The sequence below is a fragment of the Mus musculus genome, chromosome 19 (genome assembly GCF_000001635.26).
Source record: "Mus musculus strain C57BL/6J chromosome 19, GRCm38.p6 C57BL/6J".
In the NCBI taxonomy this organism is placed as follows: Eukaryota; Metazoa; Chordata; class Mammalia; order Rodentia; family Muridae; genus Mus; species Mus musculus.
Window position 1 is genome coordinate 26470670 of NC_000085.6, and position 72089 is coordinate 26542758.

The 72089-nt window shown below is 42.8% G+C and overlaps 2 long non-coding RNA genes across 3 annotated transcripts in view; both read right to left on the reverse strand.

Moving 5' to 3' along the window:
• Positions 1-11645: 11645 nt before the first annotated feature.
• Positions 11646-37230, reverse strand: Gm34808. 2 transcript variants are annotated; one of them, XR_877785.2, is made up of 6 exons: positions 36865-37230; positions 24972-25091; positions 24161-24291; positions 14499-14591; positions 13588-13663; positions 11646-13273 (listed from the first exon to the last, which is right to left on the reverse strand). It is a non-coding gene; the product is annotated as a predicted gene, 34808 (long non-coding RNA). The 2 variants fall into 2 exon arrangements; XR_386627.3 differs by having other exon boundaries at positions 24161-25091.
• A 12148-nt stretch (positions 37231-49378) lies between these two features.
• Positions 49379-72089, reverse strand: part of Gm52395 — an 86463-nt gene continuing 63752 nt past the window's right edge. The window contains exons 5-7 of the long non-coding RNA XR_003952911.1: positions 60662-60849; positions 54050-54257; positions 49379-49892 (exon numbers count right to left, since the gene is read on the reverse strand). This is a non-coding gene — a long non-coding RNA (predicted gene, 52395). The remainder of the gene's footprint in view (positions 49893-54049; positions 54258-60661; positions 60850-72089) is intronic.

Here is a 72089-nt window from a genome sequence, read left to right on the forward strand (position 1 = left end):
GGGGTTGCCATTCCTTCATGGGTCTGAACTCTACCCAAACATGGGTCATATCGATGTCAATAGCACACAATCACTCTGGATTTCACTTGCTCAGAGCTTCCTCCAGTTCCATCATTATAACGAAGCTCCTATATCAAGGTGTTATTCTCGTGCTGGGCCAGGCTACTTAAATAGAGCAGTTAGAGAGGGCATGGTCTTTGTGGGTGTCAGCCTCATTCTCATTTCCCCTAGGAAGCTTAGTTGCAGATCCACAACTATACATTTTCAGTCTCACCATGATGCTGGGTAGCTGCCACAGGCCAGTGTCACTGTCTGCCTCTGGAAAGTGAAGGGGTGGCCCCAAACACTGACTGCCAAGGTCTCCTTCTAGGCCTGACATTGTATGTTTCTGGAGTTTATTATTGTAATCAAATAAAACTAATCTGATACATATTTAATGATATACATAATTGTTATTGTGCTGCATGGTAATTAGCTATCAGTGGTAAGCTGCTCACATAAATGACTGTAATTAGTGTTTGGTATACACAGTCAAACCCAAGTTTGGGGGTTTTCTTTCATCTCACCCTGTGATCCTGCAATGAGCTTCTAGCTTCATTGTACATATCTCCCATGATAATCTTTGTTCTTCTCTCCTACCTCATTAAGTGCGACTGACATTTTAACAAATCGGGACCCAATGTTTTCTCCTCCCAGGCTGATCAGCTGTAGCAGCAGAGCATCTTTGCCTTCCCAGCAATGGGTCCTTCCATGATGCACACTCTTAGCTCCTTCATCTATTGTCTTAGGTGGCCAGAAAGACCTAAAGGGACTGCAAGAAGCATAGACCACTGGATCTTTTGTAAGAGCTGAAAAAAATCAACAGCGAAGACAGTGAGTGAGCAGAGGCATAATGTTTAGATTTCTGACAGAAGAAGGGGGCGTGGACTCGTTTTCAAAGGCTAATGTAACAAAAGGTCCCACCCTGTGTGGTTTAACCAGCAGACCTATTTTCTTACAGCCTTGGAAACTGGACTTCCAAGCTTGGCTTGCTTGCAGGTGGTCACCTTCTTCTGCATTCCCACAGGGTGCAGGGGTTTTAGTGTGAGTGCGTGTTGGAGGAAGGATGCATGTATGGAGATAGATCAGAGGTCAACCTTGGGTGTTGTTCTTAAGTGCTATCCTGTTTTCCTTTCTTTTGAGACAGGGTCTCTCCCTTGTGTGAGTCACCAAGCAGGCTGGGCTGCTGGCCATTGAGCCTCAGGATCCATCTCCACCTTCCCAGTGTGGGGAGTACAAGCACGTACCACCATGCTTGACTTTTTACGTGGGTTCTGGGAATTGAATTCATGTCCTCATGCTTGCAGAACAAGCACTTTACTGACTAAGCCATCTCCCCAGCCCACGATGCCCTTAGCAGTTCAAACGGATGTTCCCTATTCTGCTTAGTCTTTTACATTACAAGATGGACATTGTGCACTGTGTTGTGAATAAAACCAGAAAGAAGACCTAAGAAAAGCAACCCCAGAGACAGACTTGCAAAGGTAGAAATACGTAATTCTGGAAAAAGAATTCGATTTAGTATTTCAATAGTGCAAGCTTTGTCTATTCTTTTCTTTTCCTTTTTCTTTTCAATCCCGATCCACAAGTAGCTGACTTTGGGTCTTCGTGCTGTGACTGTCTGTGAGGTAACCTCTTGAGACCTGGTTTCTACATCCTTAACTTGAGGCCATTGGAGAGCATCATCAGGTCTGAGGTCTTGTTCAAATAGTTGCTTCTGAAAATACATTTTGACAAAATAGTTGATCCAATAGTAAGAAGGACCCCCCCCAACCCCCCACCCAAGCTACTTCTTCAGGCCACTTAAGTGCCTCAGCACCTAAGTGCTATGGCAAAGTCTCATATTCTGTTTCTGATGAAACCACCATTACTCATCTACAGCTTGGACTGTGTGCCTCACTGAGATGCAAATTAGAGAGTAACTACTTCATGATAGCTTCTTCCCTTATACAAACCCTTCTCACCTGGGCATGCAATAATGTCTCATCTGGGACAGCTTGTAAAAGTAGAAACTCCTCCTGGGAAGAGCCTAACACAAATGGAAGCCAAGGATGTCAAAGTTGGGATTGGGTTACAGACCTTCTTTCTACTTATGGCACAATGCCCAGCACCTAAACACATATCCAGACTCCCATGAACTTAAATCTCTCCTTGTCACATTGTTGGCCTGGACTGGCGAGCTGCAATATGGGGCAGAATGGCCTGAGTGTGTGTTTACAACACTGTGCTCTGAGCCAGTCTGCAGCTACCTTCATCAAGTCAGCAGCTCCTGCTTGCAAAAGATTTCTACATCTGGGTTTCTTGACTGTTGGTGCTCTGCACTGGAGGTGGGGCAGGGGAGGGGAGGCTCAGGGCCCCTTCCCAGAGTATCCAGCTACTTCCCCCTGCTATAAGCAATTCTACCCTAATTGTCTCAAGGGCTGAGGGTGGAACCAGAATATATAAACTAGGGAGGCCTAAGGGAGAGAAGATTGGGGCTTTATCTGTGCCTCATGGGAAAGCCATCATCCATGCAGGGTCAACCTTTACACTGGGGCTGCTTTGGCTCCTTTCATCTGTACTATGCAAACAAGTCCCCCAAAACTCATTGGCTCCCAAGGGTAAAGTTTGGTGCAATCGAACTTTGATTTCTTACTGAGACCTTAAGAATGGGTAAACATTACTTAGCCTCCTGCCCTGAGGTGAAATTTTCACAACAGTGGGCCAAAACTAAAAACCTGCTGGTCCAGGTAATTATCAATAATACCGTGTGAATAATATGGTTTTTACACAACCATAGTAAGGATTCACGCAGAATACCAGCACTGGCAACAGCAGCCATAGACTTATTATTGAGGCCTTTGCTCTACCAGGAATGTTGCATTTGATGATCACAATTCTAAGAAGTGGTATTGGTAGTCCCATTTTCTTCTGACAACAGAATTTGATTCAAAGAGGTTGGGAACTTTAACCAAGCTCTGAATGGAAGGTTCTGGATCAAAGGTGTAAGCTCTTACCTCAAAAGCTCTTATATGCTAGACTTCAGTGATGGACAATCTAGAAGTAAACAGTCTTCAAAATTATGAAATTACATTAACGACATTTGTCAGTGGTATTAGATACATAAAATCCTCATCTAGGGTCAAGCCCAACCTTTAGGCTGTGACAAAGGAGGCTCCCTGACAGCTTTCAAAGGTGAGATCTTAGGAATAGAAAGCCAGGAAAAGCCCCTCAGTGCAGAGTGGAGCACTAGGAGGATCTGGAGAGAAGGCAGAAACTTTAATGAAAGGATTAATATTGAAAGTTGGGACTGATAATACAGGCCTGTAATGCCAGCTGCTCAGGAAGGAGAGGCAGGAAGATCCCAAGTTCAAGGCCTGCCTGAGCTATAAGAAGAGTACAAAGCCAACCCAATGAACTACTGAGGCTCTGCCTCAAAATGTAAAATGGGCTGGATATGCAGCACAGTAAGAGAGTATAGGTCTAGTAGGTCTAGCATAAGGAATCCCTGCATTCAGTCTGCATGCTTGCGCATGCACATGCACACACACACACACACACACACACACACACATTCGGATAAAAGAGAAAGAGAAGCATCATGTATTCTGGCTGCCTAAGACAGTCTCCCAGAACTTAGAAAAGGACAGAGGTCAAGGGATCCTTGACAGAAAGAGAAATATTCTGAAATAACCTGGTTCTGATCGATGCTAGTTTAGGGGACGAGACAGCCTGTGCCTCCCACAGGAGTTTGAGACCAGCTTTGACGCTGCCCATGCGCAACTGTCTTCTCTGTAGACTCTGAAGTTTTGTGTATCACCCCCCAAAAAGGCTATGTCTCTCATTTCTTGAATAAAGGGGAAAATCTAAATGGCCTCTTAGAATCCTTGTTTTCCTGATACTAAATCTCACTGAAACTGAGATTTCTCAAGACTTGTCAGCATCTTATAAAAAGACCAAAACTGATGTTCAAATAAGCATCAAAAAGCAATTTAAATATTTACAGAAGTCCCTTGAGGGCACCAAGGAAGCATATATTATATTTTTACACACACATACACACACACACACACACACACACACACACACACCAATCCCATCCTATTTTTCTCCCTTAAGTATCTCACATTATTTACCCAGTGTACATTCCTGCTTTTAAGGTGTATCTCACTGGTGGTAATGTGGTGGAGGGGGAAACTCTGAAACCAGGAAATGTGGAAATATAATTCCAGACTGAAAGAGATAGAATGCACTAGGAAGAAAACCAGAGCTTTTATAAAAATAAAAACAGTATGTGTGATCTCCTTGAAGCAGTAACTGGGAGAGCCTTTCAGAAGTGCAAGCTCTTAGTAGACCTCGATGATCTTCAGGCAATCTCAGTAGATCTTTCTTCACTCAGACAGTCCAGGTTTCAACCCCAGAGTGGGACCACCCACGGTGTGTAGATCTTCGAGCCTCAGTGAACATCATCAAGACAACTCCCTTACGAGCCAATCTAATGGACTGGTCCTTCATTGAGATTATCTTCTCGTGTGATTGTAGGTTGTATCAAATTGACAATAAAACTAACTATAATAACTCAACAGTTCTTCTTGGAATAAATGCCAACCCATCCACCCCACCCCCAAGCTACATATCTCACCATTCCTCCATAGTGCCCTGCACATTCTCTGTCTCCATACTGCTTAGCCATCTGCAGTGTGGGTAACCATGTGTCCCAAGCCTCCCCCCTTTTGTATTTTGATTACGTTGCTCTGTAATTGTATTTTCCTGACTTATTCATCTAGCAAGCCTCATGCAGACATTAGCCAGTTTTACCACACTTACCACTGTGATCCCCAGAGCCTGTGTCCATGCTGAGACAATTGTAGATATTTATTGAATGTTGCTTGAATGGGCCTCACTGAAAACAAAAGGAAATGATTTTCTTACTTGGGTTCTGTGAAAATGTATTCCGAGATAGAACTTTCCAGGAAAGACTTTCGCGGTGAATAATGAAATGAAAAGTAGGTCAGTGGAGAGAGAGAGAGCAGGAACGGTGGGACAGAAGTCTAGACTGAGAGGTCACCCTTCAGTATTGTCCCTAATTGAGATACAGGGCCAGACCTTTATACCACCGGATTAATTATTAAATGCTATTGTTCCTAAGACAGAAGTGACAAGTTGGTTGATTCAGCTGCCACTGGGCAAGGGCAACTCCTTGAAAAGATCAAGCCATGAAGCCTCAGTAACCCACCCCCACTCCAACAGCCAGAAGCCAGAAGCCAGAAGGAGGAGGGCCTGGATCTGGAGGGGGATTTTGAATGGTGTGCTTAGTCTCTGGGCTGTTTCCCTTTAACCAGCAGCACTTGGCAGCTGTGACCAGTTATCTAACTCTCGAAGCATTCCCCTGTTCTAAATTTCATCTGCTAACAATCTCCTTGCCACCATCACATTCAAGCATCTGTGGCAGCACTCTCTGTGTGAGTGCTTGCAGAGAACCCGTTCTGTTCTGGGCATTCCTCTAGTCCTAGGAGTACAGGAGAAAGACTGGAGACCCTCCCTCTGCTCCCTGAGATTTCATTCTAGACGCAAACCAACTAGAAAGCTAAAGCTGGGGAGAAGTGGAGAGTGAAGGTTAACTTGAACCAAGTGAAGAAGATTCAGGAGTGGGCACACACAGCCAGAATGTTGAAGAGGACAGTGCTGTAAACCAAACAGTCAGGCCTGAGACCTCCTGTGGAGGTGGCATTTGAACAAAGCCACTTAAATGTGCAGAGTTAGTTCTTTCCTAGCAGAGAGGACTTTTGCAAAGGGTAGGAGCAAGCTTGAGGATTAGAAGGGAATCGGGACATCTGGGCTAGCAAAAAATGTGAGAGAAGAAGAGCCTAGTGGAGATGCGGTCAGAAAGATGGGGGTGGGAGAGGGGAACAGGCAGTAGGGCGCCTTTATTCTGAACTCAGTGAGCTGGGAAGCCATAGGGAATTTGAATCGAACCATAACAAGGTCTAGATCTAGTTACATTCTCTCTGACCTTTCTGGTTGCTGTTAGAAAAGGATATGCAAGCAAAGCACAGATGCAGGAAGTCTGGTTAAGAGGATATTGATATATTCCAGGCACCAAGTGATGGATATTTGGACCAAGGTAATAGGGATTGAGCTCTTAAGAAGTGATTAGATTTCGGAAATAGTTTCAAGTTAGAGCTGCCAGAATTCACTGTTGGAGCAGATCTGGGTTCTAAGAAGAGAGGATTCCACAGAAGGCTAGTATGACCACTTTACTGATGGGGGGTGGGGAAGAGTGGCGAGGGGGGGTCATCTCAGTGAGGAATGAAGTGGATACAGAGGAAGAAAGTTAGGAATGTGGCTTTGACTGTGTAAATTTAGGGGTACCTATTGAACATTCCAATAGAGAGGGGTATATGCAAAGTACAGAGTCACACCTCAGGCTGGAGTATGATTGTCAAGAGTGTTCTGCAGTTATGACAAGGGAAGCCATGGAGCCAAATGAGATGGCCAAGGGAGTGAGCTTGAGGGGAGAAGAGAAGAGGTTTCAGGTCTAAACACCGATGCACTGTACACGTGACCTTCAATGTCACCTTGCCTCCTACAGCACTCTGTGAGCCAAGAGAACCTCATGTAGAGATGTTTTCTGTGCCATGCTCTGTGTGACTAAAGGAACTTGGTTTTGAGAATGAGACACACTTATGCTGGAATATCATCTACATTGTTCGTTGTGGGAACTCAATGATTGATATCAGCTCTTTGCTGAACCGTATTATCCTCCTGTAGCCGTATCCTTTCAGTGGGAGGCATATACTACCCCACGCTCTCATGGCTCTGTGATTGCACTGTTCAGTCTTAACTGAGTGGCTATGATGTAAGCAGTGACTTCAAATGCGCTCTGGCAAGATAATTCTGCTACCAACTCGATAAGAAAGAGTTTGGGTAGCAGGCACCTCCAACCTGGGACTCAATACAATACATGGAAGAAAGCTACCCTCAGTCTTCCTACGGGTAAACAGGAGAGAAATAAATGCTTCCTGTTGCCTGACACTGTGATTCTATAGCTGCTGGCTAGGCAGAAATAGCTGACTGAGGCAGGACTGACTTATTAAATGTATAGCTTTGAAGACTTCGTTACTCTATCTACTGGAAGTGGATGGAGTAAGCCCTCTCTCTCTATGTCTCGCTGTCTCTGAGTTGTAATGAAGATTAAGTAACATAATAAATGCGAAAGTCCTGACCTAGCACCTGGCACAACAACATTAATTAACGTCCTCTGATCCCTCTCTTCTACTGTTGATGGTCAATAAGGACTTCACTTACCAGCACCGGTTTTGTGTTATCCCTGACAAAGAGGAGGAATAGGTCCCTGCGTTGTTTTTGGCAGTTGCCTTCATAATTGAGAATTTCTACGCTAGCCACAGCAATGCAATTTCTTGGGTTTCTTGAAAAACAACTGGAGTCAGAAAAGCCAGCAGAGCCCGTCCCGTTGTTTCTTCTCAGGACTCACTATCTTTAGAAATATAAGCCTATTTCAGCAGCGCACTTCAGACACCCTGGGCCCCTTGAGAAATAACTGGCTTTTGTTTATGACGAGCCAGAATGCATGCACACGTGCACACGGCACTCTATACACACTGCCCTTCGTCATCCCGGGCTTTTGTTCATCAGAATAATAGCAAATAGTGGCATAAAGTCATTCACTGAGAAATAATTCATTACAAACAAAATCATCCAAATGCCAGTTCTACGGCCCAGAATGACCTTCAAAGCGATAGCCTCTGAGACCCACCAGAAACCGTCAGTGGCAGTAACTCAGTGCGTCAACTCCAACAATGCTTACTGCCTGGCTGGGCTGTCACTGACCCTGGCGGATCCTTTTTGTGCCTTCACTTTCTTCAGCTGACCTTTAATCCTTACAAGCAGGATGCAAACCGTTCAACCAGTCAAGTGGCTTTATTTGAGGCTCTGGAGATGAGACAGAGGACACCTTGCTAAATGCCTACACCTTTTTAGACAAAGCAAGAAGTCTGAGCGAGGCCAAGGGAGTGCTTTTGTGTAGATCTAGGGCAGCTAGTCCATGGAAACATTTAATTAAGTATTAAAAGAAGTCTTATTACGGACCTGAATCCTTGTCTTCAGAAATAGGACACATGAATGGCCATTTTCTTTGTTTTATTAGCTCCATACGTAACGGTGAGAAATGGACTTCTGTTTATTTTTGCAATTTACCCAGGGGTTCTTGGGCTTTCTCCCTAGAATCTTTCATTAAAGCCAAGATACCAATTAGAGTCTTCCTGGCTTGGCTCCAGGCAGGATACCACCAAGACAGCCATTGTCCCTTGATGCATTCTACAAATGAATTTGGTGTTAGCTAGGAAGTGCAAAGCACATGATGTCCCAGATGCTGACAAACCAGATTACCCAGAAGTTTCACGTGACTTCCATCTCAGAAATCACAGCTTATGCCTAGATTGAACACAGGGCTGGTGTTACATCTTCTGTGATGCCTCAGTGGCTTCTTGGCTTTACCTCTTTCCCTAGTATCTCTGCACAAATTTACCTCTTTCTTTATAATTCCTCTCTCTATTCCCAATGTCCTAAGGGAGTGCTGGATATATTTAAAACATTTTAAAATAAAGAAAAGAAACCAAAAAGTCCTTATTTTCCACTTTGGGTCAAAAAGCTTGGATCAGAATAATGCAAAAAAAAAATTCAAAATGTCTTTCTCTGAATAATACCCTGCCACAAATGGATATTTTTATAATTTCTGGAATACTTGAATCCATTAAAGGAAAGATAAAGCAGATAACTGAGATTTGAACACAGACTATGGGAAAAGGAAAACGAGACAGCCTGCCTCCTTCATGGGACACAAGGAATTGCCTTGGACTGTTTTCCAGAACTTAAGAGGCTGAGGCAAACACTCAATGTGGATAATTTAGTAGAAAGTCCACTTTCAGAGGGCATGGCAAGAAAGAGCAACAAGAATTGGAAGAGAGCTATTGAGAGACAACACTGAACATACTGCCTCAATATTGTGGACGGTACTGTAAAAGGCTGGATAAGTTCTATCTCAGGGAGATGCATCTCAAGTGTTGGAAGGATACACACCATCCTCTATCCCTCCTGGATCAAAGCCACCTTGTAAAGTATGAATGCATGCTCTTAAAATTTATAAATTGAAATCCTGATCACCAATGGAATGGAATGATGAGGTCAGGTCTTTGGTAGGTGATTGAGTCAGTCTTTACAAATGGGGATTAGTGTCTTTAAGGAAGGCCTTTCCTTTCTCCTATAGGAACATAGCAAGGAGGGATCATCATCAAGTCAGAAATGGACCTCAGAGAATGCCAGATCCACCAGCACATTGACCTTGGATTTATCAGCCTCCATAATTATAAGAAATGAGTTTCTATTGTATATAAGCTATCCAGTCTATAGCACTACCCAATCTGTTTTAGCAGTCCCCTGTGGATAACAGATGGATAGTTTCCAGTTGTATTTGATAGGTGCAAATTCCAGTACTGCTCTCATCTCTACCTTAATATCACCTGAGAAGCCCTGGGTTAGAACCCAGAAGCTCTTAGTACCGCTTGTGTGAGGATAGTTGGAACACCCAGAACTGATCATTGCGGAAACATCTGGAATGAAGCACAGATGGAGCTAGAAGCAACTCGGGCCTTCCCAGTATGCAAGGTAGATTTCTGAGAAGTACACTGGAGGAAGCAGGCAATGGCAGACATAGTAGGAGGGATGGCTGGGGTGAAGTATGGGTTATATAGAGAACATATAACATAGACAATAATACAGAAACATAAGACAAAAGCAAGTGTGACATACATAATAAAATACATTTAACTTATAAATATATTGTCATCTTTAAACTATAATTGTCTCTATCAAAAATGCTACTTATTGATTCCTAAGGATTTATTGAATTCCCCAGTCTGGCCATGAACAAAACCTTTAATGCCCCCATTCAAGATGACACCATCTATTATTTAATTTAGATATAATTACTTCATCTCTTCCTGTTCCTCTCCTCTGTCTAATCTCATGTCTTCCACCCCACTCACTCTCAAATTAATGGTCTTTTTTTCTTTCATTGTTATTGTTACACACAAGTATAAAAGTATATCCTTGGGAAAACAAATTCTCTCTCTCTCTCTCTCTCTCTCTCTCTCTCTCTCTCTCTCTCTCTCTCTCTCATTGTTAATTGTTTATAGTTCTTAGTAACAGGGCCTTGGAAGATGTCCCTCCATCCACCTGGAATGTCAACTTGTCTTGTACTTGTTTAGGTCTTTGGGTAGCCTCCCCCTTAGATGTAGAAATTGTGCTGTAGATGTATAAATTGGGGCTGGGCACCCAACAGTCAGTATTTTTTAAATGCCCATGAAGCTTTTAAAATTCCTTGAAAGTTGGCATTGAACTTTTTAATCTTTAATCATTGCAACTCTTTCACTGTTTAGATCTAAACAAAACCATTCTGATCAAGAAATGGTAGGTAGTCAGCTCAGCGTGACTGACTTATCAAGGCATACAGAGACGTCAGAATAAAAGGAGGGAAATCTCATAGGTGTAGGGGAATGGCTCTCTTTTGAAAGATGCAGAAATTACTAAGTGGGTACCCACATTATCAATGGAGAGTTTGCTAACATTTTCTGAGTCTCCCCTGTTTTTAATGTGAGGAGTATTCTTTTAGAATAGACAGTGGGGGACATGCTCAACTACTTGCTCTGTAATTGTTGCCCTTTCCCCATGACATCAGGAGGCTACGACAGTCCTAAAGATGATGACATTTTTCTCAGTTAAAAATGATGATGGAAATACAAGGATTTCTCCTTTTTCACAAAGTACACCAGCATCTTTATTATCTTTCTAGAGAATTTCTCCCTTTGGAAAATTTAGAGGATAATTTATTGTCTTTGAAAACATTTAACAGAGATAATCTACCATCACCCCCCACCACAAACCTCTAAATTTTGAACTGAAAAATTATGTTTTTTCATTAATTTATTTGTTTACTTTACATCCTAATTTTGCAGCCCCACCTCTCCTCCCAGTCCCCCCTTACACAGTCCCTCCCTGACCCCATCTCCCCTTCTCTTCTGAGAAGGGGGAAGGTCCCCTGGGTCCCCCCACCCTGGCACATCAAGTCACTGCAAGACTAGGTGCATCCTCTACCATTGAGGCCAGGCAAGACAGCCCAGTTAGGGGAACAAGATCCACAGTCAGGAAACAGATTCAGGGGCGCCTCTGCTTCAGTTGTTAGGGGACCCACATGAAGATGCTCTGATCAATCCATGGTCGTCTCAACCAAAATCGGCATACATGTCAAACAGTATACCTGAGAATTTGTGAAATTTTGTTCCCATTCTATGTAGAAGGAAACTCAATCTTAGCCAGGGCAACTCCACGAGTTGGTGACCATTGACAGTGTATGAAGCCAGGTTTCTTCCTGTGTACAACCTTTCCCTGAAGAGACATTAAGCATAATTTGAACATTTTTTTAAAAACTATTTCCTCCTTGGTCATACGGATAAGCTCTCTCTGTAACAGACCAGCTTTACCTTGAAGCTTTTTGGGCAGATTATTTTATTGCTCATCAAGCCAAAAAAAAAATTGTTTTGTCAAAAAACTACTGCTCATCAATATTTATTGAGGCATCCCATTCAGAGCCCCAGCTCAGACTTGACTCCACCTCCACTCCAACAGCTGCACTGAGCACGCAGACTGTCTGAGCAGGGATTTCTCTCTCTCTCTCTCTATCTCTCTCTCTCTCTCTCTCTCTCAACTCAGTGCCACAAACTGGGTTACTTCTTAGCTGGCAATCAGCATTAGTCCAAGGACAGTCCTCTTTTATTTTAATAGGACAATGAGTGCCTATAACCCTTTATGCCAACGCAGAACTACAATTCAGTGTCAATGTAATAGGTTGAACTGTGCCCCCTAAAATTCATGTGCTGCGATCTTAGCATCTAGCCCCTCAGTATATGACTTTCCTTTAAAAAAAAAAAGATCATTATGGATAAAATGAGTTAAGGTAAGGTCTTTAGGATGTGTCATAGCCTAGTAATTAGCTCAGGGTTTATCTTAGTTGCTTTTCTATTGCTGTGAAGAAACACCATGACCAAGGCAACATATAAAAGGAAGCATTTGATTGAGGGTGTGCTTACAGTTTCAAAGGGTGAGTGTCCATGACCATTATGACAGGGAGCCCATGTGGCAGCAGGTAGCTATGATGGTGCTTGGAGCAGTGGTTGAATGCTTACCTCTGATCCACAAGCAAGAAGCAAGGAGAACTCATGATCCTGGAGACCTCAAAGCCTACCAATAATAGCAACACACCCCTCCAACAAGGCCACACCTCCTAATCCTTTTTGAAACAGTTCCATCAAGCAGTCACGCATAGGAGCTTATGGGGGCCATTCTCCCTCAAACTACCACAGGCTTTGTCATAAATTAATGTGAACGGGGTCCTTTTAGCAAAAGAGAATGAATATAAAGGTAATCAAACATAGACAGAAAACAAGGTAAAGAGACACAAGGAAAGCCGGCCCTTTCTCGTAGTCCTCATAGGAACCAATTTTGATTTAGAATGTCAGCCTTCGAAACTGTGAGATGAGAAAGCTCTGTTGATTAAAGTCTGTGGCGGTTTCTTTTTTGTTTGTTTGTTTGGTTTGGTTTGGTTTGGTTTGGTTTTTTGTTTTTTTAAGGTAGCCTTACCAAACTAATACCTGACATAGCCTATTTCACAGCCATCTCCTTCCTGGTTGGTCCTCCTGACTTCCTTTAAAAATCAACATATCCCAATCTCACACTCACCACTGCCTTTCTTTGATCACTATTTAGAACGATAGATCTGCATACACGTGAAATATGTCATTCAAATTTGTTTCGATTTGAGTTGTACAGAAAGATCCATACGGGCATCTCAAGGGTATGTTGTCTTCCGAATCTTGCTTTGTAGATTCGAAATGATTGGCTGATTGATCCATTTGTGTATAGCTGTGGCTTGTGCCTTTTACTGCCAGTTGGCATTCCACAGAATGATACCACCACAGCCTTCTCACTAGGTGGCCTCAAAGTAGTGAAGAGAATGCAGCCTCGCTCTCATGCTCCTCCAAAACGCTGCTGCTCTGTGGCCCAGAACCGAAAGCATCCTGCTGTGATAACTGTGCCTGGCACCTTCCAGCCTTTGGAGATTCTGTTCTGTGGTTGGGTTCTTCATTTCAACTCATAAACGTCAGTGGCAGAGCAGAGAATCCTGGGAAGGGGTAGACAAGAAGGATAAAGGAAAGTGCGGTAGACGTTGTGGAGAGGATGCTAAAATCCCTTCCCTGTCCCTGGCTTGCCTCCTCTGCGGGAGTTCTGCAGAGTTGAATCCCTTGGTGCCACAGAGCACTCTGCATAAGGGACAGGAGGGAGAGTCCCCAGCTCTATGCAGCTGGATCTGTGGGCTGGTTTCTTCTTCCCTCATACCGGAGTGTGTGTCTAGGGAGGGACTTGGGATTTGGGGACAATAACTGAAATAGAACTATCCTCTGAACTTAAAGTTAGACTGAGAGGAAGGCGACAGACCTGATAGCGCTGGGAACTGCTGACAGTCTGTTCTCCCTCCTCGGACCCAGCCCCCATTTTAAAAGATGATTTTCACCTGAAAGAAAAAAAAATGAAAAAAGATGTGTTTCACCTACACATACAAAACAATCGGAAAATATGCCTTTTCTTTACCATGAAACAAAACAGCCTTGTCTTCTATGCTGGCCCCTTCTGGACTTCACTAACAAATGGTGAGGAAGCTTTTCCTGTTGGCTGACCCACTACCTGGCCACATGACATCATTCTAACCAATGAGAGCAGAGTCTGAGTCTACAGGTGCTGTTGGGAGAGCTTTAGCTAAAGGGAAGAGAGCTCTGCTGCTTTTGCCTCATCCCTTTCAGGGTAGCCCCGCAACCTGATCTCCAACAAAATGGAGCAGCAAAGAAGCCTGAAGCAGCGGGCCTGACTTGACAAACCACTGACTTTCAGAAGCCAACAGCTGCCTTGCGTCGGAATTCATATTATGCAAGGAAGAGTGACAATTCTACATTTACCTCAGCATTCCTCGAGGTTCCGGTTACTTACTTGCAGCCAAAACAAACAAACAAACAAACAAACAACCGTTGAGTGACAGAGCCGGACTCGACTTCCGGAGAAGTGGGTGGGAATAAGTCTGAGGACTTCCTGCTGGAAATCTGCTTGTGGGGGAGGAAGGAGCTGAATATTCAAGTCTCTATGTATAAAGTGGAACACCTCAGCACTTTAGGTAGGTAAACTGAGGCACAAAGACAGAAAGTGCTCTGTCTGTGTTTCCCACAGTCTGGCAGAAAGTTGCCTCATGGAAAGCACTAATCCATGCCACATGTTTTTAAATGGAAAACAACCGAGGCTGGGAAGGGTAAATAAAGCCTGCACTCCCCAACTCCTAACTTCCCTTGCTCTTGGCTTACCTAGCTGGACACTGGATCATTTGATCACGCTTTGACTCCACTCTGGCAAAAGCATCTTCTATCCCAAAAGCTGCATACTGCTTCCATCACTGTCTGCCATGAAACAAGAGCGGTGTGCTTAGAGAAGCCCATGAAATAACTCTGAATGAAATGTTTCTTTTTCTTTTTTTTTTTTTTTTTTTTTGGGGGGGGGGGTTTTTTTCGAGACAGGGTTTCTCTGTGTAGCTCTGGCTGCCCTGGAACTCACTTTGTAGACCAGGCTGGCCTCGAACCCAGGTATTGAGAGAGACCCCTAAACATTGGCGATGGTGGAACGTGATATTCCTGTGCTTGCCTTTTCTTCCTTTTACAAGCGCTCTTTACCCCACAAACAGCTCACACTCTTCGGAAAAGTATATTCTTGGAATGTAATCTGGTGGGAAAGATGACCAAGAAATGACATATGGTACAAAATGATCTAATCGCTAAGGGAACAAATATGGAGCGCTTGGCTTAATCAGTAGGAGGGGGCAGTAGCATCCCTTTCTCACTGCATAGGGCAATGCTGTATGTTTTTCTCGTTCAGTTCCCATCGAACATTCTCAACAAAGCTTCACTGTGCTGTCTCTTCACTCTGTTCCCCATTCCCAAAGTGCTGGAGAAAATGTCACCCTAGGAACTTGCCATAGCAGAAGAGATGGAGATCAGGACTGCTTGTAAGGCCCACATGGAAGTTTAGATTACTGTTCTGGGATACTGTTTTCTCATGAATTTTATACCATATCACATTTCTACATGTAGACCTTGGCCTTAGTATCTGTATTTGAAGGCAACCTATGTTTACTATAACAAGTTATGTCTCATGAATTTGAAAGTACTGGAATTGGAAAGGACAGAGTACAAAGTCCACACTCGTGGACCTGACCTACTATGCACAAAGGCACCTTAGACATAGGATGTCTCCAAGCCAGCAAGAAACTAAGGGAAGAATAAGGACAAAAATCACAACCTGAAAAATATCAGTCAGGAGGAAAGATTTTGCAATGGAGGTACGGACAAGAGGGGGTTTCAAAGATGAATTTTGGATTGCCTAAACGGATTCACCAGGAGTGAGCAGTCTTGTTCGATGAAACTTTAATATCTAGATTTTACTGGCATGTTCCCGAATAAAAATAAAGATAGTACTTTAATTCAACATGTTACTATTTGGTTTTTAAAATCACCTAACTCCTCTTTTTCTGACTTTATCATAAAAAGTATTTTAGCACCCAAGATAAATGCTCTCAAATACAAGTTGAGTGAGCTTCTAATTTTGTGGTTTTATCTATCACAACCAGATTGTTCAGGTTTAGTCTCTCGATGAAAAACCCCTGATTTCAATGGGTGGAAACCTAGTTTCACATAACTGACTGAGCATTGTGGCAAACTCCACCTGGTAGCCGTCCTCCGTTTACTGCCCCTTGGAGTGGGGTCTTGTGAATCTTGTTAACTTCAAGCCTTCCCAGGACTGCTGAGTTTTATTTATCTCCTGAACCTCAGCAGCTTCTCTCCCTCAGCAAGGAAGGAACATTTTTTGTTAGGTCCAAAGGGAACTTGAGTTCCCAACACTCCAAAATGCAGTCCAAATATCCAGAAATGAACTCAACTTGGACTATAGAAGGCTTTCTGGTAGTTAGATAAAGCCAATATTCCTTAGGAACTTAGGAAGCTTGCTCCCCCTCTATAATAAATAAATAAATAAATAAATAAATAAATAAAAATAAAAACATTTCCCTTATCACTAGACAGGTGGCTCTCTATAGTGCCTACGAGCATGTCAAAGCCCCATGCTGGCCTCCAGGTTCCCTCACTATTACAAGTACTCGTTACATAGTTCAAAGCCCTTGCTAACATCCCAGCCCTCTCTCCTGCCCTACCCTAAACTTCCTTCTGGCTTACCAGCTTCCTCCCCCGCCCCCCAGGCACTCATTCTCCTTATTACCCTGCTATCTTTGACTTGTGGGCTCCCCCACCCCTCTCTTTTCCTCTGTTCCTCCCACTCTCCCTATGCCCCTCCCATTTCTCTTTCTGCTCTCCTCCTGCTCCTCTGATGGCCAGGTCTATCTAGTCTTCTGGCCATGTTCAGTTTACTTCTTTCTCTTGCTGCTCTGAACTCTTCCAGATGCCACTGGATGTCCTTGCTTTCTCAATCTGTGCCTCCCGGTGGTTCTGTCTCTCCTCTTGGGATGTCCAGATGCTGCAGATCACAGAGGTCAGGGAAAAGACCTGAATGAGTCGGGTAGGTGGTCTGCTTCTCCCTCTGGAGCATTAGATACCATTGCACTCCAGGCCCATTACATCACTAGGATGGGGTGATGTGGAGTCTGGGAGTAATGGAGTCCACAGAACTGCAGTCCGGCAGAGAATGCTGGGATAGTGTGTTGCAGCTCTTAGAAAAGGAATAAAGAGGTTCCTGTGCAGGGTCAAGTGGCCAGGGTCCTGAGCAGCAGCAGCAGCAGTGTCGGGGTTCATGCTCTGATGCAAGCCTCTGTAAGCAACGGGAGCCTGACCAGGTAGGTGGATCCCAAGGTCCAACGATGAGTGCTTTAGTGGGGAGAGAGACTTCCCCCAAGTGTTATAGCTCAGTAAAAACAGCCAGTCTCAGACAATCCTTGCTGAAATAGCTTGTGATCTTTATTCCATGTGAACAGGGACTATAGGCACCTTGAGGGGGGTGCAAATGGGGGTAAATGTAATTCTATTGGCTGAGGCAAAGGTGCTGGTGATGCTCTATTTGCATGGGGAAGAATCCCAGGTGCCGTGCTACATGACAGGCCACCTGTGACCACCTGGTTAGAGGTCACCAGGTTACGTGCTCCAAGGCAGGCACAAAACCAGAAGGGAGTTTGTCCCCTTCCTGCTGACTTCAAGATGAGATTTAAATCTCAAGTTTTGAGATTTTTGAGGTTTGAACATGCTCCACCTCGCCGGTCCCATTCCAGTTCCTCTGGTGGCACAGTCCACATGCCCCAAACATAACTACATTAAAAACTTTCCCCTGACCCATACCATGGAGAAGTCATGTTGGCAATTTATTCCATTTCCATTGTTAATACAGCACAGCTGTGGTGAGACAGAATTCCTGGTCTGCACCTTGCTGTCCTGTCACAGGAGAACCTTAAAGGGTGGGAAAGCCAAAGGCCATGTGCTAATAGCATCTAGATGCTAAGAGAAAGTGGAGGATAGCGCTATGTAGAGGAAGGATGTGGTATCCACCCTTTCTAAAGCATATTTCCTGAAGCATAGCTAGGTAAATAAAGATCAATTCTGAAGTGACTGAATACCTGATGGTAAGGGGCCTCCCTGTTAACACAACAGCCATTATTTCTGGCCAGAGGAAGGGTCATTCCCATGTGAAATTCATGGGTGGGAAAGGCATCAACTGATTGTACCATCTGAGAACTTTAAATTTTATCATCATCCATCATTGCCTAAGGCTGAAGGAGTTACATCCTCAGCTGACGACCTCAGCAAGGTTGTCATTCCCAGATGTTGCTCTTTGTGCTGGTCAGCCACTGAAGACATAGAAACTTCAACTGACTGTCTGAGCATCTAATGTCAGCTGACTAAGGAACTGAAACAATAGCAGAGGAATGGTGGAGAAGAGATTCATGGAGTGAACATAGGATAGGCTAGGAAGCTTCGGCGGGCTTTGGTACCACTGACCATCAATGAGGCAGAATACTTAGTGACTACGTTATTCCTAAGGGGTTCATCTGCAAAGCTAATACCACCAGGTTCTACATTAACCATTTTAGAAGAAACAAGCCAATCCCAAGCAGCAGATAGGACATCTAAGCAAGTTTTTCTGGCAAAGGAGTGCCTGCCATTAACTAACTAAGTTTATTCTATGTGGGCAAATGAAAACTAAGCCAAGTCCAAGCAACCAAGCAAAGTTACTTAGAAAATAAAATAAAATAAAATAAAAATTATACTGGAAAGGAGGGCTTATATGAGACATGCAGAACACAGAAGTGCAGCAAACATGACTAACACAAAAGCTGCCTTGAATTTTCATAGCAGCATGCCATAGACAGGTACACAAACTTATGTGAATAAATAAAGAGGGGACATGTCCTGAAAGCAATTTTCTCAGCATGGAAAGAAATCATTTCTCAGTGTGGAAAACAAAGAAGGCTCTAGCAATGAGAGCCCCTTGCAAACATAAAACTGTCATTTTCTTAGAAGGAGCAGACAATAGGTAAAACTACCCACCATCTTTAAAGTAAAAAGAAAAAAATTACTAGGATGGTTGTAGTTTAGGATTTGCAGAGAAAGAAATGAAAGCAGCCCCTTCCATAGCCCATCTGGTTAGCAAGTGCCTTCTGGCCCAAGATGCCAGCATCGAAGTTGACACAAAGTCCTTTCAGTTATTTTGATGCTTGGCTCCTTGACACATTATACAAAGCCCCATAGTGGCAAGAAGGATTAGAATATATAATAGGACAAAGTGACAATCTATAGATTAAAGGGGGGTATGGTTTTCATTTTGGAAGGGATGGTTACTATCCTTCATTTTCAAAGGGAATTTAGCACATAGAAGAAGAAGAAATAGGTCCAGTGCCTGCAGGATTCAATGCATGGGCTAAGCTGCCATGCCAACCAGCTGAATGACTTCAGATAACTTGGCAATCCTTTACCAAAATAATCTCTAAGAGGGCATAAAACTAATAATAGAGGACCAATTTTAATTTAGGATGAAATTTTGTGTCTAACAAACCTGGAAATAAAAATAAGTGACTGGTCTGTGGATATCAGCCCTTGTGGCATATTAGACACCCATCAATTTTAATCAAAATACATAAATAAATCTTAGTGCTTTTACTCAGGCATTTAGGGGTAGAAAATTCCTCCTCAAATTATCATGAACTTCATAAAAAAAAAATTCCTCTGGAGAGGTCTTGCTTTGTTTTGCTGTCATGTCAGAATGCAGATTTGCTTTTCTTGGACCATAAGCTTGGTCTCTGCCTTTCCCTAGTTATGAAGCGTGATTCATCACGTTTGCATGGATGTCTTCTGATTTGACAAATTGCCAAATCTGGAGCCTGGTTTTCCCAGAAACCTTTCACAAATATCTTCCCTGTTAACTACATCATCTTTTTGCCTGCCCACGATTATAACTTGGCAATTTGAGAGGCTCTTCCTGACTGTGATCCTAGAGAGGGAGGAAGATGGAGAGATGCACACTGTCCTTCACAGACACTCTGCCTTCGAGAGCAGGCGCCTCAAGAGATTGGGTCCAAATAATTCATTCTACAGATGATGAGCAAGTTGGCTTGTGAGCTTTGTGCATAAGAACATTATCAGGCTGCCGTCCTTCCCAGATGCAACATATCCTTTGAAAACCTCCTCTTATCAAAGTCGTATGTGAACATGAAAATGGTATAAAATGATTATCTATAAATAGCAAAGGCTTTTATAGATTTGAGAAAGTATTCCTTGTCCCCTCACTAAGAAAAGAGTTTTGTTTCGTTCAACAATCAATTTTCTTCCATTTTTTTTCTGTTATTCTACTTCCTATAGTACTTTTTCTTATGTTATTTTGTCTATTGTTTTGCAGAGGGTGTTTCTGTGGGTGCCATGCCATACGTGTGGAGATCAGAGGAGAGCTTGTGAGAGTTGCTGCTCTCTCTCCACCATAGAGGTCTCAGAAATCCAACTCAGGTCATCAGGCTTAAATGAGAATGTCCTACTCAGAGGCTGCCCTGCTGTCCATAGTCACTCCTAGTCTCAGCTCCAGATACTTGCATTGTTGTTGAGGAGAGATCTTACTTTTAATGAATTAGTTATCAGAGAACAGGTAAAGTTGCCTGTTTGCTCGTGTAGAACCAAGTAGGTTCTAGGGTTACATTTGTCTCTCAGGCATATCTAAGGAAACGATTACCATATCATACAAAGGAAAACGGGCCCTAGAATCTAGGTCAAGTGTAATCTCTGATACTTCACCAAGGACATCATGACACAACTTAGTTTGCTTCATATTTTGACCATTAGTCCTAAATATTTTTATATATTTCCCTGGCATGGTAGCCATATTTTCTTTCTCAGGGAAGAACTGTATGATTTCCTCATCATATTCCTTAGACTCCCCTTTTTAATAATTAGGAATTGTTCTATTCTTCCTCTGGAAGATGTTCTTGGAACTCATTGACTTTCCATAAAAAGTAGATTAATGGTTTTTAAAGCCTATTGAAACACTTCTCAGCCTGTGGTTCCAGTTCATCATTAAAGAAAACAAACCACTCTGGGTAACTAAAGCAAGGATGGATGCAAGTCATTCATTACAATGCACTGGAAGAACCTAATATCTACAAAAGATATTAGGTGGTATGACCCAGGGACAGTACCTGCAGAGATCCACTTCCACTCAGAACCTACTGAACTCATACTCCTCTTTTCTGACAAGAAGCCATTAAGTCTCCATTTCCACTGATGTTGTAGGGCTATTCCCACAGATATGATTGGGAGTCCTGCCAATGTGACTTGTCAATTGTGAAGCCTCTGCTAGATTAGGCCATCTACCCCCCACAGTTGTCACATCGTGTGAGCCAAATCAGAATCCAGCTGGTCGTAAAGTTTCAGAAAGGTGATTTTAGGCTTCGAGTCCCCGAAGTAAGAAGGGCGAATAGAGGATTGGTGTGAAACTGAGTACTATCAAAAATACATTGGAAGTAGGACTAAAGAGATTTCTCAGTGGTTAAAAGCAAGAACTGCCCATTTGGGGGACCTAGATTTGATTCCCAGGGCCTACACTGGGCAGGTCACAATAACAATTGCAGCATCAAGAACTCTGACACCTTTTCCTGGCCTCCACCTGTATCTATGGCCTACACACAAATGTACACGTATACATGTAATTAAAAACAGAACTCTATTTTAACAATCTGGAACAGATTTGGGGTATGTGATGGTTAGATTTATTTGTAAATTTGACAAAATCTAGAATCACCTGAGAGATGGATCTCTGGGCATACCTTGGGATTACCTTGATCACACTGGTTGATGTGAAAAGAGCCAACCACTGTGGGTGGCACCATTCCCTAGGCAAGGGGATGCTGGGATGGACTGTAGAAGAGTGAAGAAAGGAAGCTGAACACTAACAGGCATGCACTCATTTTTCTTTTCTTCTGAATACAGAAATAATAAGACAAGTTGAGTTACACTCCTGATGCCTTAACTTCCTAGGCACTGTAATCTAGAACTGTGAGTTAAATAAACCTTCTACCTTAAATTTCTTTTAATGGAGTATATTTTTTTACAGCAACAGGTAAAGAAATTAAGACACTGCATCTACCACCTTGGCAGCTCATTAATTTGTTTGTTTGTTTGTTTTTGTTTGTTTGTTTGTTTGTAGGCAGAGAGAGAGAGGAAGAGAGGGAGGGGAGGAAGAAGGGAGGGAAAGAGAGAGGGAAGGATTGTTCAAGAACTTTTAGTTCCCCGTTAATTTCCCAGAAATTACACCTGGCAAGAAAAATATTCTAAGCTTTTCTATATTGCAAAGTGTTTGTATTTCCCCCTTACATTTATCATTTATTTGGCTAAGTATATAGTTGCTTAAAATTAGAAAATATCACTCTAGTGTCTCCCAGAAACAAGATAAACTCTTTAAAAGAAAAAAACAAAAAAGTTAGTTATTTAACCTTCTAAATTGGAATGACTGGCTGGCTTCCTCTGCCAATTAGCTTTTGCTGCCTAACAAATCACCCCGAACTCACTGGCCTGAAGAGACTCTCATCATTAGTCCCTTAGTGAGAAAAGCTTTAGAATTGACCAGGTTTGCTGGACCTGAATAGTGTCAGGTGACCCCAGGTGTCTGGCCTGAAGCCCAGGGTGTCTGGTCTAAAGAGAAGGCATGTTTCTAATCTGAAGTGTCACTGAATCGTCTTATAGGCTAGCAGATCTTCCCATGGCAGTCTTAGTCTCCTCAGGACTTAGAAAGAGGATGCCTCCATGAGCAAGTTCACCTCTGCTTCCATGGTGTCTCTCTACTGTCCTATCAGCTAAATCAAGTCAGCTGTAGTTTCCCTGCTTGAAGAAATACATCGCTGCAGACCTTGCAGGCTTGGGAATGAAATAGAAGTGGAAAACCAATGCAATAAAATATTCTCTGGACAGACTTCCTTCCAACAGATCTCTGCAGACAAGTCTAGTGATAATCCATTTCCATAACCCCATCATTGCATGTTTTCTGTGTGCTAAAGATACAAACACAGCTAAGACAGAATTTCTGAATTAAGGTCACTGGGGTGAGGCAGTGTCACAGAAGTAACCTTTCATTAAGATAGCTACATGAACCCACCTCAGTTGAGAAAGACACAGCAAATAAATTAAAAAAAGAGCTCATAGCATGACGTTTGATGAAAACCAGCAAGCCCAGGCTTAGGCAACTGGCAACCTCTTTGAATTCCCAATACAAAGAAATACTCTTACCCTGTAAGTGTAGGGGAAATTAAACCCAGGAATCATCAAAACAAAAGGGTATCAGGTTAACCCTGCATTATACTGAAGTAATCTGTATAAAAATCCACAGAAGTAAATTCTATCATTTTACAGAAGTGATGTTCTAGGAAATGTTTTCCCCAAATGGTCCATTGCTTTATAGAGAAAACATTTTCAGATTACTAAGCACACTTTATTGAAAAAAAAAATCCTAAACAAGCCTGCATTCTAGTTAATGGAGAAATTAACTTATAATAGGAATTCTAGAATGGAGAATTCAAGTTATAAAAAGGCTTGGAGAGCATACTTTCTTGTTTGGCAAACAAGACACTCAAGAACCTATTTGGACTCTATTCATCTCAGGTGAGTACTACAGCCTACCCCAAATGTTTGGCCCTGTATCCAGCTCTCTTGGTTTGGCTTTTCTTTATTTCTGTTTCTGTTCTTTTCCAAGGAGAAGAATACACAACTCATGTTCTTCCCTCTGCTCTGGGAGGGCATGTATTAGCATTTTTGATCTGTGCTTAAAACAATTGCTGCTGCCCAGACCCTCCAAAATGACGGAAATACTTACAGGTTTCAGACATCACTGAGATGGTTGATTAAAACTTCTTTTCCTGTTGCACTTAGGTAGATTCTCCTACTTTATTCACCATCCATTTATTTAGAGACCAATTTATTCAGCAGGGGGTTCTTATACTTTTCTGTTTGTTAAATGTTGTATTGCAAAGTGATGCTTAAATAATAAATAATTCCTTTCTTCACAAGATTTCTGAACATGAATAGGATTAGAAATTTATTTTAAAGTCCATTTTATTGCTAATGTTAATCACCGCCAGATAGATTTATATGTACACTTTTGTTATTTTTTTTTTAATTTTTAAATATTGTGTGGTAGGGTTGCATGTGTGAGTTCAGCTTCTTTTGGATGCTAGAGATGTCAGAGCTCTTTTAGCTGGAGTTATATGGTTGTGAGCCATTGAGCAGGATGCTAGAAACCAAAAACAGGCCCTCTATCAGAGTACATCTAGTTAATCTCTAAGAGACCTCTCCAGCCTCAGAGTTTATACTCTTAAAATATATATCTTGAGAGCTGGGGATGTAGCTCACCTGTTAGAGTGCTTGTCTAGCATGCTTGAGGGCCTAAATTTGTTCCCCACCCGCTGCAAGCAGGTGAACAAAATAACACAGAGACAGGTACATACCTGTAAGCTCAGCACTCAGGAGAAAGATGTGGAAGAGTCACAGAAAGTGTGAGGCCAGGCCAGTCTGGACTATACCATGAGATTCAGCCTTTTTTAAGAAGGGGAGCACTGTAAAGTACATTGTGAATGACCTGAGAAATTAGAGATTTTCATTGTAAAAACTATCACCAAACCCTCTTCCTATTTTCATCATCGTGTGGCCTATGATGCTCTTATGCAAAAACAAGTGGAAGTGTGTGTGGGTGGGGGGCGGACCACACTACAATAGTAAAAGCTGTTATCTCTGGGCAGTGGAAAACTGTCCCCCCTTTCTATTACTTTCAGAACTTATCAAATCATCTACAATCAGCACATATTTTATGTAATACAATAGCATATCAGGGGAGACAAGTACAGCTCCTGGTGGCTTATCATGGCAGACATTGTTTCTTGCTTCTAGCAGTCTGCACAGGTTGTTCCTATTGGTATCCTTCCTTCAGGTATAATTCAGAGACCCAGACCCTCTCCACTTTATGGCTGTGTGGCTCTCTACAAGTGACCCCTGAGTTTCTCTCACTTCCCGTATCTCTTCCTTATTCTTAATTAAAACAGTGTCCTGTCAAAAGAATGCATGATGCCTACCTAGAAGTCAATCACCACTTTTGTCTATTTCTCTAAATCTCAATCATTTGGCCACTCTTAGTTTTAAGGAAATCTAGTGTAGTTGTGTGCCTTGTAAACAAAAACAAGCGCTGGTGACACACCATAATCTACTCTTCTGATCACTAAAATCATAGCTTTGTCCTCATTTCCACATGTAGAATGCACTTACCTTTTTCCTAGAAGACTTGGTCTCTTATTCTCTTCACCTTGGCCAATAATGAGGCTCCGTATTAATCACTATCTGCTGTAAATTGAAGCTTCTCTAATAAGAATTGAAAGATACACTTATCTATGGGTATAATAATAACAACTCATTAGGAATTGGTTTAATCCTATGTCTTAGCTGCATAATAGTAATAACTTCCCACATGACAACCCTAGAGTCTACAGCCTGCCTTCTCTTAGGTTTTTAGCCCAATAATATGCAGGCTTTGAGTTTTATATAATATAATCATAAAGTAGGTGTTTACTCCCATGATGCCCATGCCACTATTGCATCAGTGGGCACACCCCGCAAGAGCGGTAATTATTATAGCTCACAAGGTCCACAGCTAGATAAGATTAATGATTACATTTCTCCTCTGGTGTTATGCCATAGCACCTTTTAGCACTATGAAACCAGCCAATTGGAATGAGGCTTCCAGGTCATTTCCAACTTGAGTTCTTCACGTTGTGTGATTTGTATATGTGGTTTCTTCAGTAACAAGGCATTAGTGTCAGGTTCTAGAGTGTATCCAAAAATATTAGAAATAGCCTGTAATGTTTGTGGGAGTCTATGGGACCTTGCTAACCAACAACTCCAAAAGAACTAACCCAGTCTATGGGATGCTCATCCAGAAATGGAACATCTATAATGCAAAACACACACACACACACAAGCTCATGGATCTTGTGGAAGAAGGGATGGAAATTTAAGATTCAGAGTCAGTGGATGACAGTAGGAATACAGATGCTTTAGATACAACAGAGCAGTTGCATGTTTGAATTCACAGTGGTTATAATAGATCCACAATACCCGAATGGCAAGGGAAGCTATGCACAAAGTTTTACCCATAACCAAGGAGGTATTAGCAACTGACAGCTGTTAGAAGAGGGAAAGTCCATTTTGTTTAAGAGTGTGACCCCTTGTAAGTTGAAATCCAGTAGAAGGTATCACATCCAAGAAGATTTAAGAGGCATAAACTGAACTATCCTAGGTTAAAGGGGGGGGAAAAAGGACATAGTTAGGTGAGTAGTGGGTAGGGATGGAACATATACACAATTATTAGAATAACAGGAATCATAAAAATTAAAATAATAAAATAATTTTCTCAAAAAGAAAATCTAGAGAGACAGTCAAATCCCTGCCCCACACACTGTTTCCAGCTCAAGATCCAGAAGATGTACAATCTTCTCATGTTCCAAATGTGGCTCCTGTGGTCTAGCATCTTTTTCAAAGATTTATTTTATTTTTTATGTGTATATGTCTGTGTATATGTACATCTATGCATATTTTCAGGTGCCCACAGAGGTCAGAAGAAGGTGCTGGCTCCCCTGGACCTGGAGTCTCAGGCAGTTGTGAAGCACATGATGTAGGTGCTAGAAACCAAACTCAGGTCCTAAGCACAAGAAGTAAATGGGCTTTGCTATTGAGCCATGCCTCCAGCCCCACACCCAGCATCTTAGAAATACCAGTCACATCTCTCTACTTATCATCCCAGCTCATCCACACAACAAGCTAAAAGAGGTAGAACTCGATTAAACACTCCCATGTACACCATGGATAAGTGGGGACAGGGCAGACAACATCACCACCATCTGTAGAACTCTTTAAACCAAAACTCAAATCCCATGTTTACTAAACACTAACTTCCCATCTGCCCTACCTCTGGCACCCTGCCAGACTCTTCCACAATACTTCTTATTTTCGTGCTTTTGATCACTGCAGGCAATCCATATTAGTGACAGTATATGGTATTTGTTCCATTTTGTCTGTTTTTTAAAAACATATAAATAGAAGATATTTTTTAATTTAATTTTGTAATTGGATATTTTATTTATCTACATTTCAAATATTATCCCCTTTCCTGGGTTTCCCTTCGCAAAACCCCTATCTCACCCCCCTTCCCCTACTTCTATGAGGGTGTTCCCCCCATACCTACCCACTCCCACCTCACTGCCCTGGCATTCCCCTACACTGGGGCACTGGACCATCACAGGACCAAGGGCCTCTACTCCCATTGATGCCAGATAAGGCCATCCTCTCATATGCAGCTGGAGCCATGCAAACCCCTTCAGTACTTTCCCTAACTCCTCCATTGGAGTCCTCACAATATCTTAAAGATTCAGTGGACAAAAGTACTTGCCACAACATCACAGTGATGTTGGCAGTCATGGGCTCTATTTTGAGTGTCAAGGGAGAGAGGAAACAATTTTGGTGAACATAGTTTCTACCACAGATATTAAGATTAAAAAAAATTATGGGGATGGAGAGTTGGCTCAGAGATTAAGAGCACTGTCTGTTCTTCCAGAGGACCAGGGTTCAGTTCTCAGCACCCACATGGCAGATCATCACTTGCTATAACCCCAGCTCCAGGGGATCCGATGCCTTCACACAGGCATACAACAATGCACATAAAATAAAATAATAAGTGAATCATTAAATATATGTTTTACATTTTGGGGATATAAGACACATACTACCAAACTCAAGTAAAACTCAGAATACATCTCATAGGAGTTAGCTTTCTCCTTCCATCATATGGGTCCCAAGGTTCAAGACTGGCTTTTTAGTAAGTCCCTTTACCCATTGAGCCATCTCCTGAGCCCAGGGCTATATTTAAACATTTTAATTCTATGCATACCCTTTAACCACTAGAAGTTCTTCCCTTAGGTAAACCTCCAAATCTAGTAGTATCTGTCCTTTCTTCTCCCTGCATCATGGGTGTCATAGTCCCCTGAGTTCTCAGATTAGACCCAAGGGGAGCACTGACTAGTTTCGGAGACACGGAGTGAGAGGTAGTGCACCCTGGATTCCGCAGGAGGACACACATTCAAAGCAAATGAATTATTCCAATATAGACAAGGCTTTTGTGTGGAGGCATGTCCTGTACCTACCTCAGCTTCCATCCTGCTTCCTCCCAGTTTCAGCTAGTTTACCACTGGTCTCACTCTCCCTTAAAGAAGCCCACACTTTAAAAATTGTTCTTAGATACACCATGTGAGTGTGCCTTCTGTTTCTGTATAAATATAACTAATGTGTCCTCTTAGAAAAATAGTAGAGTTCTGAAAAGCATACAAAGATGTTCACGGGCTGAAGAACTTGCTGTGACTTCTAGAAGTCCATGCTTCTACAACAAGACAGTGGCTAACTACCATCTGTAACTCTGTTTCCAAGGAGATCCAACTCTTTCATGGCACTGCATGCGTACAGTGCAACAACATACATGCAGGTAAAACACCCATACACATAGAATAAAAGTTTACAACATATCAAAATTAAAATTATAAAAAAAACCCAAATATTGTTCAGGACATCAAGAGTCACACTGAAGAAGCTCTGAAGCCAATGGTCTAATAATCAGAAGCCAATAAATACGTACATGAGGATCATGACATTAAAGAATGCACACCCTAGTATCAGAGGACTTCTTTTCTGATGCTTTCCCGAATAACCTTGACTCTATTCCAGAAGAACTCTGGGCAAGCTGTTTCTTGACTTTTTTTGGTACTCCATCTCATTGTCAAAGAAGTTTCCCCAGGAAAATTAATTGAATAGGGATGAGATGTTTGCACCTAAAGGAGTGGAAAACATAGCTTGCCTAACATTGAAGAAAGGTAAGAGTGCCTGAAGAATAAAAACACGAGGCAGTGAGGGCAACCTGAAGACAGAAAGGAGGTGGGGAAGCTGCTCAGAAGTGAGTGGAGAGCTTTTTCAGGTGCACGCCGACTGTACACGTGTCCCCTCAGGATCGCATTGGAGAACCGTGTCACCATCCTAGTCAGAGCTCAGGATATCTTTGAAGTTTCTCCACACTTAGCATGTAGAAAAGAAACACATGGGAAGCCCAGGTGGCCCACGTTTCCAATTGCACATTCACTCGATAAGAGAGCCTTAGGAATTTGCAAACTGGGTATAGTGATAACACATGTGTAGTCCCAGCACTCAAGAAGGCTAGATGGGAAGACTTCAAGCATGACGTCAGCCTGGGCTCTGGAGTGAGACCCCAGCCTCAAAACACAAGGGACGGTAGAATTTTAAAAGTCTGAGGACTTTACAGTCTGTGTGATTGTTGAACCCTTTAAAATTTTTATTTCTTTCCTGTGTGTATGGGGATGTCACATGCCACAGTGCACATGAGGGGGCCATCTCAACTTGTAGGAGCTAGCTCTCCTCTTCTACCCAGAGAGTCCTTGGGGAATTAAACCCAAGTCATGGGGCTTCGAGGTAAGTGCCTCTACTCACTGAGCCATCTCACCAGCTTAGTTTTGATAGTTTTTTAAAGTTATGTTTTATTTTTCTCCTTATAAAATTAAAACATCTTTGAAAAATTTAAAAACCTACATGGCGGGGGGGAAAAAAAGAATAAAGAACTGAATGGGATAAAATGAATATTTACAGCATCTATTCAACGTATGTTTATTGCACTGGGGATACAGCAGTAAATAAAGCAAAATCTTTGCATTTGTAGTTTCAGCACTCCAGTGGGAGAGGGCTGAACCGGGCCATGAGTAGCATTGTAAATTAGTAATAGCATGGCAGCCCTGAAATGTAGAGCTAGTGCATGAAGGGCGATGTAAAGACCGGCATTCTCGGGAGCCATCTCTATGGAACAACATTTGAATAGAGATGATGGTGGCTTCAACCGAGAGAAGAATGTGGCAAGGAACCCAGCCATGAGGTTGATCTGGGAAATAGCAGGTCCTCATAAAGACAGCAAGTATGTTATTCAAAGACGGGAGCATGTGAGACAGACTTGGTAAGTGGAAGAGGCTTCATGAGGCCAGCGGGTGAGAAGCAGGGGAGTACCCCAGCCTGGGAGGCCACAGCAAGAACTTTGGTTGATATTCCAAATAAAACAGGGCATCATTGGATGGTTGAAAAGTGGAATAACATAGCCTGCTTGACATTTCAAATAGCTCACTCCATCTATTCTGTGGGAAATATTACTAAACTTTTGTTTACAAATTTTGAGGGTTTTTCTTTAATTTCTTTGATTTTTCTGTCTTAACAACAGGCATATTTTAGTTTTACATGCAGACCATAAAACATGATATCACAAAAGGACAACTGTATTCATTCTTTACTGCCACCCATCAAACTATCTCAAAACTCAATGAAAACCTCAAATACCTGTTATCTTGTAGTTGAGGTAGGCTAGAAACACACAGGGGAGGCCTGGCTAGATAGCCCAAGCTTACCTGCAAGCCAATGGCAGGCAGGCTACAAGCATTTCTGGATTCAGCAGGGAAATGATCTGTTTCTGAGCTCTCTCGTGTACTATGGGCCAGCCTCAGGGCTAGAAACCATGGGTCCTTTGTTACATGGTAGCTTCCCCCCAGAGTAAAGGTATCCAATAGAGAGAAGAAGATGGTTTCTCATCCAGTTTCAGGAGCAAATATAAATACTATCACATTCTACACACACAAGGGAGTTCTCCCCAAGGATACCAATACCAGGAATCTAGGGACTTCTGCTATATCATGGGAGGATCCAGCCACAACAGCCATTTCCTCTAAGCAATTTGACCCAGTGAGGCATAAGCATATCAGAATGCAAGACTAGTTTCTAACATATGCCTCTGACAGACTTGAGCACTGCCCAGTGCAGCCAGCTGCTGGCTTTTCTCCTTGGGTTGACTCATTCCCTTGGTATCCATGCCAGACTGACATTATGTTCTTCTTCACTCCACACATTATTTTTTTATATATACATTGGTTAGGCTTGTGGTCTGCCCACCCCCTTTCTCTCTCCCTCCCTTTCATGAAAATCTCATAATCTTGATAGACAACCACAACAAGGAGGAAGCACTTTCGAGCTGTTTATCTCCTAAGATAGCCTGATAATAGGATCCCAGAACACCCACAAACCCAGCAGACACGAGGTCAAGCAGGCTTATGGGAGAGGAGGGATCAGAGACCAGAGAAGAGGAAGGGAGGAACATATGTTTGCTACTGCCTTAAATAGTTATCTCAGTTTGATGGTAAAGTGCCTGAAGGCAGGTATCAGATGATCCTCAGAGCTCTGTAAGCAGATTCCACAGTTAAGTAGTTCCCTGCAGACGCTGCTCCTGTACTAAAAGCAATTTGGATTTCTTTTTTAAAGTAGCAATAGGGACTGGAGAGATTGCTTAGGGGCCAAGTGCACATTTTGGGTTCATTTTGGTTCCCAGTACACACTACTCATCACTACTGGTTGGCTCATCTATGACTCTCCAGCTCTCCGTCATCTGGCATCCTCTTCTGGCTTCCAGAGGCCTTGCACTTCATGCACACGTACATGCGAGTGCACACACACACAAACACACACTTTCACACACACGTGTGTATGCAGACACACACAGTAAAAAAAAATTAACTTTTCAAATCTTAAAATAGCAGTAGAAACTATCTGAAATTCAATCTTGTTTAAACTCTATCATTCTTTTCAACTCAAAAATAAACCTTCAGAACATGGCTTCTCTTTCCTGATGTGCAGACCTTCGCTTGGCAAATTTCTAAATCTCCATTCTTACCTTTTAACACTTGGTTGCCCTTTCTAGACCCTCTTCCACCCCAAGGGGCTTCATCTCTAGCATACAAGTCACTATGCCTTATCTAAAATGGTTGGGATGAGTGTTCCTGATTTGGGGCCATGTGCACACACGTAATGAGATATCTTAGGGGTGGGACCCAAGGCTAAATGTGAAGTTGCTGAAAGTGATTTTATAAAATGTGTTCATAGGCCTGTGTTTTGACTGCACCTTGTCACATAATACTAGGTGCCAAATTTCTACTTGGGACATTGTGTCTATACTCAAGATTTGGTTTAGGGTCAGATTTCTGGTTTTAGAGCTGCAGATTGGGGTGTTCAACTTGTGGGACTTTATACTCTGATTCTTGGTAGGTCTCAAAACGGAAGTTCATCTTGTCTCTTAAAACTATTTTAGCCAGGGATGTTTATAGACAATGCTCCCCACACCAAATTGCCGTTTCGAAGCTGTCTTCTCCAATGGGAAATTCTTAGCCAACAAGGAGTATGGAAGACAGGAACTCCCTGAAATCTCAGAAGATACATTTTATAAGAGCCTAAAATTAAGCAAGAATCAGTTTCTTTATGGTAAATGAATTTGAAAGGAAGTGTCAGAATGGACTGCCCATTATCTGAATCACTTATGAATACATTAGCATTAATTAATATATACATGCGCTTGTTTTACATTAATTTGTGCCGGTGAAATCTATGTGGGCCGACCATCTGCCTAAGGGCATGTACGAAGCATTCCCAGAATCTGCTCAGCATGTACAACAAGATTCACTTTTATGTTGTCTGACCATGTTTGGACAAGAGATCCTTCTACTACTCAAACAATTAGGAAAAGACTTGTTTACAGGGAAAAGGACTAAGACAAGAAAATGATGGTGTCAGCGGTTCTTCTATGCAAGTCCCATTCAAATGACGTTGTGTTTAATATTCGGTGACTCTGTTCCGGCACTTTACAGCTTTATCTGTTTGTACTGATGCTGGAAGGAAGAAGAAGCTACGGCCATTTGTTCATGTGGCCCCAGGTACTTGGCACAGGTGATGAATGTCAGACTCAGTGACCCTGAAGGTATGTAAATGAGTGTAATTCCCTGGAGGGGAAAAGAAACACAGGAAGATTAGTGTGTCCAAAATCATGGAACCGGGGATACGTGCTCACACCAGCGTCACTCAGGAACAACTGCTTTTTGAGAACATGGGCTGGCTGTTCACCAGACAGGGACCCGGAGACTGAAAAGCTCAAGTTGTTCCAAGTCCTTTCTGAAACCAATAGGGGAACACAGACATAGACAGGTGGAGGGGAAAACAGAAACAGTAAGTGGGGCTTTGGAAACATATGTGAGGGTAAGAAACAGAACTGAGAAGAAAAGTAAGCTAAGGAGAGGGACACGGAAAAGAAACAACTAGAGAGCTACTGGAGAAATGTGCGCTCTCTACGACAAAAGCAATAAAAATGAACAACATTCTTGAAAATTTCTGTCAGTGAACAACCCAAAAAATTAGCATGGTTTTATTTTATTTTTTGATCATCCAGAGCTTCTAGAAGGAAAAGAGAAGGAAAAATTACTTATGTCTTCTATCAGGTGCACAGGTCTCCTTATTCCCTGCAGACAAGTCAGAAATGGATGTGCCACTGTGTACCAGGGACTCAACTAATATTCTTGCATTATTATAACACAGTCAGGACAGTTAGCTGACTTAGGTAAGAATCCCAAGAATAGAGTAGGCTTCAGGTTAAGTGTGATCGGGGTGCATTGATTTTCCCATAATTCTTTCTTTTCTGTTCTTTGGGTACCAATCTCATCCTCACATATCACACTTCAGCAGCTGCAAAGAGGTATGTACAGACCAAGTCACTTAGAACACCTATTAGTTATACAAGCTAATTCCTCCGGTCCTGCTTATAAGAGTCTCCAGGCAGTTTGATGATTAACTGCAGAAGTCCATTGGACTGGATTGAGAAATACCTAGGTACCAGAGGAAGAATTGGTTTTGGGTGTGACTACAGCTGTGTGCACGCACAAAAGGTTAGCATGTGAATCTGAAAGAGGAAGTTGGGCCCTTAATGTAGTTGAGCTAGGGACTGAGATAGATTAACCAAAAATGCAGATTGGTGTTCATCATCACTGAAATGTGGGGTAGTCTGGCATCCTGTCTTGGACTTAGATCTCTAGGTTTGCTGGGCTTTGGGACTTCTATCACAGTCTCCTTCCCACATCCTCAGCCTTTTAGTCTCAAACTCAGTTACCTCCATGGTCTTCCTGGCTCGGAGACTTTGGAACTTAGATGGTACTGTGCAATGCACATCCATCCCAGGGTCTTCAGACTACATGTGGTCTCCAGGGATGGTTCTCAACTGCCATAATTGCAGCAGCTAATTCCTCTAATAAATCGCTCGTATACCCTGCTGGGTTTGTGTCTCTGGAGAACCTTGAATAATGGAGTACTTTTTATCTTTTAACCAGTAATTGTAAACAGAGAACTGATGTCTGCCTTATTGTTTTGTCAACTTGACATAAGCCAGAGTCATTTGGGAACAGGGACTCTCAACTGAGAAAATGCCTCTATAAGATTGGTCTATAGGCAAATCTGTTGAGCATTTTCTTTTCTTTTTCTTTATTTAAAATTTCTTGATGTGGTATTTTTATTATGTTTTCCCCTCCCCTAACTCCTCCCAGATCTTCTAATCCTCTCTACCCACCCAACTTTATGTTCTCCTACTCACTTCTTTAAAAAGAAAAAAAAGGAAACTTGCAAAAAATAAAGACAAAACCAATGTTCACTCCACCCTCTCAGGGCTGGGACCCGATTTGGCTTATGCCTGAGCAAATCTCTGTAGGTCACATGTGCACAGTCCTGCTACATGTGAAAGGCACTGTTTCACTGCAGTCCTCTGTCACCTCCAGCTCTCACAATCTTTCTACCTCTTCTTCCACACAGATCCCTGATCCTTGAAGGGAAGAGTTTAATGAAGACATCCCATTTAGGACTGAGTGCTCCCACATCGCTCACTCTCTGCACATTTCCAATTGTGGGTCTCTGTGTTAACTCCTACTGTAAGAAGGAGCTTCTCTGACGTGGGTTGGGCAAGCACTCCTCAATGGGTAGAGTGGTATGTCATGAGGCCCTATTTCTTTGCTATGTTCCTTTAGCAGCATAATAGTAGTATGGTTTTCTTCTAGGCCAATGACCAATCTAGTCTCAGGTTTTTGACAACTATACCAGTGTTATATATGAGTTGTAACACGTACAAAAGACCTTAAATCTAATTTTAAAAGGTGATTGGTTACTGGCATAACAGTTGTGCCACTGTTACACCAGAGTATCTTGTGGGAAGGTTGCCAAGGAGGGTTGCAGGATTTGTAGCTGAGTGATATTGATGGTAACATTCATCCTCCGATATTGTGCAAAGAACCTCCCAGTACCAGGAACGATGCTCAGTAGGGGTGGAGCTTCTAATTAAACACCAGCTTGTTAAGAATGGTTTTGCTTGACACTGAAGGCAAGGCCATCCAGAGACTGCCCCACCTGGGGATCCATCCCATATATAGTCACCAAACAAGGATGCTATTGAGGATGCTAGGAAGTGCTTGCCGATGGAAGCCTGATATGGCTGTCTCCTGAGAGGCTCTGCCAAAGCCTGACAAATACAGAGAGGGATGCTCCCAGCTAACCATTGGAATGAGCAGAGGATGGCCTTTTTTGGACATCAGTGGGAGGAGCCACCCTTGGACCTGAGGGTGTTCAATGCCCCAGTGTAGGAAATGGAAGGATGGGAAGGTGGGAGTGGGTAAGTAGTTGGGGGAGCATCCTCATAGAGGCATGGAAGAGGGGGTTCCTGAAGGGGAGACTTGGAAAGGGGAAAACATTTAAAATGTAAATAAATAAAATATCCAATAAAGAAAAGAATACAAAATGGAAAAAAAAATGAAAAGAGAAAGAATTTTCTTGCTTCATGGATAATGTGGATGTTGCCAATCCTGGGCAAGCCACGAGGAGCAATTCCATAAGCAATGTTCCTCTATGGTTTCTGCTCCAGATTCCTAGAGTTCCTGCCTTTGATGATGGGCTATGGTGTGGACCCAGCAGCTGAAGTAAATGCTCTCCTCCCCAAGTTGCTTTCAGTCATGTGTTTTGTACAGCACTAGAAAGCTTAACTAATACAGAAGTTGTACCAGACAATAGGATATGGCTGTAGCAGACTGGACCACATGTTTTGGGAAGATTATGAAAGGACTTTGGAACTCTGTGCAAGAAAAGTCATTGAGCGTTCCAAGTTTGGTGAGATGTTGAGGATCATGCTGAGAGCAAGTCAGATAGAGAGGCCTGGCTTGTGAAGTTCCAGAGGAAAGCAAAGACTACATAAGGGCCATTTGGGGGATGTTATGTGTTAATAATCTGTGGCGTCTGATCAGCTACATCTCAAGAGTTGGCTGGGATTAACAAGTATCCACTGGAGTAAAATCTTCGCTTTACTAGGATAATTGATATCGGTTACCTAAAGTTGAGAAATGACTGGTGGTTAAGAAGAAGCAATTATTGCTGAGGTAAAATCTTTGGGGAAATGTTTCCTCAGAGACAGCACACAGAAGCTGAGGTCCAGAGGGGGCAAAACTCTCAGGTAGTAATGGCTTTGAAAACATGAAAAGGTTGTAGAGAACAACAGTTGAGGCTTAGCACTGTGATAGGCCAGGAGAGGCCACTGGTGACAGTGAAGCCTCAGTCACAAGCTGTATAGGAAAGCAGGTCGAGCAAGCTATGAGGTGGAAGGCAATAAGCCCCACCCCTCCATAGCTTCTGATTCAGTTCTTGCTTTCAGTTCCTGCTCTGACTTCCTTCAATGATGGCCTGTGGTGTGAACATGTAAGCTGAAATAAACCCTTTCCTCCCCAAATTGTTTTTGCCCATGGTCTTTTATCATAGCAATAGAAACCATAAATAAGACAGCTCACTTATACTGGTAACTTGAGCCTCATCTACATGGCTTATCTCTAGAGTGTGGTAGAGCATTGGTTCCCTAAAACGGCCTAAGTGTTGAATAACTATGGTATTAGACAAAAGTCAAGGTACTTAATTAAAAATGGGTGGTAGATATCATCTGTCTGCCATAGGAAGTATGGTAGGTTTTATGATCTAATTTAATTATCTTTACTTTCTCTCTATCCATGAGAGTAGTGCACTTTCTAACCTATACCAAAACTGAGGTCAAGCAGGTGGCATAACTGTCTCTGCCCTTGGCTTTGGGTTTGGTCATATGACGTGGCTTGGTCCATGGAATGTCAGCACATATAACACAAACCCAGTAGGATTAACTGTCTCAGAGTTCTGCCAGGTAGCTTACCTGTCCAAAGGGATGAGAGACATGTGAGGTGTACCTCAACTTAATCTGCAGTGTGAAGGCGAGCAAGGCCGGCAGTCCTGTCCTCTGGCAGCCAGCCCCCAGCCGACCTACAGTCTTCTGAGCAGCACCGAATCACAGGCGTATGAAGCTGACAGCTCTGAGCGTTTTTTGATACACACAGCGTTAATGTGACAAGGCTTGGTTACAGAACAACTAATTCAATTCAAAGTGTGTTATTTTCTTCCACGACAGCAAGGCATTGCTCTGTCCCTCCATTCTCTTTGGCTGTAATCTAGTTTGGGACTCAGCTGAAAAAAAAAAAATGAAGGCTATGGCATTATTCCTCCATTTTCAATCTCGAAGAAAGATTTGATATATAGTCGGCAGCTGCTTTTAGAGGTCCTTCAAGAGGACCACAACTCACACACACACACACACACACACACACACACACACACACACCTCTGCTGCTACCGCCCCTCATTGTGTGATCTGGTCATCCTCATCGATGCAGCGGAATGACAGCCACCGCTGCCGAACCTTGCCAAAAGCTTGCAGTATTGAAATGGCTGCACCTCAGACTGTCATGTGATTTCTGTATCATAGGAATTTTGGGAACAGATGGTGAGCGCAGAAGAGACTGACGGTTCTACTCTGCAGATGGGGCAAAGGGGAACGGGGGAACAAGGAGGTGAGAAGAGAACAGATCCTGGACAAGTGCTGCAAGAAAACGAATTGCCAAGAGTTCGCCTTCTGTCTGAAAATGCTCCCACAGGTTGCAGGAAGACAGGAGAGCGAGGCACCTGACAGGAGCTTGGGGGTGGAAGAGAAGAGGCAAAAGTGGCTGTTTTGCTACAAAAGCAAAGAGGATTATATGTTTAAGCATGGTGGTTTTTTTTGGTTTTATTTTGTTTCGTTTGGGGGTTTGTTATTGTTGTTGTTGTTGTTCAGGAAAATAGCAAAATTCATCAGTTCACCTGAGTCTGACCTTCGGGTGGATGCTGTCTTTGCTCGAGGATACAGGCAGTGGGCCAGTTGAAGATGGAGTTCACAGCCATGAACCAGATTCAGAGAAGTGACTCGGGACACCCCACATTCAATATGCCACCAGCGCTCTGCTTCCTGGGAACCTTACCTTCTTGGGAGGGGGCTGGTTTCTGTGGATGTCTCGGATGGCTGCTCTCCTAATTCTATCATGAAATGTATTTCCCCTCGAGCTGGTATTTATCGCTACATCCTGGCACAGCTCCCGAAAGGCTGCATCTGCACCAAGAGGCTGGGGTTACGTGCAGTTCATTAATATGCAAGAGGGGCCATGAAATCATGCCTGTTTCTGACAAGAGCTCCTACATGCCTTCCTGGAATGCTCGTTTCTGAAGTGGCCTGGCACACAGACCAACATCCTTTGGCTTCCTTTAATCAGCTCCATCTTGTCAGTCCATAAGGAGTTAAAAAAAAAAAAAGCTCTCTGAAAACCTCAAGAAAGGTGCTGTGCTGTCTTTCTCTTTTTTCCTCTCTCTCTCTCTCTCTCTCTCTCTCTCTCTCCCTCTCCCTCTCTCCCTCTCTCCTTCTCTCCCTCTCTCCCTCTCTCCTTCTCTCCCTCTCTCCCTCTCTTTCTGTCTCACCTCTCTGTCTCTCTGTGTATCTCTCTGACTCACCTCCCTCCCTCTCTCTCTCTCTCTCCCTCTCCCTCTCTCCCTCTCTCCCTCTCTCCCTCTCTCTCTGTCTCTGTCTCACCTCTCTGTCTCTCTGTATATCTCTCTGACTCACCTCCCTCCCTCCCTCCCTCCCTCCCTCTCTCTCTCTCTCTCTCTCCCTCCCTCCCTCTCTCTCCCTCTCTCTCTCTCTCCCTCTCTCCATCCCCCACCCCCTCCATGAACACATCAAAGTGAGAAGTGACACACAGTGCCCTGGAGCTCTTAGCAACATGCTTTTAGGTTTGGAAAATTTCATTTTCTACCTTATGATGATTACACGAGGAAAGATGAAATGTTCGCTTTGAGGTTTATTTGAGAAAGAGATGTAATAAATGTTGTGGCTTCCCACTGAATGGAACAAATCCATTCTGGCCATATGAGGATATTAAAAATTACATATGTGTGTGCATGGGCACAGCCTATGTGGCTTAGGTGGCATTTGTGGTCCCAGATGCTGAAAAGGGAGACCTGCGGTGGCTTCTTTCGGAAAATGCTGAATAAAGTTTTTCATTTTATCCAGCCTTGAATGCGTTCGATTCCAAACGAAAATGAGTTCCTACCCTGTCTGAGCCATAGCAATCCCCTTTAAATCAGCCTCCCACCCCCACAAACACACACATTCATGTGCTCATGCACACACATGCATACACACAAACACACACAGACATTACACATACATATTCACACAGACAGACAGACAGACGGATGGATTCACACAGACCATCCCAGCATACAGAGTCCCCTAAAACTCACAAGCATGCCATGCCTCTTTCCAGCAAGCTCGCTCTTCAAAATTCCACAGCCAAGCAGAGGACCTCTGTGTTTCATTCTGGCTATGAGGGATTTTTTTTTCCCCTGTTTTTGCCTGGGGAACTTCTGTCTTGGCTGGGAGCTAAATAGAAAATGGTCAGCTCACCTAACACAGGAAATAGAGCCAGCAAGGTAGGGAAATAGCCTCATGACTTCAGCCCTGTGTGTCTCCTTTAGTGAGAAAGAATGCTAGGGAAGAAAGCAAGTATTCAGCAAGTAAACAGGTTTCCCACACCCAGAGACATGCAGTCCTGGGCTCTATTCAGAGCTCTGACATCACGTACACTGTTCTTTGTCTGGCCCACCGCTGGACCGCACAGGTTGTAAGAGGTAGGATTTTCCAAAGCTTTGCCTATCAGCTCCACTCAGACAGGCCGCCCTCCCCAGAAAGTCAATCATCAGGCAGCCTCAGGGTCAGTTCCTCCGCCTCTCGGGGGGGATGCGGGGGGATGCGGGGGGATGCGGGGGGATGCGGGGGGATGCGGGGGATGCAGGGGATGCAGGGGATGCGGGGGGGGGATGCTGAGCCATTGAGTTTGGGGTAGAGCTATGAGGGTTTCTTTTTTCTTTTTCTTTTCTTTTTCTTTTCTTTTCTTTTTTTTTTTTTCTTTTTGTTTGGCTGCTGACAGGAAGGGTAGAGCTCGATCCTAATTCACAAATAACCTCAGCTTTTCAGTGATGAGTAATCGTTGCTTGCTCCCCTTCTTCAGGTGGTAAGAAATGGCTTTTATCAAATGTTTACTGGTTCTTTTACACAGACTCTCTGCTCTTCTCCTGGTCATGTGTGTACTTAAAGAGAGATGGCTACCTCTAGACATGCTTACATGTTTAACATTTTCAACATTTTTTGCATAAAGACACTCCCTCTGAGGCAAAGTGTTATTATGATTTCCTCCATCTTGGGTGAAGAAACCAGAGATGCAGAAATCACTGGATCTATACAGTTACCCCACATTGTAGAGGGGAGGGGCTGACCCTCAAACACAGGGATTCCATCTGACTTCCCAGTCTATTGATGTCAACCATCAGGCTATGCTGCCTCCTACTGGTAGGAGGTTCCTGATGCACTATGGTCTTCGGTGGCCCTTGTGTGGTGCTGCGGTTTGGGTTCACAAGTCCATTTCTTCTGTACATAGTGAGGTCTTGGAATAACCATACGCATTCATTTTGCAATGTTTGATACCCTCAGAAGTGCTGAGTGGATTTAAAACCAAAACCAAAACCAAAACAAATTATCAACATTATGTCAAAACACTTTAAGGGTGGTAAATGGTGAATGAAATTCAACACACTCTCTCAGTGTTGGGGGGAAAGGGATGGCGAGGAAGAACTCAGACCCTAAGCTGCCATGTGTGTGCTGCTCCAATTTGAGTAGAAAGGATAGATATTGAAAAACTGTGTTATAGCTCCATGTTTGCTACTCTCTGGTTATCAAATCTTTGACAAGGGTTGACTTCTGATATTGCTGTTTAACACTATCTAGAATTTAGGGATTTAGTCTGTGTAGGGAGAAAACACCATTACTAGATCCCTGTCTCATGGAAGGAAGGTGGGAAGATGGTGTTAAAATCAGTTTACACACATAGGAATACAAATAACCGTTGTTATCACCAAAACCATGCATCATTAAGGGCCTTTGTAAACGAAGTGCTTCTGTTGCTGCCCAGTAAGACATTATAATCCCCACTTTATGGGCATAGCAACTATGGGCCAATGAAACTACATAATGTGCTCAAGTTGGTAAGGGGGCTGGGCTGGGACAGAAATCCAGGTCACTCTGGCCCTGTAGTCCGCACTCGGGAGCAAGAGTGGCCCAGTGCCACCACATTCCTTCGCTAAAGGCCCCTCCTAGGAAGCTGTGTCATTTTGACTCAAAAAAACCCCAGGGATTGTGTGAGTCCCATAAGCGCCTCTGGCTGGCCCTGTGGTGATAGACACTCAAGAGAAGCTCTCCCGGGTCCCCTGGGCACCAGAAGGAACCACTTGGCACTGCTGGTTCCCAAGTGCTTCCCTAGCACAGCTGTGGCAAGACCAGCAGCACACTGAGTCAGGATGAACAAACTGTTCCCTAGAAACCGGCCCTTTCTGCTCCTCTCCCCTTAGCCCTTGAAGCAAAATCCCCTTGTTAATTCAGGGGGGTGCATCACGTGACTGTTGTCTCAGAGCCTGTCACTAGCCCATTCACTCAGTGCTTATTAAAAAAAAAAAAAGAAAGAAAGAAAAAAGAAAAAAAAGTCTGGATGCCATCAAATCCTTTTTCTTCAGTGTCTCTATCAACTTCCTTCCAAATTTAAAAATGTGCTTCCTTTATTATATATCAAAGACATCAATAGAAGGTCAATATGAAGCACGGAAGCTTCTGAACGAATCATTCTTTGGGTGCGATCATTATATGCTGAATGCTCTTAATAAACTCTTTAAAGTCCACTCGTATAGCCAGAGTCTTAAAAATATAATTAAATCCCCTCCATTTGTCACTATGTTCATCTAAATAAGTCCCACCCCCCTCCCTAGCCAGCTTTGAGATAAGTAAAGCTAGACAATGACTGGAAAGTGTAAGCAAGAACTGCTCACAGGTGGCTGGTATCCAGAAACAGCCTAAGGATTGTTGTAGCTACACTCAGAGATCTTAACAGAAGCAGGAGGTGGGAGGTGAGAGGTGGGAGGTGGGATGCCCAGAGTGTTCCCTTCCTCACATCCTCCAACCACTTGCCAGAGTCTGTCATCAATCAGTCAACCAATAATCAATCAATCAATCAATCAATCGACCAATCAATAAAGACTGAGAAAGCCCAAGCCCAGGAAACATTCTTGGCAAAGGTCACTGATATGATACAGAAAATGAGGCAGGGTTGGCAAGCAACAGGAACATAGTCAAGAGCAAATGGAAAATGACTGGGCCTGACTCATCCCTCAAAAACTAGTTAAGACTTTTCTTAATAACTGACTCCTATCTAGATGAAGATTCCACTGCTTTTACGTACTCAAAAGTGCACAGACTATCTGCACGCAAGGGTTTGCCATATGACTTACATCACCATCCTGGCAGGGGTATTTTGAACTAGACACTGGCATGTGTTTGCTTTCCACAATGAAAACCTAGTGGTGTGGATGCGTTCTCTGTCTAAATCTAAGCAGCACCATGGCTCTGCCATCTTCTCCTTCCTTCTGCCATGAGCTCTGTGACACACCACATTAGATAATGTGACTGTGTGACTTACTATCCAACTGTGACATTGCATTTGCTGTACTTTTTTTACTGACTCACATTGGAGCCCATTGTAAACATAGAGGGGGCTTCACTGGAAAAGATGCCTAGTGTTTGAAGGAAAAGTAATGTGTCTGCTATTTGAAACTAACACATTACTTTAAAAAAACGAGCTTAGCCTATGTTTCCCAGCTTTCCAGAGACCTGCCATTCATAGGGAACACAGTGATGCCACTCAACATCGCACTGAGTCCAAAACAGTCAATGCCTCAAACCAGAATCCTTGTGTTTACCAAATGAGCCCCCAGCTTTGAGACGAGTACACCCTAATGGCACTTGTAAATTCCCAGAAGTGATCCTTAAAAAGAAAAGAAAACTTCAGCCATGCCACTCCTTTGCTTAAAACCCTCTGGCTGACTCTCTGCTGTATCTCAGCTCCCCAGCTTCCCAGAAGACTTAAAAAACAAAACAACAAAACAAAACAAAACAAACAAACAAAAAACCAGCAGACTCTTGCCCAGCATACCATTTGACCCCATTTATCTATCCAGCTCTATTTGCGCCCAAAGCACAATACATTCCAGAGACCTGACTTCTTACTACTTACTATCAGTAATTGCCTTTGTTTAATTTCATGCTGCCCAAATGTCTCTTCCTACATGCCAAAAATGTCCTTTCAACCCACTCTCCCATCTTCCTATTGGCAAAAAAAACCCCAAAACTTCTTTCCCGTAATTCCAAGCTCCCAAGTCTCCTCTGAGAAGCCTCCCAAATGGGGGCTGACTGTGCTGTTGACCATATCACAAGTTCCTTCCCTCTGCCGACTCTACCTCACCACGGAGCCTCTACAACACTATTGTCTTCATCGATACCTGCAAGGTGTCTGTGATGGAGGCCAGGGTGTGCTAGGTTATCTTAAAACATCTACTGGATAAATGAATGGGTGAAGAATGGGGAAAAAACGGATGAAGTGTTTCCCTCAGCCTCTGAAATCATGAGATTCTTTGAAATCTGTGAAGAACTCAAGCCGAGCATGGAAGCACATGCCTGTCGTGACAGTGCTCTGGAGGGTCAGGCATGAGAATAGTGAGTTTGAGATCTTAGGGTACTGCAAGACCATTCCAACAAAACCAAAAAGTAAAGGCAGAGGCGGGGGAGAAGTTGGGAGATACAGGGAGAGGGGTTGGAGAAAGAAGAGGGATTGGGGAGGGAGAAGTAGTGAGAGAGAGGGAGGGGCAGAGGGAGAGACAGAGGTGGAGGGAGAGGTGGAGGGAAAGAGGAAAGGAGAGGGGAAGAGAGAAGAGAAGGGAGAGGGGGAAGGAGAAGGGGGGAAGGGCCAAAGAGAATTCTAGACGCCTCCATGTCAGAATTCATGTATTTAGCAGTTCTGATTGCAAAATTCAAGTATTTAGCTATTAGGATAGTGGGCACAATATATTATCATATGGTATATGGTTGACTTTGGTCTCTTTTGACTAGAGTAATTTAATTTTAGAGCTAGGAACCATTAGAGACCACTCCACTCCATTCAGGTAAAAAAAGAAATGTGTTGATTAGAAGAACTAGAACGTAGTTAGGTTAGAAGATAGTGGATCTGGAGGCTCATGCAATGACCTACTGTTTTGTTATTCTGTCGGATTCAGTGAATCTAGAGACTAGTCCACTGTTTTCTGTGGTTTTTATTTTTGAAATTATATTTTAATTACATTCCTGCCTTCCCTTTCCCCTCTCTAAACCCTCATATCTATCTTTCCACTCTCCTTCAAACTCACGGCCTTTCCCCTCCTCAGTTGTTACATCACGCACCTATGCATTTGTATGTACATATATCTTCCTAAATATAGCATGCTAAGTCCTTAAAATGTTTCTTGTATGTTTAGTTTTAAGGCTGATTCTTTGGCAGTGGAAAACCATTTGGTGTGCTCTTCCCTGGCGAGGGTCACCTCTCCTGCTCTCAGCTTCCCTCAGTTGCTTGTGGTTCTTTGTGCCAGGTTGCAGCCTTGTAGACTCGTCCTTATGCAGTTTGGCCTCCTCATTGCGGTTCTCCTTGTTCAGCTCATGTTGATTAGACTTTTCAGGTAGCTTCTGGTGTTTCTAAGAGACACAGTCGCAGAGTAAACTCTCTAGTCCCCTAGCTCTTACCATCTTTCCACATACACATCCCCCCTCCTCCTCATTGTTCCCTAAGTTTAAAATGTGGGAGTGCCTTGTAGATATATCCATCGGGACTGGGCTTCACAACTCGGCCTATTGATTATTTCTAGTTTTCTGCAAAGAAAAGTCTCCATGATAAGGTGTGAAGACTGCACTTATCTGTGAGCCTAAAGACAAATGTTTGCAAATTGTTGTTAAGAATTATGCTGGTTGAGAAAACTAGTGATCATAGACTCTCCTACAATAGCCATGATTTCACTAGTACTATTAGTTGGGTAGTTTCCAGTACCAGGCATGGTATCCCTCTTGTTGAATAGGTCTTAAGTCTAGTTAGAGAGAAGTTGGTTACCACCTACATATGTGTGCCAATACTTCATTCATAGGGTTAACAGGCAATGCTGTCAGTGGATGTGGTGCATAGATGTCAAAGCTGTGTAGGGCCATTGGTGGGTCCCTTCTTTGGAAGCTTGCATGGTGATTTCTGATACCAGGAGTTATCAGGGAGGATGCATCCAGGTGTTTCCAGCCCATGAGCCTCTTGGCTCTGTTTTTTACAGTCCATGATGTCTTTACAATAGACTAGTATTATCTTCCATCTCTAGAGGGTAACCAAGGGCAGTAGCAATTGCTGTATGTTCTAGGTGTCTCTTAGACATACCCAGCAAACACCTCAAAAGAAGGAGTCTCATGTGTGGTATTGGGATTTTTGTTCGATAGTCTTTCACTCTTGCAGAGAGCACATCAACCCAAGTGAGAAACATTCATTAAAAACTATATATGTACATATGTATATATATATATATGTATATATATATGCATATAGGTACATTGAATTGCATGGATCATAGGGCCTTTTTAGATAAATAGCTAATAGAATAATCACTTGTAGCTTTTTCAGCTATCATGTGGTTATTTTACCTCCCTCTCTCTCTTTCTAATATTTATCTTACTCTCCCTACGAAAGCCCCCTCTTTGCCATTTCCCTGGTCAGATCACTTATACCCCAGTATTTTTTTTATTTTATGATAGTACTACAAGTATGCTTAGGGGAACTACAAGTATGCTTAGGTTTGATTATATGAACATTTTGTAATAGAAGATGTATGAAGAGAAATATGTAGAAAACTATATTTGACATTAAAATATATTCAAAATTTTTAATTTTCACTTATATCATTTCATACATACTGATTTTTGCATGTATGTTGATTTTACACATGTATCCGTGTTCTTGTGTGTATGCATGTGAAGGCCAGAGGTCAGCATCCAGCATCTTCCTCTGTTGTCTTCCACCTTATTTTTTAGATAAGATCTCTTCATGGATGCAGCACTCACTAATTCTGCAAAAGTAGCCAGCATGCAAACCTCAGAAATCCTTCTGTCTCTGCCTTCCCAGGGCTAGGATTACAGGTCCATTACTCAGATCTCTACAGGGCACTGAGATTCTGAACTCAGACCATGATGCCTGAGTGGCACGCACTTTACTGACTGTGGCATCCCTTCATTACCAGTGTCTGCTAATTAAAAAGAAACATATCTATTTCTAAAGGCACTGCAAATCATAGCAACCTTTTGTGGAACCAATAAGGAAAGTCTGAGCGGGAGGCCCCATGTTCATGCTACTTGGACAAAGTAGCACCACTAAAAACTGTTTGTAAAAGGATATTTACTAGGACCACCTCAATCTGCAACAGGATGAGAGGGCATATAAAAGCACAATATTTTCAGTCGTTAAACATCATAACTTTGCAGCCTACATGGAGAGGTGGAAAGGACACAATATAAAATGGGTTTCACAGAAGTCAGAATAGTGTGTGCGAGCCATGGTAATAACTTTATAAAAACTTATTCTACGCAGGCATTGGACAGCAAGTTTTTTTTTTTTTTTAAGCTGTGATAGGCAACTTATAGAATAACAAGTTTTTGGGAGGCTTATGGATTCAGAGAGAGCATGTAGCAAGCAGTCAGCCACACAGGGCCAGAGCATTGCTAAGAGCTTACATTGAGAGTGAGACAAAGAGAGACACAGAGAGAAACACAGAGAGAGAAAGACAGAGAAAGAAAGACAAAGAACACTAACTGGGAATGGCAGGGCTTTTTAAGACCTCAAATCCCACTCCCAGTGACACACCTCCTCCTCCAACCAGGCCACACCTTCTAATGTTTCCCAAACAGTTCCACCAACTGGAAACCAAGGATTCAGGCATATGAACCCATAAAGGCTATTCTCACTCAAACCATCACAGACCCCAAAACTCAAACAGCAAGGTTGCAGGTAACTAAACTGTTCTTAGTTGAATCTGAAGGCTTTAGGGCCAGGGACTCGTGAAATATGACTTTACTTGCAGTTACTCTCAGAGAAAGAACAGCCTTTGAAGCAGGGACGATTGCAAGATGCTCAGTGCCCAGGGCTCCAGTCACTAAAGGCAGAACATCACTTCCCAGTATTGTGATAATCAAAAATGTCCCCGCGTTCCCAGATATCCTTTAGGATGGAAGGAGGCATCCTCCATTAGAGACATATTAAGCCATTGATACTTATGTACCTATAAATATTTATAGAGTACCTTCCCCATGCCAGGCATTTTGCTAGCACAAGAGATGTTTTGTGGGGACGACTGACATTTAAAGTGGCGTTATAAAGTGTGACAAATGCGACAACAGTCCAACATGCTGTGGTGACAGAGAAGGAAAGGCATCTACTGTCAAGAGTGTCCTGGCCAGCCTTGGTGACCTGTCATCAGAAAGTAACTCTAAAGAGATTCAGTGTTACTGCTCAGGCTACCCATCCGTGTCCCACCCCACATCTTCAGCATGCTTTCATTTAGTCCCTTAGATCTCCATGAAAGTAAAGTAGATCTCGTGAAAGATGGATGCCACACAAGTACAGTATATCAGTGCTACCTACCTCATAGAGATGTTCCTTGGGCAAACACTGGGGTGTTCTTTCACTTTAAGAAATGGACCAGAGATTCACATTTGGGTCTAATTTGTGTTCTGAGCTTGAGGATCAGCCATGTCTGCAGACATCCAATAGCCTGATGGGGGTAAGCTTTCTACCAGCATCTATTTTTAAGTTGGTTTAAGTTGAAGCCCTGAGGATAGAAAGCTTGTTTTTAGGATCCAAAGGGACTGTTGTCAATGGGGCTCAGGGACATGAAGAGCTCAAACAGTATTCTCTGGTATCCGGGTGACAAATCAGGGACCCAGGAAGAGAGGAAATACCCTTTCCACCTCTGCCTTCCTTTACCTGCTAAACTGCTCCATTCCCTAAGGCACTGACAGGGTCCTCACTAGCAGTGGTAAAGTGAGGAGAGGCCCACCTTTGAAGGGTTTGGGGGTAGAAAAACTTATCCAAATGGCTTGCAACAAAAGATAAGGAGGTAAATGTTCAGTAAGAATACCTGAGGGAACCCCGCCCCTCCACCAGGCTTCTGTTGGTGGTATAACACCCAAAACATGATTTTTACTCCTAGTAATGCAACCTTATTTATACCCACAAACCTGGAATTTTATTTACCTTAATTCCGATCTCATGTCAGTGTGGCATTAGTAGAAACTACGCTGTCTAGAAGCCAGCTCCCAGCATGCATTGCCTCATTGTCTTGCCCTCCCACCCCAAGGCTTGAGATTGGCTGTGACTGGAAGGCATTAGCACAGAATCCCACTGCCATGGAAACCTGAGTTTAAGATGGCCTGGCTTTCAGTGGACAAAGACAGGCGAGAGCAGTTTCCTCAAAACCACTTTATTTTTAGAAAAGCACAGAGTTTACTGAATGTTCTGGAACCTGGAAATGTGACTATATTTGACTCTTTTCATTTCTGCAAGGCTCATGAGCCCCATGACTCTGACTCAGCCCCACCCATGGTACCAGCATGGAGTGGGAGTGGAATCTTCCCTCCTGAAGCCTTCCCAACTTGGAGGGGCAAGTGCCACATAGGCAGGCCCTGGGGCTGGTTAGAAGACTGATAAAGTTCCCCTCCCCTCCTAGCAAGGCACTTCTCCTAGGACAGCCAGTATGGTAACAATAACATATCCCCATCTCATGTATACTTTGTACAATGAAACCTTGGTTCTATACCACTGAAGCGATGGGTGTATGTCTATCCCTTTGAGACTATGTGCAACTTTGTGATGACCTTACATACCAAGTACAAAATACGGAAGGGACACCCAGTGACTTCTAAGCCTGGGGCATCAAGTGTAATGCTAGTTTATCTTAGAGTCTCCGAACACTAGCTCTGAGAATCTTGTTCTAGTGTTCCCAGCTAAGGAGAGGGAGGCTCTCAGGCCCAGCCCAGATGATCCTCTGTGAGTTGGCGGGGGGATCCTACAGGGGTCCCCCCCAAGGTTTCTTTCTGCTGCCCGCAGACCACAATGCCTGTCTAGATGGTTCATTGTGCTCACTTTCCCCCTATAAAGTACAGTTAGTTGCTTTCCAAACTCTACTGCTCTCTACTTCAGAAATTGTCAGCAATTGTTCCGTCTCTCTCTCTCTCTCTCTCTCTCTCTCTCTCTCTCACACACACACACACACACACACACACACACACACACACACACATGGGGCACACATGGGGGCACACAGGCACACACACACAACCACCACCACCACTACCACACACATGCATGTACACATGCACAACACACACACACACACACACACACACACACACACATTCATTGATTTTGTTAATGAATTCTGGCTTTTCTTAAAAGATAACTGCAGAATTTTAGAACTGCTCCATGGTGTTGGTGTCCATATTCTGGGTGAGCGGCTTTCTAAATAACTAAAGCCCTAAAAAGGGCCTTCTTTTTTAAGCACACCATAGCAGGTGAGTACAAAATGGTCCCCCCTGTGGCCTGATGGGTTATGGCTGCAGGGAGATGGACAGAAAAGCTGAGGGCTCTGACTGAGCATCCCAGGGGCCTCTCTCCTTCTCATTTAATGTGGTCCTGAGAAAGACTTGCCTTGTCTCAGGTTCATTTGAAACAAAAGCCTCTTCTCAGTGATTTCCTCAATTTTAAGTTTGGGGAGCACAGAACCCGCACTGGCTGCTGTTACACTAATTTCATGTATTCTCGCCTCATTTCAAAACCGAGCTCTCCTCCCGGCTGCATTCCCACCAGCCACTTTCTTCTGCAACCTGTAGGCTTCCTGCAGAGAGAGGACAATGGGCGAGTTAAGTAAGCGAGGTGATTTACAAGGCTTTCTTCTTTTTTGCTCTAATTTACAGGAAAATCATCCTTGCATGGGAAGACAAGCCAAAGCCACACATCACAGAAGGATTCCGAGTGATGGAAAAGAAAATGGAAAAATGGGATAGAGTTTATATTCGTAATACCAAATAGATCTGAGAGTCATTTCTCACACATGCCTCGGATATTAGTATAAATGCCCTTTTGTAACTAAGAAAAAAATTTTTTGCCTTGAGTTCAAGACAATACTTTCTTTTTACTCTTTTGCAAAAATTAATTCGTATCTGTTTCAGTCAGGATTATGTTCTGTTACATAAAATAGAAAATCCAAAAGAAAAGAAAAACCTCTGTTGAGAGGTTTAAAGCCATGTTGGCCGGTCTATTCTTTCATGTAAAAGACATCCGGAAATGAGCAGTCCGGGGGCGGGGAGGGCAGCTCTACAAAGAGTCCAGAAACCAGGATAGCTCACATCTTTTCTGTTTTACCATTCTTAGCACATAGCCTCCACCCTCACATTGCTGCTGGGGTTCTAGCGTCTTGTTTGGGGTCCTGGCGGCAACCAGAAGAGAAAAGGCAAAGAAAAACACACAACATCCCCGCTGAGGCAGTGGCCCTGAAGCAAGCCCCCTGAAACCCTTCACAAAGGTACTGCTCACATCTGTATGGCTGGAACCTGGTCCAGACAGATTAGCATCTGCTAAAGTTTAGACATGGCCTGAGTGTGTCCTTCAAAGATTTAGGTACCATAGTTCTATCCTCTCTATGGCTGAGTCGAGAGCAGTGGACCATTTAGAACAGTGATTCTTAACCTTCTTAATGCTGTGAGCCTATAACACAGTTCCTTGTGTTGTGGTGACCCAACCATAAAATTATTTTGTTACTACTTCATAACTGTAAACTTGCTACTGTTATGAGTCATAATGTAAATATCTGATATTCGAGCCTGAGCGGGGGGGGGGGGGGTCATGATCCCCAGGTTGAGAATCACTTGTTTAATAAGTGGAGGTCTCATCCTCAGAGGAGATGAACGTCAGCCTCTCCTTATGGCTGGGTTATACTGGGAATAGTTCACAGCGTGGACTGTTTTCAACCAAGCCTGGACACTATGCAATCTTCTGCTTATTTTCATGTGATTGTCCTTTCTCCTCTACCCCCACTTCCTCCTCCTCCTCCTCCTTGTCCTCCTCCTCCTGTTCCTTTGAGTCTTTTCTGTGCCCTTCTACCCCATGATGTCATCCACTATGCTGTGGCCCCACAAGTTGGCTCTCACAAGGAACTGAACAGATAGGGCCAACTGATCTTGGATTTTTACCCTCTATAAGTATAAACCTAACAAACCTCTCTTCTTTATAAGGCACCCCATCTATATCCAGTGTTTTGTTACAGCAACACAAATAGACAAAGCAACTTCATATTTCATAGAGGCCTCTTCTTTCTCCTATTTCCTCCAGAGTGTGTCATCTACATCATATAATCTAAGATCTATCTAGAACGCTCACCTATTCTTCTGAGTTTTCACAAATGCTGCGCTTTTTTAACTTGAGATATAAACCCCTTGGATAATTATTTGCCATATCACTTTTATTGTATCTTTCATAATTCTTGGTATGGGCCTGCAGCACATTGTCATATTCCAAAATGACAAGAGGACAATATATATTAGAAATTGCCAGTCTGTTTGTATGTTAAATGACCCTGAAAGTGTCACGCGTTAAAGGCATATGCCCCAGCTGATGAGTCTGTGGCAGCTGGTGGAACCTTTAAACGAGGTAAGTGAGGAAGAACCCTTGAGGGGGACACTGGGACCACCCTTGAGGGGGACACTGGAACCACCCTTGAAGGGGTACTGGGTTCTGAGCTCTTCCTCCTTTGCCTCTGCTTCCCAGCCACTTACAGTGAATCTTTGTTTTATATGTGTTCCACGGGGCCAAAAGTGAGAGTCTCTACAGTGGGGACTTCTGAAACTCTGAGCCAGAACAAGTCTTTCCTTTTCCTAAGTTATTTATCACGGGCATCTTGGCACAGCAATGCAAAACGTACACAGTCTGGCTCAACATCACCAATACCCGATGGCTCACACATAATGTATGCATATTGTGTACAAAGGGAAGGCTTTTTAAAGTGTTCTCTCTAACCTGCTTCCAAAACAAGGCCTAACAAGAGTCCAGCATATGACGAACTTACAGTTTTAGCAAACCACTCTGCCTGCACACCAAACACAGGACAGTAGAAGGGAACAGTAACTGTGCTTCATATCAGTGCAGACCATAGAGCTGGAGGGAGCTGGGATCAATGTTTCATAGAACAAAACAGAACCCGTGATGGGTATTGGAAAATATGACATGCCAGCATGATAGATGATTTTATATGTCTGGCGGGGACATTGGGTATCTCGATGTTTGGTGAGGTATTATTCTGAGTGTACCCACAAGGCTGTTGCTATATGCCATTAGTATCAGCCTAAGGAAGGATGGCTTCCTTCTGGAGTGTAAGGATGACCCGTTGGAAAAATGAAGAAAAGAGGAAAGCAGAAGAAGGAAAGAATCCTGTTTCCAAGTTCATCCTTGTCTTCGGCGCTTGGAACACACTAGTGGCTCTCCTGGCTTTCCAACCTGCCACCTTTTGATCTGGGGACATCTGATCCTCCATAATTTTTGCCAGCTAGTTAATTCCCTATGGTAAATTTCTTTCTGTAACTTCCTTCCATCTTTCTATCTCCCTGTCTGCTATCAGTTCCTTTCCTCTAGAAAAATCTGACTAATAAATAATAAGTATGAGAGAAAAGTTGTGGCACACTGAGCAACTTCTGAGCCCCTGGCCCAGTGACATGCACAGGGATGGAGATGAGAGGTAAACCACCATTTCTAGACCTAACTCATGGGCTACTAAGGGAGAGGGGAGGATACAACCCAGGATACCAGCCTGTGGTAGGGCTACCTCAGAAGGATGCATAAAGTTCTAGAGACCCAAGGAGGAATCCCAGCTCAGTTGGAGGCAAGAGAAGCTTCACAAGGTTTCTCAAAGGAAAGGTGGTTTTAAAGGGAGTCCCTGGATTTTATTCCTCTTGCTTTTGTTGAAGAGACCTGTGTGTGTTTTAATGCTGAGAAGAAAGTACCAATAATGAAGACATCAAAATTACTAGAGAAAGGAAGGATGGAAGTAAAAGCCAAAGGCAGGAAAAGGAACTTGATGAACATGGAAAGATTTCAGGCCTCTGTTCACCAATTCTAGATGCCACGCTTAGGAAAGCAGGCGCAAAGTGAGAGAATTAACCTTCCTAAGGAACAAGGATTCTGGTTGTGTATCAGAGCTTCTGCACCATGCTCTACCAAAGATGCTGGCTGTGTCATCAGAGCCATGCTCTGCCAGCATCCGATCCCGACCTTGAAGAAACTCTCCTGACAGCAGACCCAGGTGACCTACGGGGTCCCCGCCTCCTCCTCACCCTTTCCAACAGCATCCCACACCCACTGTCCACTTGGTCTCTAACTCTTCCCATCACTTCTCATACAGCTCATTGATTTTGAAGTCTCACAGAGCCAGAGGACATCCTTCCATAGTCTCAAGTGTGAGCCTGTTCTGTCAAGCATTTGTCACCCCTGTGTTGACTGAGGCAATCCCTTCTAGGTCCCAAAGACCCTGAGCACAGCCACTCAGGAACCTTAACCTCCCAGATGGAACACCCATGGATGCAGGTTTCCTGTGCATTAGGAAGCCTAAAGTAGACGCAGAGGCTCCTCATGGCTGTTGGCCAGTCCTACATTCTATGCTCTACATCAGGCACTACATAGAGCATAGATGGGAAGAAGGGCCGTGAAGGACTTGAGTATATTCAGAGGACACATTTCAGGCTGAGGAGCTTTGATTGGTATGATTTATAATAAATGCAATAAGAACACCATTTATCTCCAATTCTCTAGTAAGATTATTAACTTTTTCTTTCAAAAATAAACTTGATTGCATTACTTATTTATACTATGTACATTGCATTAAATGTAAAATAAAATGCATTGGAGTAAAAATATCATATACAGTTTTTTTTAATTAGTACTTTTTATCCACTGCTAATAAGAGCTTAGATTACTGGAAAGAAAGGGTCTTGATACACAGCTCACCTCAGGTCTTGGTACTGGTTGTTTCCCGTTACATATTTTGACAGACAGTCTAGAAATAGCATCTCTGCTCACTTTCAATTCCTCCTTTTGTACCAGAGCTTGGGTGTTTTTGTGTTGGGATCTATGACATATCAGGAGAAGCAGAATGGTACAGACATGAAGCCACGTATGTTTAAGTTTAAAATTCAACACGTATGGCTTTGGCAAGCTGTGAAAGGGGGACACAATTAGAAAGCAATTGTCATTATACTTTTCAAAAATTTAAATAGAGATGTTGAATAAATTTACCAAATGGTTAAGAGCTACTGCTATGCTAAACACTTTCCTGTGCTATCCCATTCAGTCTTGATTACAATTCTCTGAAATATTTGGGTTTTTTTTTCTCCATTTTACAGGTGAACAAATTGAGACTTAGATGAACTGAAGAGTCCAAGGATAAACACATAAGTTAAAGGTTCACTCTATGGACTTGAATGTAAAGACTCCCTCTGAACCATCACCCCGAACTGCCTCCATGTAGAACCCTAATTCTGGGCCTTGAAATTTTACCTGTAGAGGAGGAACATGCGTTAGTCTTATGTTACAGTTTTCCCCTATTCTGACTCCATCTCCTTTTGTTGTTATTTTTTGCTGCTGTTTTCCTATCCTTCTTGAAAGTTGAAAACACTACTTTTAATGAGCAGACAGCAATTATACATATTTATAACCTTCTCTTCTAGCTATTTTAACATGTATGACCCCATAGTTGGAAAGCACACAGGTCTGCCCATCCCCCCACCCTAGCTCATTGAAGGACACTGCCATCCATCGGTGGGCTACCAGGGACTATGCTGCACCATTTGATTGATGCTTTCTAACAAAACCCTTTAAAGGGGGCATACCAATTACAATGCTTGTCCCTTTGCCTTTTACAATGTGCTATCCACATGGCATCTCATCTGGCAGCCCATGTGGAAATGGGGTGCAGAGAGTTAAAGAACAAGTGGAAAGCAGCAATCATCAGTAGTGCAGAGGAAGGGCTGACAATGAGGATCGCCTAGGTTGTGTTGTTTCCAGTATTGTTGTGGTTTCTCCTTAAATCAATATAAGGGTACTCATGGTGTGATCACAGCATGACCTGGCTTGGAAGTCTTGCAGGGAAGTTCAGCAGCTTTTAGAATAAGGAAATGGATGGTGAGGGCTTCACTTTGGTTGTGTGTCCCCACCCAGCCTTCCCATGCCCATCCCGGCCCTCTCAGATCTTCCCTTGGCTTTCTTGGATGTGTGTGCATTGGGAGCAGAAGAATAAAGTAAGCGTACCCTCGAGCAGTGTGGAACTTAACCTCACAGAGCAGCGCTGGAGTCAGAACTGTTTGTTTAGCACGTTCATGGAACCCTTCACCTCCTTCACCCCTACTGTAGCGATATCCTTTCCATTCAAGCCATGTCAGAGCACCCGACCCTGCATAAAACACACCCAGACTTGGGCTCTTCTCCACTGCCTGAGAAACAGCCAGCGACTCCTCTCTCAAGGCCCAGCACAATTGTTGACCTCTATGGTGTTGGTGAACGCCGTTAGATCTGGTACCAACTAATAAATGTATCTCTGAGTGAGTCTATGACTTTATTTCCTGGAAGGATTGATAGAACTTGGAAGGTCTTGTCCAGAATAAATCACACCTTTCAACAGCAGCTGAGACATAACAAGTTCTGAGGGGAAGCCCTTCTGTTTTGCCTGTCCACCATGGCTCCTTGCAGGTGAGTTGCAATGACTCTACAGCTTCCACTGCCAAATCCTCTGCTGAGAGTGGAACACAGATTCTTCAGCCTCTCAATGTGAACTGAAGAGCAGTAGTTCTCCAGGAATTCTTCAGACCTTCAGCACCAGGTTAGGACTGCTGGACTATCCAGCCTTGTGGACTGAGCTTCCGTGTTCTCAGCCTCTTGGACATGCATACTTCCCTTTTGGACTCCCCATCTGGTATCATGTAAGCCAATTTAGAAATCTCCTTTTAATATATATCCTTTCTATTGGTTCTGTTCTTCTGAAGAACTCTTAACTAGTATAACTTTTTTGCAAAGGTACCCCAGCTTCTATCCTTAACAATGTTTATTCAACTTTTTGTGACAAACTACTCAAGCATAATCATATACTTACATAGTTTTCTTCCTACTACAAGGACTGACTTTGCAAGAACAGCAGTTACTCCACTCATTGAATACTAACACCTAGCTTCATGTACCTAGCAAATTCGTAGGCTCTATCCCAAGTGAGTTTTGTTACTGCTTTTCAGCTAAATGTGTTGTCAAGCACACAGCATGACATTTTTCAAACCAATGTGTATAGAGTAACACTTGGTCACACCTACTCTGTCAGGTAGGTTGTATCATTATCCTCACACTACAAATGAAGAAACTGGACTCAGGTGAAAGGACTTCTCTAGAACAGAGGGTAAGTAGGAAAAGCAAAGCCAAGGTCTGTGCTCTTGGCGCGTCTGCTGCCATAAACCTCAGTTGTTAGTTAAATCTACATTAAATGATGTACCAACTAATCACAGAATTAGAAGTTAGAGCATCTGGGCTATACAGGCAAATGAAGGAGATTATGAGACCTGAACAGAAAGAGAGCCTAGATTTCACATTCCATCACATGCAAAACTGTGTTCATTTTCTCCTTCAGGGAAAGTTCTGCCACACCATCACAATTCTATTATCTCTCACAGAGGTTTTGAAAGGAATGGTCCCCATGTCCTCACCATAATTTGTGATGGCCACTGTTCTTTTCAATCAGCCATTTGGAGAGTGTGGGTGACTTTTGTAGAACTTTGGACAGATTTCATTTCTTCCTGGTTGTATTAAAGGTGACAGTTAGGGTAAAGAGAGATTAACTCCCACATTCTCAAGAAGGGCAAGTAGGCAAACCCAGGAAATCTCCCAAGTTTCTTCATGAGTTGAGCACAAAGATTGGAGCCATTGTCTTATTTATTAATCATAGAAAAGGAAAGCAAGCTGCATCATAGATGCCCATGCCGTGTACTCTGTATTCTAGGAACATCAGGGCACAGGAGGCTGATGCAGAAGGATTGTGAGTGTAAGGCTAGCCTGGGCTATAAAACATGACCTAATCTCAAAACTTCAAAAAAGATATATATAGAGAGATGATGGATATGATATATGATATAACATAGATGATAAAATAAATAACCAAGAATTTAATCTTTGAACTGATTGTATAGATGAGCTGTGAGACTCTGCAAAGTAGAATGGAAGGGTGATACACTGGATTTTTCTTTCCTTTTCAAATCCATTAGAGCACCCTAGTGCAGTCTCTACCCTAGACAAGCAGTGTCCTCGGCCCCTCAAACATGGCTTTATCATCTGTGACAGAAACAAAGTTGAACTTTTCCTCAAATCTGCTAGACTCACGTAACCCACAGTCTATGATGATAGATATATAAATGTTATTAATATTAATATATTATTATTGTTATTATTGTTGCTGAAATAGAGTTAGGTGCAAAGTTCTGGAGTGGATCAAGGCAAGGATAAATTCTCAAGGAAAAGTGGGAACTACTTCGTGCAATCTGACCAAAGGAAATGAGCTCACAAGTTCTCATAAGCCTCTGCCACAGCCTAGAAGAATCACACCATTGCATGGAGAAGTAAGAACACTGAAAGAAACAAATTTTATAAAACAGGATGCATCGCATTAAATGCACACTTGTAAATTTTGATTGTTGTCCATCCATTATTTAATCCCAGTGGAATCCTGCAAGGCCGGCAACACCAACCCATTGAACAGTTAAAGAAACTAAAGTCCAGCAGTCTTAAGTGATTTGCCCAAGTTCAAAAATATCCTAATTGCCAGTGTGGGTTCTTAAAACTAAATCTTGTCTAGCCTTGGCTTTTCCGTCTTTTACCATGTTGCCTTAAAAAGAAAAAAAATCGTATAAAAGGCAAATGAGCAATTGATGTTGTTCTTCCTGGAGGACATGAAAGGAATGTGCTAACAGCACAGTCATGTTTCATAAGAAAATCTTTTAATTACAACCCAAAGCACAGCACCGCAGTGATAAGCTGATTGTGATCTCGCTTGAAGTCAAAGCCCTTCCCAGTGAGTTCAATGGCCGCACTCCTGCTCTTTTTCTATTAGCAAACAGAGAACCCTAGGAAGGTATGCTTTATCCAGCTTAGACCAAAATGTTAGTCAGTGAGACATCTATAAGGATGCCAGCAGGAGCCTGGGAAGAAAGAGGCAGAGTTGGCAACTTATTACACGTGCAACTTCATTTGGGGAGCCATTATTATTACTGTGTTGGGAAAAAGGTACATTTCTTTTGAAGACTGTTTTAGGGAGGCCGGATAGGGATTCCAAAGGCTCTGGGAAATAAAAAACAAAACAACAGATTTGCAGGATTGCCAGTCTGAGAGAGTCCATCAAACTTTATGGCTTCAGAACCAAGTTTGTAGCCCAGATGGAGACTTGTGATTGATAACGAGTCACTTTGCATAAAAAACAAGATTGCACATGGCATTGATTCCCCAAGGTAGACAAGGTAGACAGTGTTTCTTTCATTAATTTCAGGGAGTTAGCTGCCTTCAAAATTGTTAATATCTGGTGTGTGTGCGTGTGTGTGTGTGTGTGTGTGTGTGTGTGTGTGTGTGTGTGTGTGTGCAGGTAAGGAAAGAGCACTTGTTCTTGATGAGGACTTGGGCTTGGTTCCAAGCATCTATACAGTAGTTCACAACCATTCATAACTCTAGTTCCAGGGGACCCAATGGCCCCTTCTGACCTCTGTGGGCACCAGGCATCATGTAACAAAACACTCAAACATACACATACACACATACAGATATATTAATATAAATTATATAAGATACATATATGATATAATGTATAATAAGAAATGTGTACTATAAAACATATATAAAAATATAAACTATACATACACACACTGTTTCATTTGGACCAAAATACACTAAGATTTTGTTCTTTTAGGGCTCTTTTGAAGCAGGCAATAAATTTGTAGGACATTAGTTTATTAACCTGGTTACACTTTGTGCTACATAGTGTGTGTGTGTGTGTGTGTGTGTGTGTGTGTGTGTGTGTGTGTGTGTACAAGATTAAAATATATGGGGTGGGGTCTGGATAAAGTGGCTCAGTGAGAAAAGGTTTGCTATGCAAGCCTGAGAATGCATGTTTGGATCCCCAGGACTTGTGTAAAACTGGATGTGATAGTTCATTTCTATAAACCACCCCCAGTGTTCTTATGCAGAGGTGGGAGGCAGAGACCAGAGGATCCCTGGAAATCCAGGCAGCTAGCCTACCTTACACCACAGTTTACAAGACGCCCTGTCTGGAAAAAAGTGGAACACAGAGACCAATGCCTAAAGTGTCTCTAATCTTCACACATGTGCACATGGGGTACGCTATATGTGGGTCCACACTTAACATATATCAACATGTACAAGTTTGCATACATACCCAACATATATGAACATATACAAGTATGCACATACACTCAACATACATGAACATGTACAAGTATGTGCACACACATATGCTTGTATGGTATATTTATACACATACAGGTAGAAAAACTTAAGTGGACTTGAGCAAGCGATGCTCCATGGTAGATTATGAAAAGAATGTTTGAAGATTTCAAGTCTAAGATCTACCAGCACTTAGAAGGCAGAAGAATGTGGAAAAGCAAGAAGGTTCTGGAAGAAAACATACTGCCAGAAAAGCCAACACCATGCAGTGTTTAACTAAGTTCACTGTTACAACTAGGTCACCCTAGACAGTAACACATCCTCTCTTGAATTAATTGCTCAGTAAACAATGTGATGACCAACCCCCTGTAGTGTGCCAGGGCAAGAACAGTTTACCAAAGCCATGCGTTCATTCATCTAGTCATTTCTTTATCACTCTCTCAGAACCTGTTTTTACCATGTGCTCATCTCTCCACATTTTGAACAATGAAAATGGAGACTTACCAAAAAGTAAAAACTTACTTCCTGTCCCAGCTGCCATCGGAGAGCAGCAGCCAGGGCCCTGCACTACCCCATGGCTGTGGGACTCAACAAGGGCCACAAGGTGAGACACAGCCAGTGCCACGGGAGCCTCACCAAGCACACCAAGTTCATGTGGGGCGTGAACCGGGAGATGTGCGGCTTCGCGTCCTACGAGTGGCGAGCCACGGAGTTGCTCAAAGTGTCCAAGAGAAAGAAGAAGAGAAGGCCTAGAGAAAACGGGAGGAGCTAGCAATGTGCTGCTGGCATGAGGAAGGCGGCTGTCAACAAGGATTGATGAACCCTCCCCCAATAAAAGAGCATTCCAAAAAAAAAAAAAAAAGTAAAAACTTAACACCCCAGGACTGATGGTCAATCTATTGCTTATGCATATTCTCTGTCACCAACGCTACTCCTGCTTCTCTGTGGGAATGACAATTTAGTCATTTGAAAAGTTTAGTTATAACTGTCTTCTTAGGACCCAAGTAATAAGTGTATATCATAAATGCTGGGGTACATGAAAGTGTGATGAGTCGTTTTCATCAGCATCCCAATCCACAGCTGAGGGCGGCTTAGCTTACTGTAGTCTCGTAATGGAGAACCAAAGGTACCAAGACTTACCGTGACATAAGAAGAGTGGTTTCCGTTTTAATAGAGGTTACGCAGGCTTGTCCCATGGGAAGTTTAGTGACTGAGTCCTGAGCACGGAGTCCTACCTTAGAGGCATATTGATGATGAATTAATTCTCTTGAGTTGTATAAGGGAGCTGTAGAGAAGAGGGCTCTGGTGTCAGGCAGAGCCTTGTGAGCCTGAAAGACAGGAGACAAATGCAAAGATAGCATGGTTTTCATGGACCAGTGCCATGTTACTATAGTTTCATCTCAGCTAAAGGGTATATTAAGCACCAAGCAAGAGTGTTGCATAATCCCCTGGTAGAAACAGAGCAGAGCTGAACTCTCCTTAAGAGAAGGAGAGTATAGCTGAAACTCTCTGTCCTGTGCTGGAACCCAGGCGAGTCTGGAAAAGCTGCGACAAGAGCAAACTGGAAGTGCCTGAGGTCGCTAGAGATCAGGAATGTTACAGATGTTCTTTGCAGCAGCAGTCCATCTTTCTAGATCACACCTCTATCGCAGAGATGAGAACAAAAGCCAGCCTGAATCCCAGCCACTGTTTCCTATTCAGGGAGACGGTCTGCAATGGAGTACAGTCAGTGCGTTTTGAGTTTAGGATGTAGGCGAGCCATATTTAGGATACAGAGGTGACTCCTCGGCAGCCACGGGCTCAGCGAATAGTATAAGGATTTACAAGAAGCTGGGTGCTAACACCCATTTTCATAATTGCAACATTTCTTATCTTCCCATTGTCATGGGCCAGGCATAGTGTGTGCAGGAAATCAGTGCCCATATGTGTTTTTGTTTACTTAAGTTTACAGCCACCGTACAGTTCTGGTGACTCCTCCCTTTGCCGAGACACTGAGGCAATAGTATACTAATGCCATCTTTATTAGTGTTCGGCAGATTCCATACTACTGTATACAGAAGTGGTGTAAATCATGAAAGTAGTGTTGGAGGTCCATAAAATGCAAGGTTATGAATATTTCATTACTATACATTTTATTTCCATGTCTATTCTGCATCTTCAAAAAATGTTGTTTGTTTATTTATTGGCTCACTGTGGAGCAGCAATACTCAATTCTTAATATCAGGTGTGGACTGGCTCACCAACCCCAGCCCTGACATTGATTAACGATAGATAGGTCCATCCCCTGTGACACATACACCCTTCTCCAATCCTTCACCCCACAAATACGGGTGTGTAGAAAGAGTTTCACCTTCATCATCTCTGTGGGTTCCCAGGCTCCTCAAATCACCTCGCAAACCTTTCTCTCACAGACTAGGGCTGTGTATTTAAATGTCTCTCAACGCCTCATTGTATCCATTTTTGGCTAAAGGAAGCAGCGAGACTCTTGCTGCAGATCTTGGCAATGAAAGACACACTGTGCAAGTGCAATTAGCTTCCCTCCCTGAGCTGGTACAAGTGGTTTGTATGAATCAGCTGATCCCGCGAAGGATGCAGCCATTATCACCTGCTTCTGAATTCCTCCTTTAACTACAAAATTCCTATTAGCAAACAGCCAGGGGGATGCAATCCCAGTGAACTCAGACTCTGAGTGCCCTGCACTAGAGCAAACTTCTCCTCAGCTATAGGGCATAGTAGATATTAATACCATTCTTTGGTACATGCTGCAAAATATATAAAATGTCATAATTATATCTGCAATTCAGCAATGAAACAATTTTCCTTCCTTTCTACACTGTCATCAGCATAATAGCAGCCTATGGGATTTGTATTTTCTGGCTGTGAGCCCTTTTATGGGCTATGGAGAAAAAAAATACACGCAGGTTAGTTTCACATCTCTGAGAAGTCCTCGTGACAGAAATATTGCTTTTAATGTTATTGTCTCTTTCTGGCTTGTCCCCCCACTCTCTTTGGGTGGAGTGGTGTTGTGCTAAAGGAGCAATCACTTAGGGCTTTTTTTCTTTTCCTGACAAATCCTCATCTTCCTTTGCCTGGCTCCCACCACCTGTCTGGGCAGAGAAATCATTAACTAGCTCCCAGGACCCAAATGTTCTCTACAGATAAAAGGGAAACAGGGGCTCGGTGGGGGCTGGTCTGAGGGGAATAAAATCACGAGGAAGGAAGTCTCCCAGGTTTCTCATGGAGACATGAAAGAACATGAGAAAGGATGTATTTGGAGTGAATCTTCATGCCCCATGCATTTTGCTAGCCAAGACAAATATCACAGCTCATAGCTAACATTTGAAAAAAAATGGGGCCAAATAAAATGATGGATTAATAAGTCCAAGGACAGAATAATAGAAGGAAAATATATTATAGAGAGTGGTGCTTGCATCGCTCTGAACAGGGCAGGCAAAAAAAAATAGCTGAATTAGAAAGTGGGGTATGGGGGAGTACCATAGCAACCTTAAATAAAAATCCCTCCTCTGGTTATACTACACATTAATTAAGGCTACCAAGACCCCCCTGTGGTATGATTGCTTCCAAAGCAGGTACCTTTAGACCATTTGCAAGTCTTGTTATAACCTACACTACGGGCATCGTGGATTGAACGCCGGGCTAAATGCTCCCTCTGTAATTATTGGCAATAATATTCCATGCACATTCATATCGCCCCATCATCATCTGTGATGAAGCTAATCCAGTCCTTTCTGCATGAACTGCTGTAATACCCAAAGCAGCAGGATGGAATATTATCAGGCATGGTTTTACCAATGGAAAGCCTAATGTAATGGAGTTCATTTCCAGAAAATAAGCTGGGGATGAAATTTGTTAGAATCAGCTCTACCGACGGACACCTGTAACACTCTCCGGAGAGACTCACTCAAGTGACCATTTCTCGTAATGGCTTCCTGCCAGTCACAGGAAGCATTCTGCACATCGTCCTGTAAAACTAAAATACTGAGTTGAGAGGTGGGTCCTTAATGAGGTGGGGTGATCTGGATTCTGATGGCATTCCAGCCACAGGCACTAGCTTGGCAGATTTGGTGGGAGGGTGTGGTAAAATGAAGGATATAGAAAGAAAACTCTCTAGGAATAAATATGGCTTAAAAACCTGTTAGCCACCCAGAGATTCCCTAGGGACAAATAGTTTTGCTATTTTATTTCAAAATCAAGTGAACAGACCAATTGTCTTGCAAGGCACAAATGATTATTCAACTAGTGTGGCTTAAGACATCCTGTAAACAGAAAAGGAGAAAGCTTAACAGTTACCTAAAATGACTCTTGTACAATTTTTTTTAACTTTCATATGTGTTAGACCCTCTTGAACTCTTATGATGATAATGAAGAGACCATAATAGTACTCATGTTCAAGGAAAAAAAAATGCAGCACATGAAAATTCAAATTTACAAACCAGATCAATTAATGGGTGATTATTCACACTGTAAAAGGATTTATCGCTTTACAAATGGATTCCCTGCAGGGTTCCATTTTAATAACTGAGCTTGCTCAGTGTTAGGAGTCACTGCCAATTAAAAGTCAATCAGAAGTGAAGATTAAGCGTCTCTGAAATTAAAATGTATGTCGACAGAAAGCCATCCACAGACTTAGAATAATATGCCAGATACAACTTTGTAGGTGCAGGATATATTTCTCAAGTTGTTGCTGAGCAAACTCCTATATGCTCAGCTGGTTCTACGTGTTGCTGCCAAGGTACCACAAAAGGTGTACTTAATGGACTTTGCCCCTAGGACTTCTGTAGTATGGGGGGAGGAGGTGACTGCCAACATCCTGGTTGGGATGATTCTCTCAATTAGAAGTCATCGCTGGCTAGTGTCAGTACCCATTCCCTAAATGCCCTGGGAGATCCTGTGTCATCTTACCAAAGACAGCATGTCAAAATGCCTACACACAGTTTCCAGAATCTTCTATACCACTGCAAACCCATGCTGCTGATAGTTACCGTGATACTCAGAAAGTCTGGATACTCTTGGCCCATCAGTTTTCACCTTCAGGTTAGGACAACTGCTTCCTTCAGGTGATGCGACATTTGAAGGCAAAAGTCACCAGTACTCCAATGCCCATTCCATGGGGGGCGGGGGGGGGTTCAATTATGCAAATTTGCCTAGTATATTTTAATACATTTTTAAACTTAGCATGCTACTAAGTTCTACCTACTGTTAATGTAACAGGTTTCCTTAGGCATCTTCATACACACTTTTAAAGTTCTTTTTGAAAGTTTTTAGATTTCTTTTTAAAGTTTACATGTATGTCTGACACACACACAAACACACACACACACACACACACACACACACACACACACACACATATATATATATATATAATTCTTATGTACCATGTACATGCATGAGGCCAGAGGAGTCCAGAAGATGGCATTAGTTCTCTTGGTACTGGAGTTATAGACAGTTGTGATCCCCCACATGGGGGCAAGGAATTGAACCCAGGTCCTCTGCAAAAGCAAGTACTCTAAGACGCTGATATTTCTCTAGGACCCAAATTTTGTTCACCCTGGCCCTTCCCTCTGAACCCTTCCTCTCCCTGTAACCATCTTCCACTTTCATGTTGCATGTATTCTGTTGTTCCCTTTTCTCTTTTCTTTTTTTAATTTAATATTTTAATTTTCCTGATACATGATTACTGTATCTACCTCATTCCTGCCCTCTTTCTCTCCTTAAACTTCTCCCATGTGCTCCCTCCAAAAGTTAGGATATTTTATTTACTACTGTTACATATATATGTATATGTATGTATGTGTGAATATATGTATATATTCACAAATGTATGTAAAACCTACCAAGATTATTTTAGCTTTGCCTGTGTATACATGTATCCAGAACTGACCACTTGGAACTAGACAACCTATGTGGAAGCCCATCCTGGAGGACACTGATTGTCCCTCTCTTAGTAAGCATTGACCACCTAGAGGTCTTCATCTTCATAAAGCATTTCCTCTGTCTACACTGGCATGTCAACTGGTGTCATTGTGCTTGCCTTGCTCAGGCAACCACTTTGCTGAGAGTTCGTAGGTATAGCTTCTCTGCCATATACCTGTCTTAGGGTTTCTATTCCTGCACAAACATCAGGACCAAGAAGTAAGTTGGGGAGGGAAGGGTTTACTCGGCTTACACTTCCATACTGCTGTTCATCACCAAAGGAAGTCAGGACTGGAACTCAAGCAGGGCAGGAAGCAGGAGCTGATACAGAGGCAATGGAGGAATGTTCTTTACTGGCTTGCTTTTCCTGGCTTGCTCAGCCTGCTCTCTTATAGAACCCAAGGCTATCAGCCCAGAGATGGTCCCACCCCAAGGGGCCTTTCTCCCTTAATCACTAATTGAGAAAATGCCTTACAGTTGGATCTCATGGAGGCATTTTCTCAACTGAATCTCCTTTCTCTGTGATAACTCCAGCTATATCAAGTTGACACAAAACTAGCCAGTACACTACCTTACAGAGAATGTCTGGGTTGAGCCGGGCATGGTGGCACATGCCTTTAATCCCAGCACTCGGGAGGCAGAGACAGGCAGATTTCTGAGTTCGAGGCCAGCCTGGTCTACAGAGTGAGTTCCAGGACAGCCAGGGCTGCACAGAGAAACCCTGTCTCGAAAAACAAAACAAAACAAAACACCTGGTCTACAGAGTGAGTTCCAGGACAGCCAGGGCTGCACAGAGAAACCCTGTCTCGAAAAACAAAACAAAACAAAACAAAACAAAACAAAAACAAAAACAAACAAACAAAAAAAAAAACCAAAAGACAGAGAATGTCTGGGTCTTCTGGCTATTCAAGTCTTTCCACCACCTCTCCCAGAGTCTTCCCTGAGCCTTAAGTGGAGAGGTTGTATGGTAGATACATCATGGCACCCTGTGGTTTTTCTTATTCTCTGCATTGAGTTCAGTTATAGATCTCTGTACTTGTCTCTGTCAGCTGCAGTAAGATGCTTCTTAGATGAGGGATGAAAGCAATCCTGGTCAGCCTGGGCCACAGCCCAGGATGCACAGCCCAGGCTGGGCTTGAAGGTTGGCTATCTTTATTGCTTTCTTTTCTCTTCTCCTCCCTTTAAGGTCTCTATTCCACCTCCCCACCCCCGTGATCTGCATTTGAATTACATGACCGTCACTCATACACAGAAATACACATATGTGTATATTTAAAATGTGTAAATCCTGAATGTGAGAGAAAAGATGCAGCCGTTTATTAAATTTCTTTGGAGAAAGGCGAGGCTTTTGATATTTACTTTTTGAACTAAAGTTTTTTCTTAATCAAATTCTCTCGATATTTTCTTCACCTCTGCATCTCCCCCATCACCATTCTTTTGTGGTGTCAGCTTCCACCTAGTCCTTGGAAGCTCTCCTTCAGCATTGCTTCTTCCAACACCATGATTTCAGAAACAAGAAGTGACTCAGTGAAGATGGAGCACAATGATTCCATTGGTGTTGTGGGAAAGTCCTCTAATGAACCAAGAAAAGTCCTCCGCTACAGCGTCAAAGAGAAGAGACCTTTTGGAACAGCTGTAGGAGGTAGATAGTGTGTGAACAAGATGGATGGATATGTGGAAGGTTTTCTCAGCTGAACTTGAGTTTTCTAGGATTCAGCTAATGATAGCAAATACTTGACCTGGCTGAACCTGCTCAGCCCATTAGCTCCAGTATCGTTCAACAGCAGAGGAACATGAGAAGAAAAGAACAGGGGACTTCCCTTTGGGAAGTCATCCGCAGCTGATGGATGGTTAAATGTAAAGGCAATGAGGTAGCCAACTGTATGGCAAACACATCACTGAAATGCCTGACAGTGAGGATTGTGACTGTGTGGTAAGGCAACATGACAGGTGGCCTGGATCATCCATGCTAGAAAGCTCCAAGAATCGTTCAGTATTTGCCATGTTAACTCTGGCAGTGAGTGAATGGAAAGAAAGGGAGGTAGAGTTTCCAAAGTCAGCATTTTTAAGCCTTAAACATGTAATAGTTCTATATCACTGCCCTGCTCTGAAATGGCCAAATGCTACCTCTGAGACTGGTGGAAACGAGATAGCCCCTAAGGATGGTATGGCATGAGAGAATGAGACAGATGCCCAAATCATGTTGTAAAAGTAAATGGGAGCAAGTTTGAAAAGAATGACTCAAGTTTCCATTAAAATACCTCTGGGACAAAAGATTACAAGAAAATATGCAACAGTTCTCAATTGCCATCATATTAGTGGAATGCATTTGGGAACCCTAAAATAAGGCTTCATTTACTCACTAAATTTATATTGATGACATTATTATTCAGTGGGTTTGGTAGGTGTTTTGGATTCAGGGTGTATACAGTATGAGCATCATCCCTAAGTCTTATACTGTACTTCTCACAGGAGGAATAGCTAACCCAGACTCCCAGGGCAATGAACGCTTCCAAGATGAGGCCAACATCTAAGCTGGAAAGTAACCAATAGGAATGAAAGGAATTAAAGATGATTCAGGGTGAGTGCTAGCATAAGATACCATGAACACGAAGTTGCATAGACAAAGAAAGAGCAGCACACACAGGAGCAAATGAAGGTATGGTGAAATGACAGAAAGTTAGGCTGGGAGGGAGGAAACGGTGGGCACCAAATGAATGAAGACCCCTCATGAATCACTCTATGGCATTATCCTGCTAACATGAGAGTGCAGGAAACCATTAAGAGGTCTCTACACTGGTGGAATGGCACCATCAAATCAGCATCTTAGAAAGGCTCATTTTGGGTGCCTTTTAGAGAGTGCATTAGTCTGAAAAGGGCAAAGTGGGTAGGATATATCAAGTCGAGTTACACTAAATTGTTAGACCAGGCAGGGAAGGGAATGAGTAAAAAGGGACGGCCAAGATTTCCAGCACAAGCAATTGGAACCACAATGGCACAAATCCCAGACATCTGAACGTCTGGTTTGGGTGGGGGTGGGATGGGGGTGGGGGGGAATTGGAGGATGGTGGTCTCATTTTAGCCTGCATGAATTTAGGCATTTGAGGTCTGCAGGCAGGTATGTCAGGCGACTATGGAGAAAGTGCCTGGTGTGAAGTGAACTTGGGCTTCCAAGCAGGAGATCCGGGTGAGGATTCTATAGGCATCCTTCCATGGAACAGAAATCCTAGAGAGCTAGAGATGACCTATAGCCAAAAGGAAGAGGGTGAAGACAGGAATCCAGGTAGAACTTCATGTGCGATGACTTTTTTTGGTAATTCAGGCAAATGATCACACTGGTCTAATGAGCTAAAAGACCTCAGTGGTGAGGGTGAAAAGAATCTAAGTGGGGCTCAAAGACATTAGAGACATGATTCCATGTTCTCCATTTGTGAAGCCCCAGGATGTCTTCAATTACAATAAATGCTTGGTTGACCCAAGTACTTTAGAAAGTAATCTCATTGTTATTTTTTTTTTCTATTTAGAGGATGATGGTGACAATTCAGGTGTCTCAAAACAGACACTGCTGGTAATTCCAATAGCCACTCTGCACTGTGCAAAGGACTTTTCTGTCCTACATAGCCATTGAGGCCTTGAGGCTAAAACCTTGTAATGCAAGGAAGACATGATGGTATATGCTGTAAGCAAACAAAAAAATCTAGAGGAAAAGTGAATATTTAGCCCAGATATCTCTGTCTAATTCCATAATTGGTCCTTCCTTCTTGTCCTCCAGTTGGCCTGGAGTCAGACTCACCTTTGAAAAGTTTATTCATTTTTATTTTATATATATATATGAGTATGCACCTACATGTATGGGCTCCACATAGGTACAGTGCCCACAGAGGCCAGAGAGGGCATTGGGTCGCCTGGAAATGGAGTTACAGAGAGTTGTGAGCTGACATGTGGGTGCTAGATACCAAAACTATGTCCTGTGCAAGAGCAGTAAGCATATTTAACAAGAGAGCCATTTCCCTCAGTCCCATGGTCACTTCTTGGTGGCCTTAGAGGACAGCCTTTACAATGTAGAAACCCAGGTAATACCCAGTCCATTTTTGAGCAAAGCCATCTTCCACGGAGCTTCCTAGACTCCAGGTGCTGAATCTTTTATCCCTGGCTTCTGCCCTGTACCTCCTTAACAATGAAAAGAAATTGCATTCTAGAATGATTCCCTCTGGTCGCTCACTCCCATTCTGAAGCCTTCTTCACAGCTGTGCCTGTGGTTGATAATATGTGGCTTCCTGTCTTTACCTTACTTGAGCATCAAGCCAGATGCCCCTTTGTTCTCTAGATCTGCTCCTGGCATCAGCTGCTATCTCACTGACAACTCTCAAAGTCACCTCTACCTATACAAAAATAGCATTTTAAAGCTTTTCTTCTTTGTGTGGTAGCAGTTTGGATTTATTGAGTTCTTGGTTTTCTTATCTGTATTATGGGGATCATTTCGGGCTTATTACAGCATCTAGCTCATGGTTACAGCTCAATAAGCCTTAGCCAGCATCCTCATTATTATTGTGGTTTGTATCCAGCTCCCTGTGTACTAAAAGGTTGGCCACTTAATATTACTTTCTTTGGAAAATGTTATATCTGCTTGTCAATCAAGTCTACAGGTCCCCATAGGAAGCAAAAGTACTCTGCACATTACTGGGATTTACGGAAATGTTGGTTTGGGAATTTTTCCTTAAAGATAATGCAGTCTTAGGTTTCCAAACATTTATTTGTCTTTATTATGCCTTTGCATATGTATGTTGATATGTACACATGAGTGCTGGTGCCTTCAGTACCAAGTACTGACCCAAGTTGACCCAAGTACTTTAGAAAGTAATCTCATTGGTTTTTTTTTTTTTTTTTCTATTTAGAGGATGATGGTGACAATTCAGGTGTCTCATGTTACAGGCAGTTGTCAGCCACGTATGTGCTGGGAATCAAACTTGGTTCCTCTGAAGAACAGTCTCTGAAGGAGTGATACATGTTCTTAACCACTAAACCATAGCTCCTGCACCCTCCTCGATGTTTTTAAGAGAATCAGCAACGACAATTGCATGCCATGCTGGCTATGAAACAAGATACCTGACTTAGAATTGTGTCACAAAGCCACCTTTGATAACTGCTACCTGAAGGTTATCAAAGATTCCCTAACTCTTGGTCAAGTTACACTCCTGAAAAAAAAAAAATGGCGTACCTGAATCACACACACTTAACTCCCAGGAAAATAACTTTTTAAATTATTTAGTAATGCAAAGCTGTTACAGTTAAGGATGGGTCTAAGAATGGCTATACAAATCATATCCTGCTCCAATTACAAAGTTGAAACTGCCTGTTCTTCTGTTCTGTACATACATCAAGGGATCCTCACAGCAGGCATCATGAAGAGTGCTCAGGGGAACCACAGTTCCCCTTCTGTGCATTTATGAGAGTCCCTGCGATGCAGTTCACACTGAGCGCCCGTGTTCCCACTCACAATTTTTATCTGAGGCTACTGAAAGGATTCCACATAGACTGAAACTTGCCAGTTGAGGAGGACATAGGTCAGCTGATGGCCAGCTAGTGGTCTTCTACCCTTCCAGCCTGTCCACTTTTTGGTCTGCATGTGTCCTGATTCTCTGCTTGCTTGTGGGTTCTCTTTTTAGCCCATATAGCTCAGATACTGCCTCTGACCTTTTATGGGCATCAGCTCCCATCCCCAATACACTTGAAATTCCTAAAGAAGGGCCATGATTGCCAAAGCCAAGAACACTTATACATCTGTTTGTTCAGAGTTCCTCCAGCCAGCCCATCCTATCTGCTGGAAAATTCCAGGTGGGTCCCTGGGACTAGGGGACCAGTTGGGTCTAGAGCAGCTGCCAGGGTATTTTTTCAATGCTGAGGCTTGTTCTTTGACTTTCCTTTGAAATTTGCCTTGTTTGTTTGTCTTACATGGGAAATCTATAACATCTACCTCTAAGCCCTTTTATTATAGTAAAAAGATTTACAAATTAACATATTAACTAAGAAATCTTTTTGAGTTGTTATGAAATCAACTTTGCAAAAAACAATTGCTTTCTAAAAAAAAAAAAAATCAGGTTCAACCAGTAAGATTTTTAAGAATAATTCTAAAGATATCAAATTTTGCTATAAAACAGGTCATCCTAATGTAATCCATAAATGGTAGCGACATGTTTTCCAGTGTTATAGGTATATTTCTGCAGAGACTATGGCCCATGCCCTTCTAGGGTCTACAAGTGTATCTCAGTGCATAATCATCTAGCAACACACCTCTCCATCAATGGTATACAAATTGAAAGTCAAACTGTAAATTTGCTCAAATATTCAACTGTTTTATGGAAGCAATGTAAATATCATCAAGTTAGCTACCTGTAATTCTAGTCATTTAATTTGCTCATCAACAGCACAAACACTGGAATATCCTTTCTCTCCTCTTCAGTTAAAGGGCTTTCTGATGACCTTCTAGGACACCTCAGAATGTGACTTGAGGAGAAAAGCGGGGAGGCCTCTGAGATGCCAAAGTAAGAATTCCAGAACATTCACTTAATGACCAAGTATAAGTTTTTAGAAACAATTAGGAATTCCACTTGAATCCTGATGTTTTACTGTC